We start from the raw sequence: 72,089 nt of genomic DNA on the forward strand, positions 1-72,089 counted from the left end.
GAAGAAGGTCTGAATAGTTGTTTGTTGATAACACCTAAGGAGAATAAAAGCAACTTTAGGGAAAAAGTAAAATGCAAACCTTGTCTAATTGTATCTTTCAAAGAATCCCTAACTAGATCTGCACGGGATTGTTTTTTGAATTTTGCATTTGGAATTTTAGGGTGGTTACACTCTACATGCATCTATGCAATGTTTAAGAGGTACAGCTTGCCCTAATCCTTAAGAATGCATTGCCCCCAGACAAAGGGTATTTATTACCTTACAGATAGGAGTGTCACACTGTTGTTCTAATATCATTTTGCTACATATGATTAATATTTCAGCTTTGGTTGACAATTTTTTATCAAGTGTATAGCTGGATGGCTCTTGAAAAAGTGCAATACAACCACCTTTCAACTTATCAAGACTTGAAGAGTGTAGAAAAGGTAAGAATATTCCATAGCACAAACACTTGGAACTGACGGGGTCTCCCCACTTCAGTTATTGTGCAGGAAATGTTTTGTACCAGGACTGCAACTAGTCGACCTTCAGGACAGGGCATGCCAGAACAGGACATGCTGTTGTTTGAGAGCCGTGCCTGCTGTGGACCTTAGCTCCCAAAAAGTGTGGCTTGAAGTATCATTCCAGGGGAAGCTGGAGTCCTTAAGTAGACTTGAATCAATGGTGAAGTGTGTAAGAATCTGGCTCTATATATAGTGTACTAAAATGAAGTACACCGTGCAGAGTCCATTGAGTCCCCTATTGGTTTACAGAGGCAAATGTAGATAATACTAATGCTGTATTTGTGGTAGTGTGGGTGAGCAGTTAGTCTTATAAGAGGGTACTGCTAAGCATTTGTTGTACTCACAGAGGCAATAAATGAGACGCTCATAAGAATAAATCAGAGACCATTTTATAAAAATAATATTGATTATTATGTATTTTTAATGAACAAGAACTTTGATCTATAGTGAGTACTTCAGGAGTTACGATTTTTAAGACTTCGGAAACTATATCACTTTTGTGTTCAATTACGCACCAGCTAAGTCAATGGGGAAAAGCTGAAAAATGCATAAAAAAATCAGGCAGTGCTTTTACGAAGTTCACCGCCTCAATTTAGGTCCATAGCAGGACCATGTCCATAGTTCCAGCAGCAGAAGATCTAGAACGTCCCGAATTCAGCTGGAAGCAGGGTGTTGAAGGTGTTGGTAGCTGGTGCACTATGACGGAGGGGGCCACCTGGAAAGACGCTGCACAGGAGGTCTTAGAGATAGGTCATGTTGGTGCCATTGGAGGGAGAAAGTTTCAAGGGTTGCAGGACCATAGCTGGTTTGTCGTTAGTGTGGCTGGTGGGGCGGAGTGCAGAGCAGATGGGTCAGATAGCCGTTGTGCATTGAGAAGTCCTCACGGTCAGGAGCAGGCAACTTGGCGGGGCATTTTTGGGAGAGCTGGGCCTCTCAGGACTTGGGTCTCAATGTCCATCGTTGGGTGCTTGTTTCTGGAATCACTGGAGTCCGGAATGGACTATTCGTCCTGCTGTTTGCTGTAGGGGGTCTGGTACCTCATGTATTGCTACGGTGCGGCTCCTGTAGGACCTAATGTCTCCAAACATGGTGGGGAGACAGATCTGACCCTCTGGAGCTGATGTATCTCTTTTGGTGCAGTTGCTGCATTGAAGTCATATGGGAGGAGCACGTCGACAAACCGGACTCAATGGGTTCCGTGCCTGCGCTGTGCAGGGAAGTTATACCTTCGCTCCAAGGAAGGTTCTTGGTGATTTTTCAAACTCTGGGGGAACACCAGGATCCTTGGAGTCTTCACATGTTCGGGACAGCACAGCACACCACAATTGTTGAGTCCTAGAGGCAGCAGGCAGGGTTTGGCGCCAAATTCTTCTGCAGCCGGGCTACAGTTGTTGAGCAGTGGGTCTTCTTTGCAGTTTTCTTCTTCTGGTCCATCAAATCTCAGTTTCCAGGTCTAGGATACCGCCTAAATACTAGATTTAGGGGCGTTAAACGGAGTGACAGGTAGTAGCCAATGGGCTTCACATCTTTAGTCTGTCTTCACCCTCCAAGTGACCACGTCCTGTTAGAACGAGCACCACTAAGCTCTGCTAGGTTACTTTTCCACCATCTCAAGAGGGTGAATTTTCAGGAGAGGGGTTCATATCTCCTGCCACACCTTGAGGGTGCTCCTGGCTGAATGTGGACACTTTTCCCCATCTAGCTAATTTTACCGCCTGGCCTCCTGACGCATGTGGAGCAGGAAAGGGGGGTTGGTATCCCCCACTACCTGGGGAAGTCTGGGCTGAACTTCAAAGGTCGATTTGGGAAAAAGGGGGTGGTGATGGACAGAGTTTCTGAATGATGCAGAATACTCTTACCAAGTCAAGAGATCATGGTTTTAATCCATCACCGTTTTTTAGCTCACTGCACCATCCCAGCTCAGAACCTGGCTACGTGCAAATTAGTCTGTACCTGTCCCAGTGCATGATGGGAACAGGGCAAACCAAACTACCAAGCCAATTCTTATACTGGGAAGGAAACAAGCTTCCGGGGACCGGTTTCTGGCATCACAGCCTTCGTCGGCCCGGCTTGCCTGAATCCTGATGGTGCAATGAGCAAGGGACTCACGTCTGAGCATACCCTCCCACACTGAGTGTGGATAAAATCGATTTGGGAAAAAGGGGGTGGTGATGGACAGAGTTTCTGAATGATGCAGAATACTCTTACCAAGTCAAGAGATCATGGTTTTAATCCATCACCGTTTTTTAGCTCACTGCACCATCCCAGCTCAGAACCTGGCTACGTGCAAATTAGTCTGTACCTGTCCCAGTGCATGATGGGAACAGGGCAAACCAAACTACCAAGCCAATTCTTATACTGGGAAGGAAACAAGCTTCCGGGGACCGGTTTCTGGCATCACAGCCTTCGTCGGCCCGGCTTGCCTGAATCCTGATGGTGCAATGAGCAAGGGACTCACGTCTGAGCATACCCTCCCACACTGAGTGTGGATAAAATCGATTTGGGAAAAATGGGGTGGTGATGGACAGAGTTTCTGAATGATGCAGAATACTCTTACCAAGTCAAGAGATCATGGTTTTAATCCATCACCGTTTTTTAGCTCACTGCACCATCCCAGCTCAGAACCTGGCTACGTGCAAATTAGTCTGTACCTGTCCCAGTGCATGATGGGAACAGGGCAAACCAAACTACCAAGCCAATTCTTATACTGGGAAGGAAACAAGCTTCCGGGGACCGGTTTCTGGCATCACAGCCTTCGTCGGCCCGGCTTGCCTGAATCCTGATGGTGCAATGAGCAAGGGACTCACGTCTGAGCATACCCTCCCACACTGAGTGTGGATAAAATCGATTTGGGAAAAAGGGGGTGGTGATGGACAGAGTTTCTGAATGATGCAGAATACTCTTACCAAGTCAAGAGATCATGGTTTTAATCCATCACCGTTTTTTAGCTCACTGCACCATCCCAGCTCAGAACCTGGCTACGTGCAAATTAGTCTGTACCTGTCCCAGTGCATGATGGGAACAGGGCAAACCAAACTACCAAGCCAATTCTTATACTGGGAAGGAAACAAGCTTCCGGGGACCGGTTTCTGGCATCACAGCCTTCGTCGGCCCGGCTTGCCTGAATCCTGATGGTGCAATGAGCAAGGGACTCACGTCTGAGCATACCCTCCCACACTGAGTGTGGATAACATCGATTTGGGAAAAACACTCCGTCCATCATTTCCTTTGGTTTTTGCTTTGTTCGCCATAAGTTGGCAGGGTATGCTCAGACGTGAGTCCCTTGCTCACTTTGCCACTGGATTCAAGCAAGCCTGGCTGAAGATGGCTGAAATGCCAGAAACCGGTCCTAGGAAGCTTGTTTCCGGTCCAGGGAAGACATGGCTTGGCAGTTCGGGCTGGACTGTTCCCATGAGGCACAGGGTCAGACTGATTTGCATATGGCCATGTCTGAACTGGGGTGGCAGAGTGGGCTAAAGAACGGTGATGGATTAAACCCAGATCAGTTGACTGGGGGTGAGTGCTTGCAATGTTCAACACTCCGTCCATCATTTCCTTTGGTTTTTGCTTTGTTCGCCATAAGTTGGCAGGGTATGCTCAGACGTGAGTCCCTTGCTCACTTTGCCACTGGATTCAAGCAAGCCTGGCTGAAGATGGCTGAAATGCCAGAAACCGGTCCTAGGAAGCTTGTTTCCGGTCCAGGGAAGACATGGCTTGGCAGTTCGGGCTGGACTGTTCCCATGAGGCACAGGGTCAGACTGATTTGCATATGGCCATGTCTGAACTGGGGTGGCAGAGTGGGCTAAAGAACGGTGATGGATTAAACCCAGATCAGTTGACTGGGGGTGAGTGCTTGCAATGTTCAACACTCCGTCCATCATTTCCTTTGGTTTTTGCTTTGTTCGCCATAAGTTGGCAGGGTATGCTCAGACGTGAGTCCCTTGCTCACTTTGCCACTGGATTCAAGCAAGCCTGGCTGAAGATGGCTGAAATGCCAGAAACCGGTCCTAGAAAGCTTGTTTCCGGTCCAGGAAGACATGGCTTGGCAGTTCGGGCTGGACTGTTCCCATGAGGCACAGGGTCAGACTGATTTGCATATGGCCATGTCTGAACTGGGGTGGCAGAGTGGGCTAAAGAACGGTGATGGATTAAACCCAGATCAGTTGACTGGGGGTGAGTGCTTGCAATGTTCAACACCCCGTCCATCATTTCCTTTGGTTTTTGCTTTGTTCGCCATAAGTTGGCAGGGTATGCTCAGACGTGAGTCTCTTGCTCACTTTGCCACTGGATTCAAGCAAGCCTGGCTGAAGATGGCTGAAATGCCACAAACCGGTCCTAGGAAGCTTGTTTCCGGTCCAGGGAAGACATGGCTTGGCAGTTCGGGCTGGACTGTTCCCATGAGGCACAGGGTCAGACTGATTTGCATATGGCCATGTCTGAACTGGGGTGGCAGAGTGGGCTAAAGAACGGTGATGGATTAAACCCAGATCAGTTGACTGGGGGTGAGTGCTTGCAATGTTCAACACTCCGTCCATCATTTCCTTTGGTTTTTGAACTTCAAAGGTGGCATCTCCTTTGAAGCTTCCCGCTCCGGAAGCCTATTCCAGCTTGGAAGATGTGTGAAGCATCTCTGTCCACAACAAGCTTTGTTTCTGGCCTCTGAGAGCATGAGCTGTAACCCCATGAGGTCAGAAACATGTCTGGTGGTGGCAGGCTGGCTATGACTAGTCAGAGAACATGCCAGTGCTCTGCAGGTTTTCAGGGGACCCTCTAAAGTATCTCCTGTGTGCATTTATTAATAAATCTGGCATCAGTGAGGATTATTAAGACAAGATGTTTGGTACTAAACATCCTAGGGTACAGTAACACCATCATGGTGCTAGGAAACACTTAATGACAAGTATCCAGCCCATGTACTCTTTATGGCTTCCCTGTTGTTGGACCTGTCAGCCTTAGGGTGGTCTCCTTCTACATTTTTGCCCTTGTGCCTCCCATTTTCACCCTACCTTTTTGTTGGACTTAGGACTCTGGGCGCCTTACCACTGCTATACAGTGCTGAGGCGCAGGTGTTCTCCCCTAAAACATTGTGACACTGGCATACCTGCCACAGGCCCCTGCTACAGCAGTGAGGCCTAACCCTCCATAGGTTAACATCGGGGTCCCCCCTTAGGGGATAATTTCTGACTGGGACCTAATAAGTATGTCATGTTTGGTCTTGTTGGAACCGGGGCGGGGAACCCTTTCCAATGATATAGGGGGTTTGGTCGCTACTACTTTAGAAATCCCACTTTTAGGAAGTGGATATTTTCCTGCCTACATTTAGTCTGGGCACTGCAGACTCCCCCCTCCCATCTACACACTGATCGCTGCCTGGGTTGGGAGGTGGGTGTGGTGATTAGCACCTTCTCCCCTTGAAGGGGCTGTGAATGGCTGCCCACTGTAGCCTTAACGGCCCTGCCTTTCATCACTGTGACAGCCAGGTCAGGGAAGGCAGGGAACATCCCAGAACTCCCTGGGCTCTTCCAGAAACCCATGCCCCCCAGACCCTTCCAGAGACGTCTACCACCTTCTAGTAACTGGACTGTAGGGTATATAAGGGAGGGTCCTGGCCTCACATCTTTGCTACACTGCTGGACCTGGAAGAATCTCTGCTGGAGTGAGGACTGGTGCGCCAGGAAGGATTGCCATTTGGGAGGAGGCTGACTGCTCTAAGGACTGCTGCCCCAACCTGCCGAGCTGCCCTACTGTCTGCTGATCCTGCCCTGCTAGGGAGACCTAAAGAAACACCTCCAGAGTGTCTCCACACATAAGAACAGCCTTATCCTTGGGACTACAACTCTTTCAAATCCGCCCCTGCGGGGATTTGGGGACACTGACTTTCTTCAAGACTGCATTTGCTGCATGGGGAGCGGGGATCTGCAACCTACTTAAGGACTGCCCGTGTCAAGAGAACTTTTGTACTCAAAATTATTCACCACGCAGCATGCCGGCGGCTGCGCTCAACGTGGGACTGGCACCGTGAGTAAATCTTGCCCGAGATCCCCGCTGCGGGCCCGAGTTGAGCCGCAACCACAATTGCCCCCGAGATCACCGCCGTGGCCCTGAGCTGAACTGGCAAGTTAAACTGTTCCCAAAGTCACAGCCGCGGGCCAAAGCGAAAGCGCACCAAAAACTCTTTTAAAAACCCTTCCGAAGACCCCGCCGCAGACCCGGGAGCCTCGGGAACCCCGTGCGCATCACCGCTGGCGTCAGCTGTTGGGCCGCGCTGGGATTGGCGGCTTCGCAGGGGTTGCCCGGCAACGAGGGTTCGTCACGAGGCGGAAGCAGTGCTCGGGAAAAGGAAATGCGAGGAATCATCAAGAAGCCCCACCGCGTTTACAAGATCAGCTGTTCCGGCAGGAGAGGAAGAGAGGCTTCAGACCAAGGATCACCCCGGGAGCAGCCCGCACTCAGCGCCGACCTCCCCGGAAAAATGCCCCACCTGCACTGCCATTCCTTGAGCTGCCTGGGCGGGTTAGAGGAGGGGGGGTCAGCGGGCCTGTTGCTCGAGTGGCTGGGGGGAGGCCGGATCTCAGAAGGGCATAGTCCCTGACACCCCCGCCGGAAAAGACACTACGGGCACTCGCTACACAAAGGGTTTGTGCCCAGAAGAGCCTGGCTCTCCCATCCGGCCGCATTTCTTGCTGCAGGCACAACGGAGGCATGTTGCCAGTAATATCGGCCATATTCCTACTGTAAGCACTGTGGGGACTGTCTGCCATGAGAACTTTCCGACTGGAGAGATACTATCCCTACCAGGCTATTTTGGCAATTGCACTCTCAAGAGGCATTTCACTGGAAACCTCTGCCAATATATGCCCAATTCTTGCCGTTTTTAACATTATTCTGAACTGGTGATTACACGAACACTGGCAGTTGCGGGCCCTGCTTGGAGTGCTCATTATGGCCCGTATCTAATCACCCCACATCCAAGGCTAACATTACCGTATTACCCCTAGTGGGAGCCCAGAGGGGTTTTCCGCACTGTTTTGTCCTAGATGTGAAGTACTGTTCTCCAAAGCGGAATAGTCTCACCAATACTGCGAGCAGGACATAACTTACCACGTTTGAAGTACTGTTGTTTGCCCAATACTCCCCACCTAAGAGACAGTCTCTCCCAGCCTATTTGTGGGTCAGAGCCCACAGACTCATTTCCCTCGATGTTACTTGCCCCACAGACCTTTTTTCTGGAAACCCGTCTTCTTCTTAACTATGTATATTGGATTCTTACCTTTTTCTTTTTGACCTTGCATAATTTTTAGATAAAGAAAATTCTATTTTTATATAAACCTGGTGTAGTGTCCTTTTGTGAGTGTCGTTTCTGTGTCACTGTTGGGTGTGTGTTGCACAAATACTTTACACATTGCCTCTTAAGTTACGCCTTCCTGCTCTGCACCCAGCTACCCTGTCCGAAGCGGTGGTCCCTACTTGGACTAGGGTACATACCCCGGCCAACTAGAGACCTCGCTTCTAACACCTGTGCACTTACAATATCTAGCAATGACTCAGATATTGTAGGATCATATCTTCTCATGCAGATATGTCCACACATGGGGTACAGTGCACCCTGCTTTAGGGCTGTAAGTCCTGCAGTAGGCTTACCTATATATCATACAGTGTATGAGAGCATGCACACAGGGCTGTGTGCGATGCTGACTTGTCGATTTTCTCTGCACCAAGACACACAGACTGCAGTGGCAGCTTGTATGGCTTTGGTGAGGGGTATTTAGGGTGGCACAATTTGTCCTGCAGCCCCAGTGGACCCTCTTCAGTACCCATGCCCTAGGATTCAGGGGTGTCATTTCTAGGGACTTACAGGGGTGGCTGAAGTTGTGGTACAGTTTTGGGAAAGAGATCTGACACTGTGAACCTGGTTAGCAGCGACCCAGTGCATTTATAGTTTGAAATCACATAAGGCATCAAGCAAAAAGTGGGGCCTAACCATGTCAAAAGAGGCACTTTCTTAAAAATTGTTAGCCGGTTCTGGTGGAATTGGTGCTGATGCTGGCACACACCACAGTTTTTTCTTAGGTGAAAAGGGTCACTATTTATCAACCGTGAAATTTTAAAGACATTGTCTAAAGGGAATTAGGTAATTATCCCTAGATTAAAAACAATACTTTGAACCAGGAGTTCACTTGGCATCTATTCCGACTAGCTTTGAATGGCAGCAGCTTGGGTTGGCTTTGCTCCATTCTAGTTTTGGAAGTGCAGGTCCATTGCTGAATGAGAGCTCCTTCATGAGGTATTGTGACTTAAGGAAATCAAAGTTGATACAACATTCAAGTTGGTCCTACTTACATTTTTGAGAACCATTAAGTTTAAGTGTGAAGGAAAAGTCTGTTATTGAAGGAAAGCCTCACATTTTATCTGAACACAAGAGCTTGACAGTTGGCTAATTAAAGTTCCTCAGTCCCTGTCAAATTAATAACTAAAAAACCTATTTGTTACTTTTACATATTTATGGTTAAACAATTCCTTTTTAAGGCAATATATTCTTCTCATAATGATTCCTTGTTTCTATTTCAATTTACTTCTATTTACCATTGATTTTTAACATTGTAACTATTTTTACTTTTGACTAGAACTTTGACGTTACAATTTTTTTAAATACTTACTTCTGCTGGTGGATTTTCTTTGTCTTGGCTTTTCAGTTATTATGACATATAAAGTGTTCCCTAGTGTCTGCTGATCCATTTCCTTTGATTATTGCTTTTCATTTCTACTTACCTTCCTTATTTAACACATTTTTAATTACATTTGCTTCCTTGGATATTGTATTTGTTTATATCTAATGGTGCAGTTTCTATTTGCAACCCAACACATTCATGTACTTTCTATGAGGATTTCTTTGATGCGCCCACCAAGCCCCTAGGGACTGTTTTCAGCGCAGGCTTGTTGTGGTACCACTCTTTCTGAAAGATAATCAAACTATAATACTAATCTTATCCTCTTCGAAGCCCATCCATTAGATTTTGTAGCTACTTTGCATTACTCCATGTAGGTCTTTCCTAGGAATTTGGATAGTTAAATTCTGTGTTGTTTTTTTTAGCAGGAACAGCAACATTTTCTGAAGCATACACAATTAAAAATGTACACTTTCAATCACTGTACTGGCTTGTGCGGTCATCAGGAACTTATTGATTGGCTATGAACTTTCTAGTTAACTTGTAGCAGTGAGAAAGGAAACAGTGTTGACATCTTTGGATATCACTCACGCTAGACAATCATCAATATTTAATGAACTTGATAAGAAATCATTTGTACGCCTGACAATTTCTATGTGCAGATAGACAGAGCCTTTCGGATAATCTAACTTAGAATATTTTATGATCCATAATCAATATTACGGCAACTATAGGGCACGTCAGAAAATATTAAACATTTTACTTTGCTTAGTGTACATGTGGACATTGTGGCTTATGTGAAAAGATATCGCAATTGTCATACACCTGACATAATAAATGGCCTATCGGAAGCTATGATTATTTTGGAGGCATGTATAATTGGGGAATTATGTTTAACTTTTTCATCACTACTGCTGAATATCTCTTAACAATATGCATATTTAGTATAGGTCTTAAGCATGTAAATAAATATCAATACAAGGCATACAACTAAAGGTTTACCGATTTTGAAAATGGCAATGGTTCATCATCATCATCATTAAATTCTTCATGTGGCCAAATAAAGAAGACCATAAATTCACATAATATCAAATACAAGTCCACAGTGTAACAATAGTATAGGTCTAGAATTACATTAATTTAAAAACGTTATAAAGTGTGATTACGTCCATCAATAATTAAATTGGTCAAAGAACAGTTACATAGCACTTCACACAACTAGAAAACAGTATCATGTGAGTACCAGATGATAGCCCAGAATTTGCAGCATGAATAAAATAAATGGGGTCCTTTAGAATATATCCCATTAAAAACTTTAAACAAATAAACAAAATGCAACAAAGAGACCTTCAAACCTTGTGTCATATTGCCAAAAGTTCATAGCGATTGTTAGATGGTGAACTATAGCATTGATATGGTCTTATAAAAAAATCTACATTCACAAATGGAAATGCTTCTGTATGTAACATTTTTCTAATCTAAATTAAAAACATGATGCATTAGTGGGGGAGTATTGTCCCCTGCTAGAAAATGAAAAACGATAAAGGCATTTTATTGCAAATTCAGATAACAGTATAGCAAAGATGGGTATTAATGGCATACGAAGAAACGACATAAATAAAAGAAATTGAGAAAAATTATGAACCACACTGTGCAGAAATCTATTTGAAAAATGAATAATCTGAGGATGAGATATCAGAATGAATTTACCTGTAATGTATCAAATGCTGTCATAGATGATGCAAAGATGACGCATGTACATGATTTTCTTCCATTTAAGAATTTATGCGGATTTTCATCACAGGAGAAGCCAAAACATTGCCAAAGGCAAGTCAATATTTATGCACATTTGCATGGAGAAAGTGGCAAATAGAAGGAATTATCGAAAAGAACTGGAGATGCCATATTCTGACCTTTTTATTCACTCACTAATTTATGATAAATGATTATGGAATGTTGCTTTTCTTAGAGGGAAATATAGTCACGGGTGGTGCCACACTGATGTAAATCAGCAAAGCAATATATTCTGGGATGCATTTCACATTATCTGTGGGGGAGCAGTAGGAAATCACAAAACAGACTTTTTAAGAAGCCTAAAAATCTCAGACTTAAAATAGAACCAAACCAGTTCTTAAGCATGAGACAATGGATTTGCAATCGGGGGCTACTAAAACTGCCCTGATTTACAGTACACCAAATGGAAAACTGTCACTCCCTGAAAAAGCTCTCTGTGTCGCCATCCCAAAAGTACCAACCCAAATTTCTGGTCCTGTTGTGTACCCTGTGTTGCTTTGGGCAGTCTCCACCTAAGGCTCAGTGACAGATCCATTCTGTAGATTGGGCTCCAGGACCATGCCATGATAGTTGGAAGATAGACTCAGAGGGTGAGCCGGTGATCCCTGATCGTGAGAGTCACCACTTCCACCAGGTGAAAGTAAAAGGGGTCTGAGACACTGCTCTGAGAGTAGATAGGCTAGTTTCTCAAGAGCAGTACACCTGCTAGGTGTGTAGGGTAAATCTGGCCAATGAGCAGGACTTCTTCTGCCCCATGGCCCTAGTATCCCTGGAATGGGGTGGGGGGGTGACCCAGAGGAAGGTTATAGTTAGCCCCCAGATGCCCATAGGCTGCCTTCTGGAAAATGAATTCCCCCCCGGTGTCAGGAGAACTGAGAAGGGTGACCGCGCAGATAGATAGAGGGGCAGGGTGAGTGAGGACTCACCCCGTGGTCCATGTTCAGCCTTAGGGTAAACACCTGGGGTTTATTGGCCAGTGTCAGGATGGCCCTATTGAACCTGTGGGATGTAGAGTGGAAGTAAAATGTAAAACCCCTGGGGCTACAGCCTCCACTCTGAGTCACCTCAGAGAAACCTCAGGAGCCCATTGGGAACTCCATGCCAGCCCCAAGACTGGAAGAGAGGCCTACCCAATATCCCAGCTTAGAGCCTCCACCTACCAGTGAATGGCCCGAGCTATTTGGGAATTGAATATTTTTGGCCGGGCTTGACTCCGCTGCCCCCCTGATTGATTTTTATTTTGGCCGGGCTTGGCTCCGCTGTCCCCCCCCTGTGTGACCTTCTATTTGGCCGGGCTTTGCTCCGCTGCACGGCGTGATCAGGACTCCATCCCCCAGCAGCCCCGCTACAGATGAGGACGCCGCCGACGCTGCTAACGGGCGCCAGGAGGCGCATAAAGGTCTGGGCGGGGCTGAGGCCTTTGTGGAACTATTTGGGAATTGAATATTTTTGGCCGGGCTTGACTTCGCTGCCCCCCTGATTGATTTTTATTTTGGCCGGGCTTGGCTCCGCTGTCCCGCCCTGTGTGACCTTCTATTTGGCCGGTGTAGGAGAGTAGGGTCTGCTATCCTATGGTCACCCCAAATTTTTGCTTTTTGCTTCACTGGTTTTTGACATATTGAGGCTGTGGGCCTGCCAATCAGACCCCCAGCCTGCTGTTCTCTCTACTAAATTAAAACTATGCACCCTAGGTGCATAACCAATTGGAAGTGGATCACCCTGTCAGCCCCTGTACCAGTGTACACTAGGTACCCAGGGCATTGGTGTACCCAAGGCCTGCCAGGGGCTGAAGCATGTATTATGCCACCCCAGGCTTGGCCTAACAATTTGACACAACTGGCTGATCACTCAGCTGGGGTAAGTTGGTGTAATCACCTCTTACTTAGGTGTAGTATACCTATCCCTAACCTTAAATGGGACACCTGGTAACCTATAAGTCACTCCTATGGCAGGCCTTAACAATCCTGAAGGCAGAGTGCTTGGTTCCATGTGAGATGGTGCTCTGGCATGAGCTGAGCCTGTCTGCAGTGGTCGGAACAACTTCCTTCTACTGTTTCCAGATATCGTCATACCATATACTCTTAAGTGCATTATGAACCTCGCGGTTAAATGCTATCTTTGGTTTGGCTTTATCAAAACATGTCGAGTAAGGTGTCATACGAATTGGAATACTAACCCCTCGCCAATTCTGGCGACGGGCTTAGCATTCCACCCTTCTAGAGGGACACGACATGTACAGTACCTGAAACCCGGGTAAAATCAGACATAGCCTCAGCTCCACAAAATGGATGCTGCCACCACAGACACAAGTCTGCCCTCCTGCTGCTGGGAGTCCTTCCAGCTTGGGAGGTGTGGACAAAGGGTTTCCTGCCAGGGGAGGTGCATGCACCACCCCAGACAGGATTTTGTGTATTGGTCAGGTAGGGCTTGAAAGAAACCAGACATGCCTGTGGCTCACAAGGAGCCTCGGTGCATATGCCAGTTCAAACCGGTCCTGGGGCACACCAGTCCCGGGCCTGGGGCGAGCTGGACAAAGGATTGGGGGTGTAACCACCCCCCTTCCTGGTCCCACCCATAGGGAGGGACCTAGCAGGTAGTCCGGCCCCTAGAATCCGCTTAAAGGTAGGAGCTGTGTCCTAAGACTTCAGACATCCTGGAATCAACTTAAAACTAAGAAGAAGACGGGAACTTCGACGCTCTGCTGCACAGAGGACTGAAGCCAATCTCCCCTGTGGTCAGGGAGTGACCACCTTGCTAACGCAAGCACCATCCAGCGAATCAACGTCTGCTTTGCCGCCGCCTCCCGCCGGAGCCCGAGCCCAGAGACTGACAAGACCTGGACCTCCAGACCTCTCACCGCCCGATCCACAGTCCCTGAAAAGAGGAGACCCGTGGAGGCACCGAGACACGTGGAGCCAGCCATCTTGAAACGACCACGACAAGCTGACAAGTGCAACAACCGAGGCTCCCTCCAAGTTGTGTTTTGGGATCTGAGAAGCCCAACTCTCGAGCAGCATCTGCACCAAAGGTGAGCCCTCCAGTATCTCCACGATCTGCGTGGGGCCCTTTTGCATTTTGCCACTCGACGCGCCTACCCGGTTGCTGGCCCGCTGGCTAGTAGCCATCTTGGCGACGAACTTTACGAAATACACCACTGGTCTGGTTGCTCCAGACTGGCCCTTGCTCCCCTCCAAAGGAGCAGTCCCTCTGACCTTGCTGGTCAGAACCATCAGCTTATTTCATCTCCTACAACAATTGCTTTTGCCAAGGCTTGTTTGCTTCGATCAAGTCGCCGACACCGCCGACAGCGAGAGCCTGCGTGGGACAGCTCGTGAACCGACTCCTGGACGTCGTCGACCTCCAGGGACCACGTGGCTGCAGAGACAAGCTACACCTTTCTTCCTGTTTGCACCCGACATTGCCTGGTACCCACCTGGTGCCACGCCGGTCATTGGCTAGTGACTGTGAACACTGTCCCCTCTGCTTACAGGTCTTCAACATCTCCGATCCACTCTTGGATCCACTGCATCTCTCCCGGACCGACCGCCTGCAGCATCTTTGTCTTCAAGCTCCACGGAACAGATAGAAGAAACCCGACGCACTTCGAGGCCTATGCACCCGCTTCCTGTGGGTGAGGTAAAGCTGGCACACCTGTGCCCAAGTGTAGTATTACATCTCTAGTGCCTGTGTTCCAAATCTTGAGTTCCTAGTCCATCCGGAAGATCCTCTTTGCAGTAACTTTGTACTTTTTATGCACCCATTGAAACCTATGGGAGCACGCGTGTGACTATTTGCTCTGCACACGCCACCCGTGGACCTCCTGGTCACTAACTGAAGTTAGCTCCTTGTAGGCCCAGCGATTCTAGAGGCCCTAGGCCTTTTCCCTTTTCTGTTCGTGGTACTTATACCACTATTTTAGTATATGGTTTGAGCGGCCACCAGGGCCTATCCATATAAAGTGCAACTTCTGTGTATTCTACTGTAATCTTGTTTGACGATTTGTGCTCCTGTGCTCATAAAGAGACTGGGGGTTACTTTGAGAAATAAATACATATATATTTTGAATATATATCTGTGTAGTGTCCTTTCATTGGTATAAAAGGGGGTTGCATTTGGTAAAACAGCTGGCTTAACACGCTTCACGAGTTTAGCCTCAAAGACTGCTTAGCCTACGCTACCACTAGGGCAGCTAGTCCGAAAAGGTTGACTTACAACCACACCATAAGGGTTGCTTGGCATGGTACAAGGTGATCACTTTAACTAGTGAGCATCATATACCAGGCCAACTTCTCACATTGGTGAGCAGCGGTTGGATTTGAGCTTGCTGTGTTTTACCATTGTAATCTCTTGGTTACCAATTGAAAGATCACATAGGTACCTGTAGGTACATATAAAACAAGATTAGATATACATAAGTTCTACTGAACTTAGTTGTTGTAGAGCAAAGGGAGTAGCACACCCTGACTACAACTACTAGATAGGTTTAGTAGGTAAACCCAAGTGTAGGTAGATTGCAACACATCCACCCACACTTAAGAGCAATGGCCGGGGCAGAGGGGTCCACTGTACCCATCTCTGTTGAGAGTGACCCCCAGAGGGCACCATCCAGCTTTGCTACCCTTAACCAGAATGAGCTCAGGCATTTGGCAACTCTTAGAGGCCTTAAACAGCCCAAGAACCCTACCTCTGCTGAGCTCAGAGAACTCTTGCAAAATGATGAGAATCAGAGAGAACTCAAGAAAGCTTCCCAGTTAGCCCCCTTAGGGTCAGGAACAGGAGGCCCCCCTTCTGAAGATGCTACAGAGGTACCCAGTTCCATTAGCCATCCCTTAGATGAGAATCATACTACAGGGGAGGAAAGTGGTGAGGATACAGAAAGTAGTGAGGATGAAGGGAGAACTAGCCCAGTGCCAAGTGTTATACTTGGCCCAGCTAAACTAAGGCTATTGGGGATTGACAGTGGGTTTACCCCATTGGATCTCCCCAGTGGACTTAACACAGGGCTTGGGAGGCAAAGGAATCGCTCAGGTGACTCCAATGCTTCCCATGGCTCTAGAGGCTCTCAAGGTCACTCCAGGAAAAGGATTACCACCCCTCAGAGGAGGGAACATGAGGCCAGAATGCAGGAAGCCCAGCTGAGGATCAGGAAGCAGGAGCTAGAAGTAGCCCTGATGGAAGAAAAACTGAACAAGGCTAGGCAACCTAGAGAGAGTGGGTCTATACCCACTGGTGGCAGCATTGTCCCTAAGGACAAAGATAGGGTCTTTGATAATAGGAACCTGTCTAAGGTTGTGCCCCACTACAAAAGTGGGGATGACATCCACAAATGGATAACTGCTCTTGAGAGAGCCTGCAAGGTACAGCAGGTTCCTGAAGACCAGTGGGCAGCAATCCTCTGGCTCTCCTTTGAAGGAAGAGGCAGAGACAGACTCCTCACTGTTAGAGAAGGGGATGTCAGAAATTACAGAGTCCTGAAGAGTGTTCTGGTAGATGGGTTAGGCTTAACCACTGAACAGTACAGGTTAATGTTCAGAGACACCCAAAAGACACAGACTCAGGACTGGTCTGAATATGTTGAATGTGCCACTAAGGCTTTGGAGGGTTGGTTGCTGGGAAGTAAGGTATCTGATTTTACAGGATTGTATAATTTGATGATGAGAGAACAGATTTTAAATAACTGTCAAAACCAGCAACTGCATCAACACTTGGTTGACTCTGATCTGACCTCTCCCCAAGAATTGGGAAAGAAGGCAGACAAATGGGTCAGAACCAGGGTTAAGCAAAAGAACCAGAACCAGGGCCAAGGGGGTGATCAGAAAAAAACAGACCAAAAGGGTGGAGATCAGAAATCTAAAGACCAGAAGTCTTCAACAGGGCCCCAAACTACTGCTAAGGAGGGTGGGTCCCAACAACAGTCCAAAAAGAAGAAAGAAGGTCCAAAGAAACCCTGGTGCAATCATTGCAAAAATACAACTCACTGGACTAGTGATTGCAAAAAGGGTGGAGCCCCCAACACTGTTGCCCCTAAGGCACCTGCTCCCAGTACTACTGTTAGCAGTGTTGGTCCCCAGACAAAGGGAATCACTATGGGAACTGAAGGAGATTCTGACTTAGACAGAACCCTGACACAGGCAGTCTTGATCTGTGATGGGGACATTGATTTGTCCCTGACTGTGAGCCCCAGTAACCTGGGCAAGTACAGGCAGACTCCTTTAATAAATGAAAAAGTGGCTCAAGCCTACAGGGACACATGTGCCAGTGTCACTATGGTGACACCAGGCTTTGTGGACCCTGGACAGTACATACCAGGTGAGAACTACCTGGTGACCAATGCCAGCAATGCCACTACTTCACATAGTGTGGCAGTTGTTAACTTCTCATGGGGAGGGGTAACTGGCCTCAAAAGGGTTGTGGTTAGTGCAGACCTCCCAGTAGAATGTTTGTTGGGCAATGACCTAGAGAGTTCTCTATGGTCAGAAGTGGAGTACAGGACTCATGCAGAGATGTTAGGTATATCATCACATGTCCTTGCTGTGACCAGGTCACAGGCCAAAAAGTGCCTCACTGAACCTCAGGTCTTGGATCCTGGAACAATGGACCAAGCACCTACCAAGAAGAAGAACAGGAGGGTCAAGGCTGTGCCTTCCCCCCTGCCTCAGAGTGATGATCAGCCTTCCCAGGAAGCTGATCTAGAGGACCCTGAAGGAACTGTCCCTGAAGAGCTTGAACCTGATCAGGTTGAGTTTCTGGGGACAGGGGGACCTTCAAGGGCTGACTTGAGGCAGGCTCAGTTATCCTGTCCCTCTCTTGAACCCCTCAGACAGCTGGCTGCTGCTGAGGCTGCTGGGAATGCTCAAGGTACCCATAAAGTGTATTGGGATGAAGGGCTCCTTTATTCAGAGGCTAGAGACCCCAAGCCTGGTGCTACCAGGAGGTTGGTTATACCTCTGCAATTTAGGGGCTTCCTTCTTACCTTGGCCCATGATATTCCTTTAGCAGGACACTTAGGCCAGAACAAGACTTGGGACAGGCTTGTCCCTCACTTTCACTGGCCTCATATGAATGAAGATACAAAGGAGTTTTGTCGCTCCTGTGTGACCTGCCAAGCCAGTGGCAAATCAGGTGGCACAACAAAGGCCCCCCTAATACCACTACCTGTGGTGGGGGTCCCCTTTGAAAGAGTGGGAATAGACATAGTGGGTCCCATGGATCCTCCCACTGCATCTGGGCACAGATTTATACTGGTGGTAGTGGATCATGCCACCAGGTATCCAGAGGCAATTCCCCTTAGGACCACTACAGCTCCTGTTGTGTCCAGGGCCCTGCTGGGAGTATTCTCCAGAGTGGGGTTTCCTAAGGAGGTAGTATCTGACAGAGGTACCAACTTTATGTCAGGATACTTGACAGCTATGTGGAAGGAATGTGGTGTCAACTACAAGTTCACCACCCCTTATCACCCACACTGCAATGGGCTTGTTGAGAGATTCAACAAGACCCTAAAGGGTATGATCAAAGGATTACCTGAAAAGCTCAGGCGAAGATGGGACATCCTTCTACCCTGCCTTCTGTTTGCTTACAGAGAGGTCCCACAAAAAGGAGTTGGCTACAGCCCCTTTGAATTGTTGTTTGGGCACCCTGTAAGAGGCCCACTGTGTTTGGTGAAGGAAGGATGGGAGTTACCTCTCAAAAAGCCTAAGCTAGACATAGTGGACTATGTACTTGGTCTCCGCTCCAGGATGGCTGAGTATATGGAGAAGGCATCCAAAAACCTTGAGGCAAGCCAGGCCTTACAGAAAGCTTGGCATGACCAAAAGGCTGTCTTGGTTGAGTTTCAGCCAGGACAGAAGGTATGGGTGTTGGAGCCAGTGGCCCCAGCAGCACTCCAAGACAAATGGTCTGGACCCCATACAATCCTGGAAAAGAAGGGAGAGGTCACCTACTTGGTCGACCTAGGAACTCCCAGGAGTCCCCACAGGGTACTCCATGTTAACAGGCTTAACGCATATGTTGACAGGGCAGACATGGGCTTGCTCATGGCTACAGATGAGGGACAGGAGGAAGAGAGTGACCCTCTCCCAGACCTGTTGTCTCAGAACCCTGAAGATGGCTCAGTTGAAGGAGTGACCCTTGGAGGCAACCTCACTGCCCATCAGCAGACTGAATGTAGACAGGTTCTACAATCATTTTCACATATGTTTTCCTTGATACCTAGTCAAACTGACTGGTGTACCCATGTGGTGGACACTGGTGACAGTCTGCCTGTAAAGAACAAGCTTTACAGGCAACCTGACCACGTCAGGGACTGTATAAAGGCTGAGGTACATAAAATGCTGGAATTAGGTGTCATTGAACCCTCAGAGAGCCCCTGGGCTAGCCCAGTGGTTCTGGTCCCCAAACCTCACACCAAAGATGGCAAGAGAGAGATGAGGTTCTGTGTGGATTACAGAGGACTCAATGCTGTCACCAGGACAGATGCACACCCTATTCCAAGGGCAGATGAGCTCATAGACAAACTAGCTTCTGCAAAGTTTTTGAGCACATTTGACTTAACAGCTGGCTATTGGCAAATCAGATTAGCTGAGGAGTCTAAGGCCAAAACAGCATTCTCAACCCCAGGTGGGCACTACCAGTTTGTGGTGATGCCCTTTGGTCTGAAGAATGCACCTGCCACCTTCCAAAGGCTGGTGAACCAAGTCCTTACTGGGTTGGATGACTTTTGCGCAGCATATCTTGATGACATTGCTGTCTTTAGCTCCACCTGGGAGGATCACCTGATCCACCTGAAGAAGGCTCTTGAGGCTCTGCAAAGGGCAGGCCTCACTATCAAGGCTACTAAGTGCCAGATAGGGCAGAGTAAGGTTGTATATTTGGGCCACCTTGTAGGTGGAGGCCAAGTTCAACCACTGGAGAGTAAGATACAATCCATCAAGGACTGGTCCCCTCCAACCACCCAGACTCAAGTTCGAGCTTTCTTGGGCTTGACTGGGTACTACAGGAAGTTTGTTAAGAACTATGGGTCCATTGTGACTCCTCTTAATGATCTGACATCCAAGAAGATGCCCAAAAAGGTTCAGTGGACAGTAAGCTGTCAAAAGGCATTTGATGACCTGAAGGAGGCCATGTGCTCTGCACATATCCTGAAAAGTCCTGACTACTCCAAAGAGTTTATTGTCCAAACAGATGCTTCTGAGTTGGGTGTGGGAGCTGTGCTGTCACAACTTAATGTAGATGGTCAAGACCAACCCATTGCTTTTATTAGCAGAAGGTTGACCCCCAGAGAGAAGAATTGGTCAGCTATTGAGAGGGAGGCCTTTGCTGTGGTGTGGGCCCTGAAGAAGCTGAGGCCATACTTGTTTGGCACTCACTTCAAGATTCAGACCGACCATAAGCCCCTCTTGTGGCTAAATCAGATGAAGGGTGAAACCCCAAACTGCTTAGGTGGTCCATTTCCCTACAGGGGATGGACTTTACAGTGGAGCACCGGCCAGGTACTGATCATGGGAATGCAGATGGTCTCTCCAGGTACTTCCACTTAGGACATGAAGACGAGACTGGTCAAGGCTAGTTTAATGTCCCAGCGTTTGGGGGGGGGGGGTTGTGTAGGAGAGTAGGGTTTGCTATCCTATGGTCACCCCAAATTTTTGCTTTTTGCTTCACTGGTTTTTGACATATTGAGGCTGTGGGCCTGCCAATCAGACCCCCAGCCTGCTGTTCTCTCTACTAAATTAAAACTATGCACCCTAGGTGCATAACCAATTGGAAGTGGATCACCCTGTCAGCCCCTGTACCAGTGTACACTAGGTACCCAGGGCATTGGTGTACCCAAGGCCTGCCAGGGGCTGAAGCATGTATTATGCCACCCCAGGCTTGGCCTAACAATTTGACACAACTGGCTGATCACTCAGCTGGGGTAAGTTGGTGTAATCACCTCTTACTTAGGTGTAGTATACCTATCCCTAACCTTAAATGGGACACCTGGTAACCTATAAGTCACTCCTATGGCAGGCCTTAACAATCCTGAAGGCAGAGTGCTTGGTTCCATGTGAGATGGTGCTCTGGCATGAGCTGAGCCAGTGGTCGGAACAACTTCCTTCTACTGTTTCCAGATATCGTCATACCATATACTCTTAAGTGCATTATGAACCTCGCGGTAAAATGCTATCTTTGGTTTGGCTTTATCAAAACATGTCGAGTAAGGTGTCATACGAATTGGAATACTAACCCCTCGCCAATTCTGGCGACGGGGTTAGCATTCCACCCTTCTAGAGGGACACGACATGTACAGTACCTGAAACCCGGGTAAAATCAGACATAGCCTCAGCTCCACAAAATGGATGCTGCCACCACAGACACAAGTCTGCCCTCCTGCTGCTGGGAGTCCTTCCAGCTTGGGAGGTGTGGACAAAGGGTTTCCTGCCAGGGGAGGTGCATGCACCACTCCAGACAGGATTTTGTGTATTGGTCAGGTAGGGCTTGAAAGAAACCAGACATGCCTGTGGCTCACAAGGAGCCTCGGTGCATATGCCAGTTCAAACCGGTCCTGGGGCACACCAGTCCCGGGCCTGGGGCGAGCTGGACAAAGGATTGGGGGTGTAACCACCCCCCTTCCTGGTCCCACCCATACGGAGGGACCTAGCAGGTAGTCCGGCCCCTAGAATCCGCTTAAAGGTAGGAGCTGTGTCCTAAGACTTCAGACATCCTGGAATCAACTTAAAACTAAGAAGAAGACGGGAACTTCGACGCTCTGCTGCACAGAGGACTGAAGCCAATCTCCCCTGTGGTCAGGGAGTGACCACCTTGCTAACGCAAGCACCATCCAGCGAATCAACGTCTGCTTTGCCGCCGCCTCCCGCCGGAGCCCGAGCCCAGAGACTGACAAGACCTGGACCTCCAGACCTCTCACCGCCCGATCCACAGTCCCTGAAAAGAGGAGACCCGTGGAGGCACCGAGACACGTGGAGCCAGCCATCTTGAAACGACCACGACAAGCTGACAAGTGCAACAACCGAGGCTCCCTCCAAGTTGTGTTTTGGGATCTGAGAAGCCCAACTCTCGAGCAGCATCTGCACCAAAGGTGAGCCCTCCAGCATCTCCACGATCTGCGTGGGGCCCTTCTGCATTTTGCCACTCGACGCGCCTACCCGGTTGCTGGCCCGCTGGCTAGTAGCCATCTTGGCGACGAACTTTACGAAATACACCACTGGTCTGGTTGCTCCAGACTGGCCCTTGCTCCCCTCCAAAGGAGCAGTCCCTCTGACCTTGCTGGTCAGAACCATCAGCTTATTTCATCTCCTACAACAATTGCTTTTGCCAAGGCTTGTTTGCTTCGATCAAGTCGCCGACACCGCCGACAGCGAGAGCCTGCGTGGGACAGCTCGTGAACCGACTCCTGGACGTCGTCGACCTCCAGGGACCACGTGGCTGCAGAGACAAGCTACACCTTTCTTCCTGTTTGCACCCGACATTGCCTGGTACCCACCTGGTGCCACGCCGGTCACTGGCTAGTGACTGTGAACACTGTCCCCTCTGCTTACAGGTCTTCAACATCTCCGATCCACTCTTGGATCCACTGCATCTCTCCCGGACCGACCGCCTGCAGCATCTTTGTCTTCAAGCTCCACGGAACAGATAGAAGAAACCCGACGCACTTCGAGGCCTATGCACCCGCTTCCTGTGGGTGAGGTAAAGCTGGCACACCTGTGCCCAAGTGTAGTATTACATCTCTAGTGCCTGTGTTCCAAATCTTGAGTTCCTAGTCCATCCGGAAGATCCTCTTTGCAGTAACTTTGTACTTTTTACGCACCCATTGAAACCTATGGGAGCACGCGTGTGACTATTTGCTCTGCACACGCCACCCGTGGACCTCCTGGTCACTAACTGAAGTTAGCTCCTTGTAGGCCCAGCGATTCTAGAGGCCCTAGGCCTTTTCCCTTTTCTGTTCGTGGTACTTATACCACTATTTTAGTATATGGTTTGAGCGGCCACCAGGGCCTATCCATATAAAGTGCAACTTCTGTGTATTCTACTGTAATCTTGTTTGACGATTTGTGCTCCTGTGCTCATAAAGAGACTAGGGGTTACTTTGAGAAATAAATACATATATATTTTGAATATATATCTGTGTGGTGTCCTTTCATTGGTATAAAAGGGGGTTGCATTTGGTAAAACAGCTGGCTTAACACGCTTCACGAGTTTAGCCTCAAAGACTGCTTAGCCTACGCTACCACTAGGGCAGCTAGTCCGAAAAGGTTGACTTACAACCACACCATAAGGGTTGCTTGGCATGGTACAAGGTGATCACTTTAACTAGTGAGCATCATATACCAGGCCAACTTCTCACAGCCGGGCTTTGCTCCGCTGCACGGCGTGATCAGGACTCCATCCCCCAGCAGCCCCGCTACAGACGAGGACGCCGCCGACGCTGCTAACGGGCGCCAGGAGGCGCATAAAGGTCTGGGCGGGGCCGAGGCCTTTGTGGAACTATTTGGGAATTGAATATTTTTGGCCGGGCTTGACTCCGCTGCCCCCCTGTTTGATTTTTATTTTTATTTTGGCCGGGCTTGGCTCCGCTGTCCCCCCCTGTGTGACCTTCTATTTGGCCGGGCTTTGCTCCGCTGCACGGCGTGATCAGGACTCCATCCCCCAGCAGCCCCGCTACAGACGAGGACGCCGCCGACGCTGCTAACGGGCGCCAGGAGGCGCATAAAGGTCTGGGCGGGGCCAAGGCCTTTGTGGAACTATTTGGGAATTGAATGTTTTTGGCAGGGCTTGACTCCGCTGCCCCCTGATTGATTTTTATTTTGGTCGGGCTTGGCTCCGCTGTCCCCCCCCTGTGTGACCTTCTATTTGGCCGGGCTTTGCTCCGCTGCACGGCGTGATCAGGACTCCATCCCCCAGCAGCCCCGCTACAGACGAGGACGCCGCCGACGCTGCTAACGGGCGCCAGGAGGCGCATAAAGGTCTGGGCGGAACCTTGTGCCGCGGAACGTGCGCGGGTCACGCCGGGTGAAGCCCGGGACAAGGGCGGGACCGCCTGTGGCCGTCTGAGGCCAGAGGAGGCCGGACTGGGCTACCCTATTGACACTATCGAACAGAGTAAGAACGTAATAGTTTTTGTGTGTTAGGTAATTGCCAATTGTGATTTATGTCCATATATATTAGTTTAAACTTGTTGGCTGTCCATATTGCTATTTAGCATATACTTATCGATTATTCAAACATGTCGAGACAAACCTATAACAGATAAAAAATCCAATACTATAGATACATACTTAACTAAAGCAGTTAGTGCCCTGGCGGAGGAAATAGATCATACTGAGAGACGGATCTCAATGGGAACAGGTACAAGGGGCGGGGACCAAGTTAATGTGATTGCAGAGATCCATACAACCAGGGAGGAAGGTTCGATTATTGCAGACTGGGCATCGGATATAACTTCTGATATAGCTATGGTTGACACGGAGAATTTACATAGCCCCCGGATCTCAATTACACCAACCTTATCTAACTCATTTTCCTCGCCCCATTTTATGAATTTAACTAAAGGGGGCAAAAGGAGAAATATAGGCCAGGGAATTAGTAAGATAGCTAAAGGAAAGCATAAAGTTACAAGAGGGACATCGCTAAAACAAAAAACTGCATCGAATAACGGGCATCCTATGTGTTCTCTTAGTATGGAGGTTCTTACCGAGAAAATTACTGAGATAATCTGGCCATTATACGAGAAAATAGATTTTTTGACTAGTGAGGTTCATAGACTTGGTGGGTACCTGGATAACTACAGATCGCAAGCTCAACCAGTTAATCCAAGGGAACAGACTAATGTGACGACAAATAATGCCCCCATGAATTCAGAAATTAATAATTCGTTAAACGTAGCACTGGCCGATCCAAGTGTAGGTCCAATTATTACTGCCAGTAATTTAGACAATTTAGATAATAGGAAAAATCTAGAGGAACCAAAAAAATCATCTCAAGTCGAAAGTATCATGCCATTAAATGGTAAAGGAACTCAAAGGACTGAAACCTTGGAGCCGGCAAGAAAGCCATGTAATATAGAAAACCTTAATACTACTCATATACCAGCGGTCATTAATTTACCACCAGAATACGGGGCATATGTTGCTGTTCTTTCTAATGTACCCAAATTACGGGAAGGGCAATCAGAAACCAACGAAACTTTAAAAAATAAAACCTTGCATTGGTTATCTAAATATTGTGGTTTTCCCACAATGGAGGACAATCAGATATTACTTACCCAAAGGGTTGGTTGGATAGGCCCACTACCAAAATTTTTTGATGGTGACTGCATAATAATTATCTTTAGGTCACCAGGTTGGGCGCATAAATCCATAATTAACGCCCCTCCACCTTCTTGTTGGGATATTAATACAACATTACTGCCATTGGGTTTCGTTTATAGATATTTGCCTGCAAGTGATTATGTTACAAACCAAAAGATTTACCATCCAACTATTAACCCAATGCCCTCATTAGTACCCCGATCTACATGCTTTTCTATCCCGTTGTATAACAGATTTCAACCTCTGGGCACATTGGAGGATAACGATTGACGAGAGAGCCCCGAGGATGTATCTCTAATCGATGGAATAGATAGCGGGGTAGACTACAGGCCAGTTGTCAGAGGAAACGGAATTAGCAAATATATGAATCCCAAGCAGGTGATTCCAGACAATGATAACATTGGGTATAATGCTTCTGTTGTTATAAATAATGTCAATGAGCGAGAAGTCGGGTCACAGAATGCTGAGATCGTAGCAAATGTGACCACAACTACGATCTCTATTACAAGCCAAAGAATGCAAACAATAATACAAGGGGGATATACATTTATAACTTGGAATATTGCAGGTCTTGGTAAAAAATTGGATACCCCCTTTTGGCAGGACTTTATTTCCTGCAGCAATGATTTTATTTGTCTACAGGAAACATGGAGTACAGTCCCGGTCGTGGTCGAAGGATACTCTTCATATTGCTTAAGTGCGACACTGTCCATAAGAGGAAGAGCTAAGGGAGGATTGCTGCTGCTCATATCAAACAAAAAACTTGGGTGTAAAATTATAAGCTATTCATCTATATGTAATCACAGCCAAGTATTGAGATTCGAGTTCCCAAAGGGTAAGGATTTGATATTAATTAACTATTATAATTCTACCTTTTCCAATGATAGGGGAGATTTATTAGAAGCATTGGAAAGGGAAATAGATAGGGTATTGGCACTTTCTGGTGAACTTGCCATTATCCTTGGGGTAGGTGACTTTAATATACGAACATGCCTTTCAACTCAAATTAACTCTTGTGGCTTTATGAAAGTCAATAGGAACAATAATGAGAATGATGATGATTTATGACACTTTCCCCACTGTAGATATGATACGATTTTAAATATGATAATGGCAAAATTTGACCTTGACTTATTAGACTGTACATTTAGTAAGGGACATATTAAATGTCCAACTTTTACTGGGTGGAATGCTTTTAGTAACATAGACCACATCCTAATTTCAAAAAATAGTTTTTATATTGACATGGATATCTGAACAGGTGGTGAGTGATCACAATAGTATTTCCATAGTTATTCTAGATTGGGGTAACAAATTGGTGAACACCGAGGATCGTATTTTAAATATTCTTCCTGTTAGGTCTAATGGCATGAGAATTAAATGGACTGGAGTAGATCCACCCAAAGTTCAAAAGGAGGTGGTTATAAACTGTCGGAAAGAAATTGACTATTGCCTCAGTGAAGAGATCCTCCCTGACACTTTGATAGAGGCTTTCTCGGATATTAACAGATTAATAAAGATTTTATTAACCAAAAGTACTAAGAATTTGGAAAAAAACAGGTCCGAGGTGGTTTGATCCAAAATGTACACTTGCACTACAAAAACTAAAATTGGCACTGAGGACTATTCCCCGAAACCAACTGTACATATATGAGTTGCGAGTTGTATATAAGCAAGTTATACTGGCCCACAAAAAAGAACTCCAAGCGGATGCATGGGACAAATTAAATCTGGCCGCCAACACCAATAATAGCAAACTCTTTTGGGAAACTGTAAATAAACCCTTTCTAAGAGATAAATGTACACCAGAATTAATGTCCCAAGTGAATTGTACAGAATGGATTGAACATTATACCAACATTTTTAACCCAGACAAGGTGCCCTTAACCACAACATCAAACAATAATTTTACATGGCCTTTAGTGCTTATGTTAATTGATGTGCAAGAAGTACAGGAAGGGTTAATAAATAGTAAAGGGGGAAAAGCACCAGGTCCGGACGGTGTTCCGATTGATCTATATAAGAACGAAATGGATCTATGGGCCCCAATTCTTACGAGGGTTTTTAATATTGCGGCTGTAGGGAATTTCCCCAAATCCTGGGGACAATCATTAATTATTCCACTATTTAAAAAGGGTTCCTGCTCCGAAGCCTGTAATTACCGTCCGATATCTTTATTGGATTCCTCAATAAAGGTTATGAGCAGGGTCCTTTGAAAAAGATTGGAAACCTGGGCCATGGACCACAAGATTTTAACTCCTGTTCAATATGGATTTAGGAAAGGCCTAGGTACTCTTGAACAATGTGTGAACCTGGATCTGTTAATTAATAAATACACGTTAGTGAAAGGGGGTAACTTGTTTTTATGTTTTGCTGATTTAAGCAGTGCCTTTGACTTAGTGGACCACTCTCTTTTGTGGACTGTACTGCTTGAATCTGGGGCCCCGAAAGAGATAGTATTCTTTTTGGCACGAGTATACGAGAAACTATCCTGTAGTGTACGATATGGGCCAACTGGTGAACAAACCCCCTTTTTTGATGTAAGAAGAGGAATCAGGCAGGGATGTGTTTTGGCCCCTCTTTTATTTTCCTTATTCATTAATCAAATAGCGATGGTTTTAAGTCAGATCCCAGCAGACGCACCAATGATAGAAAATAAGGCAGTACCAATATTATTATATGCTGATGACGCTGTTTTATTATCCCGTACCCCAATAGGCATTCAACGGCTTATTAATAATTTTACAGATTTTATTAAAGGTAGGAAACTCATAATTAATTAATAAATCCAAAACTTACACTATGACATGTGGCAATAAGTCGAACTCAGCAAGGTCTTTTTTCTTAGATGGTTTTAAAATTCATGCTGTTACCTCGTTTTGTTATTTAGGCATTACCTTTGCTGGAAGTGGTAAATGGACCAATGAACATGAAAACATCAGATATAAAATGATTAGGAACACAAATGGAATATTTAGGTTTGCAGCCAAACTAGGGGACCGGAGGGTTAAGGACATGGTGAACATATATAATGCAAGATGTGTTTCCTCAGCCCTTTATGGGGCCGGAATATGGGGTCATTACCCTGCCGACCAACTCCAATTAGATGAAAATAGTTTTCTTAAACGGCTGCTAAGTGCTCCTGTCTCAGCTTCTACTGAATTAATTCATATGGAAACTGGTCTTAACTTTATCTCTGATTTGGCTGCTTTGCGGCCATTACTTCTATGGCGTTCTATCTGGTCCAAGAGCGACACTGAGTTCACACAGTCCATAATTAAGGACTGTTTAAAGTTGGACTTCGGCACCGTATACCGTGGATAAGTTACATTAACCACTGGTATAATTTGTTATTTGATTTTAATGTTCTTGGTGAGTCCGAATACCCAATAACACTATCAAAAAAAGAGATAAAAGTTTCTTTTTTATCCTTTAAGAGGGGGGAACGAGATAACAAATTAATAGGGACCCAAAGAACACTTGTGTTTTATAGGCAACTTGAACTTAAAAGTGGGTTCCAGCAGTATTTGGAAGATGTGACAAGATCTTCGCATCGATTTGTATTATCTCGTCTCAGGCTGGGAATTGTTCATCATCTCGTAGCCTTTCCGGATATGGGTAAACGATCTAAAATAAAGTGCCCATGTGATAATATTTCTAATCAGAGTTGCTGCCATTTTCTACTTTTCTGTAAATTTTATGTATCACTCAGGAAATGTTATTTAAAACCGATTTTTTAAAAATATAATACCCGCTTAACTGTAAATGCTATGAGATTACTATGTAAATTGGAGAGCCCAGATATCTGTTTTTATGTGGCTAATTTTATAATGAAATGCAGAGTTTCCAGAAAAGGCTGTTTTTATTGCAACTTTGCACATAAACATGTGGCACTATATAGCGAACTTGCATAGCTTTACGTACTGTAATAGTTGGATAGACATTGCAAATTTGCACATTAGTAGATGTCTTCTCATTGCGAATTTGCACAGCTTTATGCACTGTAATTGTTAGTTAGATATTGCAATTTTGCACATTAGCATATGTCACTTTATAGCGAATTTGCACAATGTTATGTACTGTAATAATTATACAAATGGATATTTGTATATTTGGATTATTATGAATATGTATTATAGCTATTATTTAGATGGAGGAATACTGACAATATTGTGTTTTGTAATAATTATACATGAGGAGGATTTTATAAATGTAGATATAATTGCTTAGCTTATATGGTTGTGTTACGCAAACCGAATAAAAGCTTTCTGAACTGAACTGAACTGAATGGCCCGAGCCCTGGCTACTGACACTGACAGCTGTTAGTGGCCATTTGGTGATTAATATTCTTATTGGCAGAGTTTTCCTTGGGTTGTGGACAGAAGTCTGATCAACGGCATAGAATGGGACACATCACTTTGTTGGCCATGGTGGTACTCCTTGCCTACTCAATGGCATCTGTGAGTAAAGTAATGTTAGGTGCAGCACAGATGGGGTCCACAGATGAGGAGAAGGGTACCCCATGGGGGGTTCAGTGGCTCAGGAGAGTATAGACAGAGTGGTCAAGCTGAATCCAGAAAGGTGTAGAACTAACAAGTGCCCCTGCAGTGGGGGCCATTGTTGATGTTCTAACATCTAAGCAGTGGACTTCTCTGCTTAGGTATTGAGTAGTCACCCCTGGCTTTAAGCTGGAAGGGGGTTGTGTTAGAAATGGTGTTTATTGCATGGTCAACCCAAAACGTATTGTCTTCCTCCTCCTACTTTTTGCTGAATTTGTTGTTTCCTGGTATTAGGACTCAGAGCACTTTACCACTGCTTACTAGGGCTAAAGTGCATGTGACCTCTCCTCTAAACATGATAATATTGGCTTATCGCCAATTGGCATATTTAATTTACTGCTAGGTCCCTAGTAAATTGCCCTACGTGTGCCCAAGGGCTGCAGCACTGATTGTAACACCCACTTAAGTAGCTCTTTAAACATGCCTCAGGCCTGACATTGAAGAGACTGTGTGTGCAGTTTAATCTGCCATTTTTTCCTGGCAAAATAAACCTTTTGCCAGGACCGAAGTTTCCCTTTTTATACATACACGTCACCCCTAGGGTAGATCCTGCACAGCCCAGAGGGCAGGGTGCAATATATTAAAAATCCAGGACATATTCATTTAAGTTTTACATGCCCTGGTAGTGAAACGCTCCTAAATTCGTTTTTCACTACTGCAAGGCCAATATCTCTCATAGGATATCACCTTATTACATTTTATAAGTGCAGTTTCCAAATGGAAAGAAATAACTGGTTCAAGTTTGGTATATCTGGAATCCTAATTTAAAATCTAATTGTGAAGTTGGATATTATATTGCAATTCTGAAAATGCCACTTTTAGAAAGTTATCCTTTTCTTGCTTTAGCCATTTGGTGCCTGTAGCATGTCTTTGAACACATGACTGGGTGCAGTTGGCAGTTAGACTTTGTGTATTCCTCCTGGACATCCACACAAAATGGAAGCTTAGGTGTGTCTCAATGGGCAATCTCTGTCAGTATGGGAGGGAAGAGCTGGGTACAGCCTCACTTAAACCTGAATAGGCTGTGTCCTAACCACACGCACATGGCTGCATACCCCCCTGTAGTGAGTTTGGAGCCAGGGCAGGAAGGGAAGACCACTAGGCACTTCAAAGGTATGTCTTTGAATTCTTGCCCACTTCAAAGGAACCACTGTGTATAGGTACTGGACCTCAGACACCACCACTTCAGTGACCTTTTGGACCTATGGATACTCTGCCAGGAAAAAGGCCTGCTGTGCTGCTGAATGACTGCAACTCTGCTAGACTGCACTCTGCCGGACTCCTGATTTGCTGATCAGCTGCCTGCTGCCCTCTTCCCTGGATGAGAAGGAATGGACCTGCATTACATAACTCTAGAACCCAGAGTGACTCCAAAGGCTGGTTGGCTGGCCTCCCGAAGCTTTAGGGACATAACAGGCTACCAACCCCTGCATCTGGCCCCGTCATCTGTGAGTCTACCCTGCCAAGTGGGCCTGGCTTGCCAGCGAAATTGACACATCTTATATGCTGAGCGATGCATCCCAGAGAAGAACTGACCCAACTCCTTGGCTGAACGGTGCATCCCAGAGAAAAACCGAATCATAGCCACTGCTGTGTGGATTGGACCTATCACAAAAGACTCGCATTGCTGCCACCTCCCTCATCTTGGGACCAGTGCATCGCCTTTGGAACCGCCACTGCATGGTGCTTTTCTCAGCAAAAGTTCCTAGCATCCCTCATCGATGGCAGCCTTGACGATAGCAGCTAAAACCGCATCATAGCTTCACCACTCAACTGAATCAACACATCTCCTCTGCTGCGGTTCGCATCCTCGAAATTGGACTTCGGGATGCAAACCCCATCCACAGGACCCTCGATGTCAATGCATCAGGACCTTGCAACGCAGCCTTGCCAAATCTCTGAACTGGTGCATTGCCTCTGCTGCACAATGCTTTTTTGACGCGGATCCACACAACGCCCCACAACCAGGATTGACGGTACTTTGTTCTGCAGGCCTAACTGGGTCCCTGTAGCCAGTGCTCCATCGCAGTCAGCCTGAACTTGAGATTTTGTCCAGATCCAGTGTGACTAGATATCCCCAACTCTAACATTCCAGGTCGCACTCAGCAATAATATATAGGCTCCCAGGAACACAGACCGCTTTTTTGAATGCTATCAGACCCTACCTCGAATCTAGTCTAGAGGCACCGGATTTAATGATATTAGGAGATTTTAATTATCACTTAGAGAAGCTGGGTGATCGCGATACAGCCTCACTAGTTGACTCAATGGCTAATTTCACACTAACACAAATTGTCAAGCAGGACACTCACGCTGCTGGACACACCCTGGATGGGATTTTCACCTCTAATCCATCGCTCAAAATATCAGAAGTGATTCCAGTCCTGTGGTCTGACCATGAAGCTATAATGTTCTCCCTAAGTGCAGTTCAGCATTCACCGACACTCGCAAATACACCTGTCTCGGGCTCTCGGCGACACTGGCCAAAAATTAACCCTCCTACCTTACAAGCATTATTACTAAGGTCTAAACCAGACCTCCAGACAGACATCAACACCTCCGTCCATAGGGTATCCTCATGGATCAAATCAACGGTTGATATCTTAGCCCCCGCAAAGATCTACCTCTCCCAGCTAGTCTTAGAGCGCAAAAACAAGTATGTAGAAGGGCTGAAAGGAAGTGGAGAGTAAACTACGATCTGGTGGAGAAATCTAAGTATACACTAACATTGGCAGCATACAAGAATTTGATTGTAGAGGAAAAAAGGAATTACTTTACGGCAAAGATCTGGGAGGCAAGGAATTCCTGCAGGGAGCTCTTCTCCACAGTAAAAGCTTCCAGGAACGACTTGGACAGAAAGCAGTGGAGAATTCTGCAATTATTTGGGTCAGACTTTCATAGATAAAGTGGAAACGGTGTATAATTCCTTTAGGGATATTGCTAGCAAAGATGCAGGCGCCAAGATCACTCCGACAACCAGAGATCCCGCTGACCCTATCCCAGCTTTCACCTTCTCACCCCCCACACCAGAACAAATTACTCCTGTGGTGAGAACATAAAAATCTGGAGCCCCAACAGACCCCTGCCCCCCTAAAATGCTTTATATGTTTCTGGAAATTTTAAGTGAACAATTAAGCTTTGATCCCTGGAAGATAGCTTCACTTCTTCTTCTTTTAAAAAAGCCGAGCCTTGACCCAACAGACTCCAGTGGCTATTGCCCTATTTCCAGAATTCCATTTCCAGCAAAAGCACTCGAGAAAATTCTCAATGTTCAACTCACAGCACACATTTCTTCCAGAAAGCTTTTAGATCACTCACAATACGGGTTTCGAGAAGGACACGGAACGGAGACAGCTCTGGTCATGGCGGCGGAGGAACTTAGGACAATACTAGATTCAGGGGGCAAGGTCACCTTGATTTTGTTAGACCTATCGGCGGCCTTCAATACAGTAAACCATGAAATTTAAGCTAGTAGACTGGTGGAGCTGGGAATCCAAGATTCCGCCCTCGCTCTGTTACTGTCCTACCTAGCCGACAGAACCTTTTCAGTTGAATTAGGAGACTTCTCCTCCGAATCCTTCAAACTGCCTTGTGTGGTGCCTCAGGGCTCATCTTTGAGCCCCACATTGTTCAATGAATATGTGGCCCCCCTGCCTTCGACCATCAGACAATTCGGGTTCTCGGTTGTCTCCAATGCAGACGACACCCAGCTGGTGGTTTCAGTCTCAAATAACGTAGAGGAGACCGCCAACCGTTTTAACGGCTGCATGCTGCAAGTCAACCAATGGATGCAGTCCAACTGCCTGAAATTAAATGAAGGAAAAACTGAAGTCCTTCTGTTGTGCTCAGATTCTTCCTTCTGATCACCCATTTGGTGGCCTTCCAATCTGGACGATTGTCCTATCCCGGTGTTCAATTTCAAAAATCTTGAAGTCATCTTTGATGACAAGCTAACATTTAATAGTCAGATCAATAGGCTCTGCTCCACCACCTGGTTCATTTTGAAAATGATCGGAAAAATCCGCCCATTTATCCCTCCCGATGTGATTAAAACTTTGGTTACAGCCTTGGCCCTTTCTAGATTGGATTACGGGAATGCCCTTTATATGGGGATCCAATCGCAACATCTTCTTAGACTGCAGCATTTGCAGAACGCTGCAGCCAGACTAGTATTAGACATTCCCAGGTTCAAATCAGTCTCCCATGGCTTAAGAGCCCTCCACTGGCTCCCAGTGAAAAAATGGATCGAGTTTAAATCCCAATGTCTGGCCTTCAAAGCGCTACAGGGTACTGGAATGCAATTCTTGAGGATGCACCTGAAATGATATGTGCCGGCTTGAAGTTTAAGATCTACCCATTCTAAACTTCTACAGACACCCAAGTTTAAGAAAGCTCACTGGGGTGGAAGAAACTTCCTGCTGGGAACAGTTAAGATCTGGAACCAGCTGCCCACCTCCATAAATAGCAGCCCATCACTTTTAGCCTTTAGAAAAGCGCTAAAAACCTGGCTCTTCAACAACTAATCCATCGTGTCTATCCCGCCAGCACCGCTCAGATCCTTTGTTTCTAGTGCCAAGATGCCTTCGGGCATTCGCTGCGCTCTACAAATATGCCAATCAAATCAAATTGCGCTTTGTACTTTTTGGAGCTATTTTCTTAAAAACGAATTGGATTTTAGTTGTTCTGGTCTTTTTTTATATATTGTATTCAGATCTATTTTTCTACCTTAGTTTGGGAATCTTTTTGTGTGGTGTTTTTACTGCTTTACTATTTGAAGTGTTGCACAAATACTTTACATACTGCCTCTCAGTTAAGCCTGACTGCTCTGTGCCAAGCTACTAGAGGGTGAGCACAACATTCATTTACTGGGATAGTGGTTGCTACTTGACCAGGGCTCATACCTCAGTCAACCAGTAAGCCAATTTCTAACAGTAATGATTTGAAGTTTGAGTCCTGAGATCTTGCCAGGCAACCTAGTGAAAGAAAAGAAATATGGATTTTTACTGAAATGGTTAGTATTGTGAAATGTTTCTAATGGCAAACGTTCTGATTTCTGACGGTGAAAAACGCATGCTGTATCACTGAAATGTTCATTCGATGTTGAAAGATCAATTTTTCATTGATATTGGTACTGTGTTGAAATGTTAGTTGTTTGGCCTTCCAGCTTGAAAGGGCAAATGATATATTGATTACGGTAAAGCTGTAAGGGTATGGGATAATATGCTACATTAACTATAAAAAGTTATAGGCATGTTTGTAACATTGTGAACACCATTGACAAAGCCAATAAGACTTTTATTTTTATAACTGCTTAGCACTGTAGCATTCGCTATAGGCACATATGGGGGCATTGTGTTTTTAAGGGTTAGGGACTCCAAGTGTAAAAACACTTAAAAGTGCTTCTTAGCGATGGAGTTTTATCTAGGTTTAGAGGGTGAATTGGCACTGGGACCTTTTTCTAGGGTTAGGCATTGTTCTATGGTATGTGTGTTGATACCACATAGTTTGCCTGACAACTTTAGAAGCAGTACTATTGGTTTCAACACCTGTCATTTTGTAAATATTTTTGATATTTTGTGCATTATTAAGTTGAGTGTGTGATAAAAGTGCTATTCTACTTTACGAGAAAAAACATTAATTGGACAATGATTTCTTGAGCATTTTTAAATGTACTGCTTTGTTCTGAGCTTCTAGCCAACAGCCTCCCCATCAGTCAGGGCTGGCCAGGACTTCCTTGAGAGTTAAGTGTTGAAAAGGTTTCTTGGTTCCCAGTGATGGTCCACAGTATAGGGACCTTGGAAAACAGAAGCAAAGTTTACACCACTGAAGCCAACTATCTTCTGACTGTCCTGGGATCTACAAACTGGGTTTTTCACACTCCATCCAAGACCTGTTGTGACATGGTCGTCACTATACATTACAGCTTTGCGGATCCATTATGCTTCAACTACAAAAAGAGGCATACTCTTCCTGGCACATGGGTGACCTCTTGGAATCTGCGTCTGTGTCTGCTCCCTGTCTTCTTCACCAACTCAGCATGTCTTAATACCTCATAAAAATGCATGCCTGAACCCAAAGTAGAAATCGAAGATAAAGAGCTGAAAACTTGAAACTTCTTTTTGCCTTCTCCCAGTCACCTTCACCAGCTCCACTGTTCCTTCCACTTCTAGCATTCTGTCTCTGAGCCCAAGTCACATCTTGCTTGAAAGTCAGAAATTGAGTAGATGAAAATGGAAGCCACAGCACAATCCAGGGCTACTCCCGTGACACTCATACGCATCACCATTTAAGACCAAAGACAGGCGCTATATTAAATTCGCCATGTGAAAATGTGATTTTAAAGTGAATTTAATTCAAGGAAAAGTATTTTCCTCCTTTCTCTCAACCCGACAAATATTACGAATTTCCCTCCCTATGCCCTACTAAAGAGCTCAACCGCCTTCATTACTAGAATAAAACACTGAATAGTTTTGGGGTAGGTAACTATGAGCATATTTTGTGAAATGCCACAAAATATCAAGATTGCTCGCTTTCACAAAATTTTGCTTTTAGATCCCTTGTGTAAATGACCAAACCTACCCTTTGAGCAGCCATAGAGCAATTTCTTTCAGAGCAAACCCTGCTTACCAGAGCAAATTTTGCATTTATTTAAGACCAGAAACAAATGTCTGTTGACTTGCTGTAGACCTGTATACTTTTGGTAAATTCATGTTATGTTTCTTATGTGAAATTCCTGAAATTACACCACTATACCACAGGTAGTTAAGCACCGATTACTGCAACAGTTTGCTGTTTGTGCCGCTTGAGTTTTCGGATGTATCAATATTGACAATAGCGATTACCTACTTGCGATTTACTGTGAATTGCAATTAGGTAATCAATATTCCTAATTTATGAAACTCATAGAACTTCATTTAGCCATTCCTAGTGGGTCGCAAATCGACCTACCTATTGAATATTATTAAGGTAGGTTGCAATTTGTGACCCATCAGGAATTGCTAACATCACAGGTGTGGTGGTCTGCCTGAGTCAGCAGACAACCATGTCTGTGATTGCTTTTAAACCAAGCAATCACTTTAAAAAAAAAATGCAGCCCGTTTTCCTCAGAGGAAAACGGATTGCATATATATATAAAAAAAAAAAGAAAAGTGTTCTTTATATTTGTTAAGAGCAGACATTGGTCCGTGGGACCACTGCCTGCTCTAAAAAACGTTTTTACAGACTTTCACAAAGGGGAAGGGATCCCTTGGGGTCCCCTAACTGTTTGCCAATGGGTTACAACCTACTTTAAGTAGGTGGTAAAATGCCATAGTTTAGCGACTGCATTTCAGTCGCTAAACATTCTTACAAACCACTGCGAATCGGTATTAGGAAGGGACGCACTATACAAGCCCCTTCCTAATACCAAATGGGTATGTATTTGCAATCTCAAACTGCGATTCGATTACAGGTTACCGAGTCACAATTTGGGAATGATGTATACCAAAATTCATTTTTCTTGTCGCAATCACAGCCCGATTCTGCAAATTGGGCTGTTTGCGACCGGAACAATGCTTGATACATCGGCCCTACGTTTTTTGCACAAGATGATTCCTCGTGTCAAGACTGGATACAAGGACACAGTTTGTGTTAAAATAAAGCACCAAATAGCCGTTGTGTATTTCATGTAGTCACATCTAACTTTACATAATTTTTTCAAAATGTTCCGTAAATATGTAGAAGCAAATTACTTCAAGTTCAAAGCACACCTACGTGTAATGAAGATAGCAAGATTTGGCCCTCACAAAGCTCCTCCTACCTGTGCCCATAGGTTTCCCTTAAGTGAGCATTGTGTCATTAAGGACCTGTCTGCCCATTCTAGGTACTTGATGGAGCATCCATTCATTCTAATTGCAACATTGAATCGTCACAGGCTATGCTTCCCCTTCGCTGCATCAGTTCCCTGCTCTCCCTTCCTGCCTCTCTCCTCTGTCCACTCAGTGGGACCACAAGAATGAGGCAATCCAGAGGTGCTAAGGATGAAGGAAAAAACGTGGTGACATTGACACATTCGTCAATACTGACAGATGAAAATATCTTATCCCCTTAGGAACAATATAGTAGAACTGCGTTATTGGAGGGGAACATTTAAACTTTTAATTTTATTTCAGATTTTCTACTTCTGATGTCTTCTGTTCCTAAGGTTTGTAATTAACATATATTATTGGTAAACAGTGCAATGATACTCATTGTACAACCCTTGGAGGGATCATAGCATGTGTTGTTTCCATTGAAATTAGTAACAGCCTATGGTACATTATAAACATGAAAGTCCAGGTGAAACTTCGAGAGAACTTAATTAATAATGTCTTTCAATGTGTTCTTTATGAACTGCCTACTCATTCTTAGATTTCTTGTTTAGGGCTTCTACACCTCCATTAACCCTTTTGTTATCAACTGTAAACATGCATATTTTTGCAAGTCCTGTTTGTTAAATTTTTTGCCAAGTGCCAACCCCTTCTAGTGCCATCGCCTACGTCTAGACAGCTGAGCAAGAAAAGGTTGGTTAGCGGACCTATACCAGACGTCTGACAACTAAGAAGAATAACTATTCCCAGACATACACAGGAAGAGTTTTCAGCTGCTCTTCCCTCGTGCATGGCCGAGCTGCCTGAAGAAGGCGTGTACCTCTGCTGCATAACAATTAAAGCAGAGTGCCTGAAGTCAGGCCATTTTTCTTTTCTTTTCAGAGTTATAACAGTGGAGCTCAGAACCTCAAAACTTTCGTATTTATTGTTTGAAAACGGAGGGGCCTATAGACAAGGGGATTTCTCCACCAGAACATCACATTTAGTGATCTGTAGTGATGTTCTGGTGGCGAGATGCCCTTCTCCATATTTTCAAAGTGGCATTAAGTCAAAGTGGCTTAATGCCACCTTGCAGATAAGGCTCCTTTACATGCATCACTTAGCGTGAAAGGAGTATACAATGGGTGGTGCTGTGGGCATTCCACCCATTGCTTATGACACTTACCAAGAATTACAAGGAGGTGTAAATCTGAGGCAGCTCTAAAAACGAATGCCATGCAAGAGCAGGCGTTAGAATGGCGAAAAGAGGAGAAATACTTTTATTTCTCCACGTTTTTACTTTTGCAGCACACATAGAAAGAGCAAGATGCCATTAATTATTGTTTATGTGCATGAAGGTATCCCTTCAGGGCCGGACTGACTACCGGGCGTTTTGGAATGCTGCTGGGCTGGGGGCTGATTTCGTTGATGGGGACCTGCGTGTACTGAACGAAATTCGTTTTGCTTTAATTATTTCGAAGTACACGTAGGTCTCCATCAACGAAATCAGCCCCCACCACAGTGAAATCAGCCTCCTGCTCGGCAGAATTCCAAAACGCCCGGTAGTCAGTCCGGCCCTGTATCCCTTCCTACACATAAACAATCATTAAATAATGACGATTTGCTATTTCTATGTGTGCTGCATTTAGCTGCACACATAGAAGTTACAAATCACCATTAGTGATTGTATGTGCATGAAGGCGCTAGGCAGCTAAATATAGAGCCAGTGCTAGGGAAAACACAGGGGTGCGTCGTATTCTTGTGAACACAGTGCATCTCTGCATTTTGAAAATGTCGGAGTGCGGTGCTGCCAAATTTGACGCAGCACTGCGCTTTGACATTTTCCCGTAAGTATGCCCCTGAAAGTTTAAAAGATTATGTCCTAGATGTACGACTATTTGGTTGCAAATGGGACACCTTTCCTTTTACGAATGGGTTTCCAACCATTAATACATATAGAGAGGATTCCCTATTGGGAATAGGCAGGCAGAACACACCCCTTTAAAATAGCGGTTCCTTATCCATTTTTAAACCATTTGCAGGAGCAGGTAAAAAGTTATCAACTTATAAAATGATCTTAGTGCATCGCAAAAAGGATTTTTGTTATCTCTAAGTACAATTGGAGAGTTTGAAACTGAAATGTACTAATAGCCCCATATTCTTACCTGGTGGAGAAGATGATTCGTCTGGTGCGCATTTACAGACCTGAGCCGTTTTTAAGGGTGGTGCAATTTAACTTACATATTTCAGAGAGGTAGAAGCAATCTCCTGCTACTCGGATGTGAGGTCTGAGTATGCTGTGTCAAGGCACTGATGGGTCAATGGATAGTTCCCAGAGGGCCCTCCAACTAATAACTAAACCTTGTTCCTCTGTAGTATTCTTTTTATCGCCATGGTTGTGGAGCAGTGAACTGTATTGGATTATGTGAATAGCAAACACATCCGAGTGTGTGGTGCACTTCAAAGAGGCTGCTTTTCATGAAGCAGGGAATACAAGAGGGCTGTTTAAGAGAAAAAAGTGCGTGCACACGCTGAAATGGAGGTGCTGTGTACTTGCTCTAACTTGATGTAGATTCTAGCACACATGCTATTTCTTTTGTAACTTTCAGCAATGGGCTACCAAATTTTATGGCTTGGCTGTCTGAATTGTGTGCCAAAGAAACACAAATTATATCAATTATTATGCTATTACCATCAAATTACATGGCAAATTCTGTGTTGATGTTTACCTAGTTCAGCATTTTAGCACACAGGTGGTTTGTAAAAGATCTTGATGAATATAGAGGTTTCTGATGTACGATATTTGTTCCCATTCAGTAGATACTAATAAAAATGTTATTAACCTTTTATTAATAATTGTGTGTGTCCATGGAAGTGCAGAAACTGTTTTTTTATGATTAGCAGAAAACATATATGATAACAATCCTCCATTAACGTCTCTATCTCCTCCGCCACATTTCCAGATATATGGAAACAAGCCACAGATCCACTGCAGGAAAATCCTTCTGAGAACTCATCGATGCTCGCCAACTACAGATCCATCTCCCTGCTGTCATATCCAGCCAAAGTCCATAAGACACTCATCAATAAATGCCTCACCAACCATCTCAACAAACCACCAACTCCTCGACATCACACTCACTGCGATGTTAGACATGGGTTCCCACCACATTTGAAGCCTACATGAGGTTGGAATCTGGGGACCTGCCTTCCCCTGAATCTCCTCCTTCCTGAATAGATGGATCCAAACTGTCTGCCTGGATCCCTACTTTTCGGATACCAGCTCACCAGAAATCTACAAACCCTTCAGAACATGGCTGCAAGAATCACACTTGACCTCGCACACCCCACATACATTGCACCACACCTCAAGGAACTCTACTAGCTCCCAATACGCAAATGAGTGTAGTTCAAACTAATCATTCACACATTGAAAGCACTATACAACACCTGCCCAGCCAACCTCAATAGCTGCATCTTTTTTCTCGATCTATCTAGGCACTTCCCATCCACCAGATTCCTACATGCACACATTCCACATAAATACAGGACTAGAGCAGAAGGTAGGGCCTTCTCTTACTTTGCACTTAAAGCCTGTGCTAAGATGCGTTACTTTCTGAGTACAGGAATGCACCATATTTCCAACAATATGGCACATTCCTGTACTCACCCCTGCGTCAGCGCAAAAAAAGCAGCTTAGCACCAGTGCAGACACCCTTGCACCATGGTGCAAGGGTGTCTGCATTGCAGATATGATTGTTGTTGTGCAGGAACGGGCACTACTTTACAGACTCCAAATCACCTTTGTGAATAGCCCTCATGGATTATACAGCCCAAATCACTTAGAATAAATACTGATTAAATGACACAGGGGCAATCCGCTTGCTACTATTTCCATTCCATGTTTGAAATTATGCGTTTGTCCTTCTCAAGGCCACGAATTCTCATTTTAACCTGATTTTACCCATAAGGTCATCTGCGGTTTATGACAACTATTTTGGTATTCTTAATTGTACCACAAAGTGAGAATTATCCAGAAACTTGGGAATCTGGCAAGAAAAGCACTTAAATCACATACAATTCCATTTGGATGCCCACGTTCTATTTAGAGGCATGTTGCAGTGCTGAATCCAGAAGACAACTCTCTTAGTATTACTAGCACTTGTGATTGCTAAACGGAAAGGCCTGTCTTGCCTTGTTGGGGCTGTTTGAAAGACGTTAATCGGGACAGATCAATGCTCCCAAGTTTGACAAATGATGGCGTTAAGGCCAACAACATGAAGAAAAATCTTTTAAACGAGGTGGAAAGGCTTAATATGATGCTGATGCATGTTTCATTGAATGAAAGGGCAGCGCTGAAAGCAATCATTATATGTGCGTAAATAGATAGTACCTGAGCTAATCTTGACAGCTCAGGCACCTCCTTGAGTTTGTGCACAGTAATATCCCCATGGTATAAAGAATATGTCGGTGACTCTGCCAGAGCAGGGCAGGTTCCATAGATAATTCTGCTCAATTCAACCTTCCCTGCTGAGCCTCTCCTGTGCCAAACAGAGACAATCAATACGCCCCCCCCCCCCTCCCCCTGACGGCGTGTCAGCTGAATACCATAAGATGACTCCATTTCAGATGTCCCTTGCAGGAAGGTGAAAGGAGCTCACACAATAAAGTCACTGCCCTTTCGAGTTGATAATGCCCTTTCGAAGGAGAATATGAGACTCCTGGACTGCAGTGCTGCCATTTTGTAGGAGTACACTACAGGGCTAACCATGAAAGAAGTGACAGATTGCAATGGGGAAATGTGGTCGCATTAATCTTCGCCACCTCTTGTTTGATTTAGAATCTGAACATTATTTTCAGTAAATTCTCTTTTAGTGCCAGAATCTTATTGTCTTTTTATCAAGAGGAACCTTTTATTCAGAGACTTAATTTCAAATTTAACAATGGTTAGATAGGCCCCCCTATGAAAACATGTGCAAAGGCACTAACACTATCTCTATGTGCCCTTCAAACAAGAATGGAGTAAATACCATCTACTATTACAAATCCTCTTCTGAAAGTACCCAGTAAACCATTTCTTAAACCTGCTACTAAAAGTGCTAGACCTTTCTGTTACATTAGCAACATCTAGCATAGTTCCCCATTATTGCCTTTTTATATATTTTGCAGTGCTTCCTGATTCCCCTTTGCCAAAACCCTACTGTTATTTGATGCCAAAACCAGATATCATTTTTTAGCATAAACTGTGGAACTTTCCTGTGCTTTAATCTTGTGAATTACGTGGATTCTATGAGTGAGGGTGTTAGACCTTTCAGCCCTAGTGTAGTCTTCCCCCCAGACGTTTGCTTTACTCCATCATTTTTGCTGATCTCGTTTTTTTGGACCTTAGGACCAGTGCTAAAGTGCGTCTTCTCACTCCATAAAACATGGCTACATTGGCTAACACCCAATTGGCCCATTTAATTTACTTGAAAATTCCTAATAAATTAGTCTTTCCTGTACCTTGGGCCTATGAATTAAACACTTGTTTTGCTACCCACGTAAGTAGCCTTTCAACCAAGTTTCAGGCCTGCCATTCCAGACTCTGTGTGCAATTTTAAACAGGCATTTTGGCCTGGCAAAATAAATATGTTGCCATGCTTAAATCTTCCTTTTATTATACATATATGTCACGCCTAGAGTAGTCTCTAAACAGTTAATAGGGCAGGATGCAGTGCATTAAAAAAATGGACATGTACTTTTAACATTTGCATGTCCTGGAAATGAAAAATTCTTAAACTCAATGTCCACTACAGCTAGGCCTACCTCTTCCATAGGATAACATTGAGTTACTTTATTTCAATTGGAAGCAAGTAGGAAATCAAGTTTGGTGTTTCTAGAATTGTAATTTAAAACACTCTTCAATGGTAAAGTTGGATTTCAAGTCACAATTCTGAAAATGCCGCTTTTAGAAGTTGTCATTTCTTTTGTCCCAACCATTTGGTGCATGCAGCCTGTATCCTGGGTCACATGATTAGGTGAATCTGGTAATTGGTCTTTGTATATTGATCTCAGACAGTGCGACAAAGGGGGAAAAGGTGTTAGCAGGTTGGCTATCTCTGACGTAATAGGGGGGAGGAGCTGTCACATACCATACTTGCATATCACAAATGGCCTGCCTCAACACACTCACAAAGGGTTTCACACTAGTCCTTTGTGCCCCAGACAAGCTGGGGCCAAAGCAGGGAAGCAGGAAATACCAAACACCTCTGGGGATGGAATACTCCAGAATCTTCTCTGAATTCAAAGCAGACACCAAGTATAAATATTGGACCTTCAAACCCAACTCTTCAGTATTACTCTGGACCGACCTGTGGAAGACTCACAAAGAATGTTGTCTTGCTCTGCTGCAACTCTGTTGCCCTGCTACTCTGCCTCCCTGCTACCCTGCTGCCAGAGTAAGAACGACTGGACCATATTGAACCTAGGACCACAAGAGTGTCTCCAAGGGCTTGTTGGCTGGCCTCCTAATCAAAGCCTCAGGGAAAGAAAAGGCTAAACCACCTTGAACCCAGCACATGGACTTAGTCTTGTCCTCTAAGTGGTTTCACCCCAATTCTGGAACATTGGAAGCGGGCCTGAAGGTGCTCTGCCAACCCATCTGTGATCCTGTAGGCAGAAATGATCTAGCCCAATGCATCTCCTTGCATCTCTGCATCAGAACTGCTGCTACATGATGCATCCCCAACACAGGATCTTACATTGCAGCTCCTCGGAACCGCTGCTGCGCGACACATGCCCAACTCAAGACTTCTCATTGCTAGACTTCGTCAACTGCATTTTTAACGATGATGCAGGACCTTGTATGGCAAGCCCCATTAGTGGCGTCATCGGAACTGCTGCTGCACAACGTATCTCTGATGCAGGACCTCGCATCGCAGCCCACAGTTCCTTTGGAATCACTGCTTGTGACTACACCCTGACAGGAACTGTGGTTGCTGTTTGAGTAGGGTTTCACCTCCCCCAACCAGTACCGCAATTTACTACAGAGTGCATACCTTGCTTACATTTTCCTCAAAGGTATGTGTATGTCAAATTCTGGAAACTACTGAGTATCAAATATTAAAGAGCAGTGAAAGCCCCAATTTTCATTAGGAAACCTCATTTTTGAGGAACTTTGCAACCTTCGCATATTTCACACACGTCTATTCTCCATTAGTGAATGCAAACTGCCTGAGGAACCATGCATGGCTCCCATCAGCTTCCACAACATTTGCTCCCCTTAATTGCAGATGGTTTGCATCTCATTATTTCTTCTGACAGATCTGTCTTTTAACTCACTCTGGGCCGCTCACCTATTTTTATTTTAAACAACAGTTAAAGAAGAACACCTTGTTGGGCTGTGTAAAAGGCTGATAAAATTCTTTTCAAACAAAGATTTAAATTCCTCTACATTACAAAATTGCTTTCTGCCGATTACTGCCAATTTATCATACTTTTCATTTAAACTACTTTAATTGGGTGCATGTTAGGAGTGTTCAGCAGGGTTAGAGGGTAACAGCACTGGCTTTCCACCAGGCGAATCACTGTTGTGTTGAATATTGTACCCCTGGTAAGGTCTGCCAGGATGGTAGACTTTGTCCTTTCATTTATGTATCGCTAGTTGTTAACTTTCCCAGGGTAAATTTCTCCAAAATAAAGTGGCTGGATTAAATTAAGTGATTTCAGCTTTGAATCAAATTCCTCTCTTGCCTCAACTGATATATAAAAATTATAAAAATCTATTTTGTAAATAAGCAATAAAAGTAAGATTCTATTACCTGTATGTACATGAATGTAGAAGTACTTGACCAGTGCCCGTGCACTAGTTGATACCACACTGCAGGCTTTGACTGAGCTCATTTTTAGTGTTCCGGTGGGCAGAGTGATTAAAATGGATGACATTAACTTGATAATGGACCCAGGTATGAAAGTTAAAGTTCCGGGCCCTACAGGACAAAGAACTATACTTCTAAGCTGGGCAGCCACAGCTTGGCGGGTTGGACACCCAGCTGTCTTGGGCTACACTTTTTATTAAGGTGCACAAAGATTTCATTACAAAACAGACTATTGCTTTGCCCCAGCAGAGCAACCATCAGAGATGTTAGGCTTTACAATTCTTTCTACATGCCTTCTAGACTACTTACTGTAAGAAATCAAAATAGAGACACCACCTGCAGATCCGGATGGCCAGTGGCGTTTGAAGACTTAGGTGCTATTGGACAGACATTTCTCGGATTGCGTCTGTGATGGAATTAGGGAGTACCTTGAGTTAAATAAACCTTCAACCCCTCCAACCGTAACATTGTGGGGGGCCTAAAAGGCAACTGTTTGAAACAATGCCATCTCTACACTAATGGCCAATGTGGGGAGAGGGACAACATAAACAATGACTTTGAAGCCCTAATCCATACATTAGAGAGTAGCCACTCTCAAACATGAAATAGGGCGACCCAGAGGCAAATCGATGCAGCCAGATTATCGCTTAAAGAAAGGCTGCTTGATGGGGCCAAAAGAGCTTGAATTTCAACTTAGCGTAGAACATACTTTTTAAGGTATAATAGGCATTGCTTGAAAAGACTGCATGTAGACCTGACAAAGTACAGCAAACTACAGTATTAGTCTCTGTAAAGTTTTGAAAAAGCATTTAACTCCATTTCATGGCCATTTCTATATCAGGTACTGACCAAAATACAATTTGGCCCCAGGTTTCTGGCATATGTGCAGCTGCTTTATACCTCCTCGTGTACAGGAGTTCACAGTAATGGAGTTTTGTCTAAATCCTTTATGATTGAGAGGGGGGGCACAACAGGGTTACACACTGTCCTCACTCCTCTTTGTCTTAACAATTGAGCCCTTGGCAAATTGGATTAGAGGAGATGCTGGTGTCTGGGGCATAGACTGGAGAAAGGGCAAGAGAACCTCATAAAATTATGTGGTGATTATTGCACTTGAGGAAGCCAGACCTATCAGTCCCCATGGTCAAAAGTATGTGAAACTCTATGATGATGCCTCGGAGCTTAGATTTAATTGGCACAAATTGGCTCTGGTGCCATTTAGGCAGGTCTAGGTGAAATGACCATTGAGAATTACATTCACACACAGTCAGTTTCAATTATTGGGCAACTATATTTTGGAGGATTCAACAGAATGATGGAATTTGAATGTAATACTCATGCAAGTTAAAACCTAGATGGCTTCCTAGGGTAAGCGTAATAATGGGAAGAGGTGCTCTATTTAAAATTATATCACTGTGACAAATGCTCTACATACTGCAAAAGTATTAATATCCAATACCTTAAACATTCTGTAAACACTTTAGTTTAACCTGCCACCTTATCTTTGTGGGGGTACCCCACTAAGAGTAGATTTGTCACATGTGTCCAGTCATAATATGATGAGAACTTGAGGAGTGGCAAATATTCTGTTACATTACTGGGCCTCTCAGAGGTTCCTTATAAATAAATGTTTTCTTGGGTGAGAGGGAGGTTCCAACCATTTAGTTAGAACTAAGATCTTTAAAGAAGAAGGGGCTGTTGACGCAGGTGTATAGTATGAAACCCACAATATCTCTTCCACCTGCTACGAGGATTCCAATTGAAGGTTGGTACAGCGCCTTCAAATGGACAGCAGTGGGACAAAGGTAATGAAGGAAATACCTTTATGGACTGTTACATGGCTTTCTGCTGTGACTACATTAGAGGGGTTCAGGGACAGGGATAACAGAGGTGTATCTAAGCTAGGAAATGTATAGGTGTCTACAGATATGATGACCTTATTGCACAATATGCCCAAGACAAGTTTCAATTCTCTTGCTTTTTACACTGAAAGGCATGCACTGGAAGGCTATAAGACCATGCTAAATGCCAGCCCAGGCTTTAACCTCATAGAATTCAAACTAGGAGTAGAGAAACTTGACAGGTTGGTGTGTCCAGGCTTTGTGATGCACTTGTCATTAATACGTCAGACCCCCTAAAAATGCTTAGAGAAAGGAGGACCACGGATTTGGGCAAAATTGACTATGATGAATGGTTGGAAGCTAAGATAGCCACAAGTGTGTCATCAATATCGGTGAAATTATCCCTTATTCAATTTAAATACTTTCATCAAGTATATTGCACCCCAGATACACTTCATAAAGTAGGAAGGGGTATTACTTCCCTCAATACTAGTTGTCAGGTGCAATTAATCACACTTTTACATGTGATCCGATACTGCACTGTACTTCAAACATACTGGCCCCACATCCATAACACACTACCAAACACAATGGGTGTAACAGCTGTACAAAATCCCAAGTGTGCCAGATTGGATATGCAAACAGATTTGGATGCATCCCGGGGGAATAAAATGCTACTGACAATATGCCTTCTAGTAGTGAAAAGAGATATTGTCCATTATAGGAGGGTGACTAGCACCCCAACAATTGATGAATGACTTTGAAGGATGGATCGATTAGCCTTTGGAAAGAAGTCCTCGTATAAAAATTGCGAGTATCTAGGGTATGTGAAAAATGAAGAGGCCATTTCCAGACTGTGGATCCCTTCAGATGATCCACATAATTATTATGAATGACTTATTTATGATATATGAATACTTTTCATTGACACTGAGGTATATGTATAGTCAGTGTGTTTGTTACTTCTGTGGACTACATTGTTTCACTATACTGTAAATGCTTGACATAAATGAAAAGAAGAGGAAAAAACAACCTTGCTCTATAGACAAGAATAAGTGTATATCTAAGAATGTATTGTTTTATAAAACATGAGTTATGTATTTGAAAACAGCAACAGTACAAACTGACAGATGTATTACATTTTGTTGCTATCATATTACAGAATATGTGGCATTTTGGCAGAAAATGTGGCATTTGGCTGAAATTATGGCATTTTGGCTGAAATACGTATTTTTTAACGCAACTCACATATTTCGATATGACAAAAGAACTTTTAAAAAACCTGCGTGTAAATGGAATGTTCGGATGCACATTTGTGCTGACTCATTCCTATACGGGTGTTCCTTACCTTGCATGAGAGTATATGTTAGAAAGTCATCCTTTTGCCCTGTTCACCCCCATTTTGTTCTGAATGATACTGATGTTAACTGACTCTGACTGTGCCCTGGGCTAGGCCAGTAGGCCCAGACCAGTTTTATGTTTAAAACACAACACAGGTATAGGGTACACTAAGCATAAGGGTACACTTACAATTGGCCTGACAGTCCCTCTAAGTCCCTAGTAGGTAATTGGGCAAGGGGATTAATCTGCCTATAAACCCATAATAGATAATAGGGTATGGAGGTTTAGAAGCCCTGCAGATTCTATTTATGCATTTTGCATATGTACACTGCTGAGTGGCTGTCTGTCATTTTATATGCAGTCTTGCAGACTGCCTTTAAAAGTAAATTATTACAGTTGCATGATCTACACTATAAGACCCTACTAGATAATAGGGCAGTGCGATTGAAACTACCTATATGATTCTTGTATATAATAGGGCATGGAAGTTTAGAGGCCAGCAGCCTTTGTTGCACTTGCATGCATTCAATGCTGGGTGCCCAATGTCATTTTAAAAGCAGCCCTGCTCTGCAGCACTGCTTTCGAAAGAAAAGTGTGTTCAAACTTGACTATGGTGGTATAGGCACTTGAAAATGTATAATCTACCTTATTGTTAAATATTATTTACCCCCTGGGTCTCCCCTTGGTGTCCCATGGATGGGGAGGTCATGTAACTATAAGCAGGGTCCATACAGAAGATGTTTTATATGCCCTGGTAAGGGAAAAACTGCCCATTTAATTTTTCCCTGTACTAGATACTCAGCTGCATAGGCTAACATTGCAATACTCTTTGTAGTGATAAAAATTGATAGGAAAGGAGTAAAAAATGTAATTCAAGGACTTAATATGTTGCTTTTGATAAATGAAACAACTTGCCACTGTTGACTTGATCATAACTAGTACAGAAAATAAGTTATTGAACTTTATATTCTGTAAGCCAAACTCCAACCTTCTAGTGGTCTCTGCTGATTGGTCAGTCTTAATAGGCTTAGCCAGGCTGCTTTGGTTAGGGGATAAGTGGCCTGACAGGAGCAGAGGTTGTATGATGGAGGGAGCTTCACAGGTGGAGACGGTGGCTCCTATGGATGGGACTGGGTAAATCCAACTGAGCTCAAAGCAAGAGCAGAGTAGTAAGGAATGCAAGGTGCACCTTCTCCACATCCACTGCCCTTGTAAGATGGCAAGTTTAGAAGAGGAATTTGCAGGGGTCAGGGAGAATAGAGCTAATAGAAATGAGCCACCTGTGGGTTGGTTTAGCTAGCTGTTACTCCTCTGGAGAGATACCAGCCATGTTGGATTTTGGTAGTGCAGTGCTTTGTGGGACAAGAAGATGCCACACATTGGAGGAAGTTGTCATGCTTTTGGGTGGCACCCAGCATCTCATTGGACAGATGTATCCTCTGCTTGTTGCCAAAGAGCATTGAATAAATATCTGTGACCTTCATAGTCTCTCAGATCTGCTGCCTGAAACTACAAGAAAAAGAAGGACTGCCCTACTGGAATCTCGATTTGCACCCAAAGGCCTGTACTCCGAATGACTGCGCTTGCTGCACAATTTGGTGCTACAGGCCCGGGGACTGTGTCCTGCTTCAAGAAGGAAGGATTAAGGAGTGGACTCCCTGCAGCTACAGTTTAACAGAGCCCACATGCATCACTTTCACCAAGAGTCCCCATCCTGGTGTGAATCCAGTCGACTTTTGAGGATTTAGTCAGGTGCATTATAGGAATTGTAGTCCAGACCCCAGAGACTGTCTAGGAGATTCCAGACCTTTGGATTTGTGTTTTGGACACTTTGAAACTACAAGCAGACCTTCAGAAAGCATCTCCTGAAGTTTGGAGAACTTTGGAGAACGTTTGGAAAAAAGCTAAATAAGGTGAACGACCCAACCGCGAGAGTCAAGCCAACTACCTTCAACCTCAACCTGGCTAGGATTTCAGACTCGTCCCGCTGAAGGCTCCAGACTTTCAGGATTTGACAAGGGCCTTGCGGAAAGTCAAGCCAGTGAAACCTCTCCAAATCTGGCATGCTGAGGAGGGTCGAATGCCGTTGGAAGAAAAAGCTATAAAAACATTTTTAAGTGTGAAAATACAATTTTGACTGGAGCCTCCCACTCAGTGTATCTGACCCGGGTTCCATCGTGGTCAACCTCAAACTTTGACTTTTTTTTCTCCTAGGCCAAACGCTTCAACTAGATGATATAAGCAGGACCAGTTCACCCGGTCAAAAGCTTTGGCCGCGTCAAATGCACAGATGGTTAAGTAGCAAGCTATTGGCTGAAGCGATGTCAATAGCTCCTATCAGCTCGTGAGTTAAGTCGCACAGTTGGCGCCCTCTGATAAATCTCTTTTGATCCGGGTGAATTAATTTTCCCATTATACTATTCAGTCTCCCTGCTATAATTTGCATAAAGATTTTATAATGGCAATTAAGCAGGGAAATGGGTCTGTAAGACTCACATTTTTTAAATCTTTATTGGGTTTTAGGATCAAGGTAATGGCAGCCTCATTCCATGAACTAGGGATTGGAGAATTAATTGTGAATATGATATCAAATAGTTTCTCTAAGAATGGGGCAAGCGTCTCATTAAGGGCAATAGGAAACTCGTTAGGGATAGCATCTAGGCCTGCAGCACTGCCTCTCTTTAAATTTTTTATTACAGTTCTAATTTCGGATAGTGAGAGCTTCCTATTAAGATGTTGAGCCTGGTCTTCAGATAACGACTGTAAGGGGACTTTTGCTAGATAGTTTTTAATTTGGGAGTCAGTGACTACTAGGTCTTCAGTGTACAGATCTTTAAAAAATAATTCAAACTCATTTTCCATCTTGGCCCTACCAGAAAATATCTCCCCTGTTTCTAAATTGCACATCTCTTTAATCAGATTTCTAGTTAGATCGACTTGAGATTTCCAGGCCAGGAGCTTCCCACTGCCTTCTCCATATTCATAGTTAGCAAGTTTGATAACTTCCCATCTTCTTCTAATAATATTGTCAAGATAGTCTGCCATATCTTGTCACTTGGCCAATAGCTCGGGACTTTCCTCCCTCTGTTCTACACTCCTTCGACAAGTTGTTTGGTTAAGCGAGGCTCTAAGAATTTCTGCTTCCAGTAGCTTAAATTTTTCTTTTTTTACCTTATTAATTTTAGCTGAGATGCCAATGATTCTGCCTCTGATATAAGCCTTATAGGCATTTCATATTATCTCTAAAGGGGCCGACCGATCATTTACTTAAAAAAAGAACAAAGTGTCTGTTTTTAACTGTTCAATTACTGACTCATCTTTAAGGATGACTTTATCGAACGGCCATCTCTTGGTTTCTGAATGCCCAGAAAATTTGAGATTTTCTGGACCGCTGAGTGATCTGATAGATGTTCTGGGATGTGGGAAACTACACTGACCCGTTCTATATACCTGGAATCTATCAGGAAATAGTCTATTCTAGAATGATATTTATGTTTTTTTTATTATAAAAAGTGAAGTTTTGGGGGCCAGTTATAGTCTTATTTTTTACTCTCCAGATATCTGCAAGATTTAGATCACCCATGAGGATTTTAATCAGTGAACCCATTTTCGTAGGTATCATTCTCCCCCCCTTAGACCTATCAAGAGAGGGGTTCAAGAGGACATTAAAGTCACCACCCATAATAATGGGGAAATTAGTATCAAGTAAGTGATTGTAGCTCGTTCTAAGAGATGACTCATCATCTATGTTTGGACCATAGTATCCCACCAAAGTCACCCACTCATTTTGTATTTTTATATCCGCTATAATCCAACACCACCTATTGTCTATCTTAGAGGAGCCTAGTTATCTCAAGAACTATTAAGAACATGTATAAACCTCCCACAGCTAGGATTATAGTTAATGGAAACCTAACCAACTCAGTTACTTTAGAGCGAGGCACTAGGCAGGGTTGTCCCCTCTCCTCTGTGATCTGTACATAGAACCACTGGCCTAAATCATCAGGTCCAGTGACTTCTTTGTCCCATTCCAATATAGGGGGTGGTCAAAGAAGTTAGCCCTGTATGCCCATGATCTGATGATTTTTACAAAAGAATCACCAGCGAATCTGCCAAAATTGGAACAACTCCTGACAGATTTCGGGAAGATATCGGGCTATCCAATCAACTCACAAAAAAACGAGATTATGTCATGGAATTGGCAATCTACATCACCTCTAGTACACCATCAAATAAGATACTTAGGTATCCAAATCACCCAGAATATCAATGATTTGGCCCAGGTTAATTTAGAGATTAAAGGAAGGAGATTAGAGCCTTACTGAAATCCTGGTGCAATCTCCCACTGTCACTTCTCGGTCTTTCCAATCTTGTCAAAATGTTGGTTCTCCTCAAAATGACATTTATTTTTGATGCAATTCCTTTACTATTTAGCACAGCCGCTTTAAAAAAGTTGCAGGCAGATATTAATAGCTTCATCTGGACTGACAAAGGGGTGAGGATTGCATGGAAGAAATTGAGATGCGAGAAAGCAGCTGGGTAATAGCCAGCCCCGATTTTGGGTGTTATAGCTGGGCTTTTCTTTTTAAGAACATGAGATCTCTGCTTCTTGATTCCACCTATTTCACGGCTTGCCTCTTAGCCATGTCTAATAGTGTACCGCAGGGGGGCGATGGGTTTCTTTTTAAATTTGGACACCCTAAATACTATAAAAAATTAAATTGAAGGTGATACGGTCGGCCTGTGAACTATGGTTCCAGATGAGGAAGCTGCTTAAAATTCCATATTACTGTTCTAGTGCTCCCATATGGAACTCTCCAGGCACTCCAGTATGCCTAAATGACAGATTATCAGCCCCTTTATGGGAAAATGGATTTCAGAAATGGGACCAATTATTGCGAGGTAAACTCTTGTCATGGGATGAGCTTAATTGTCAAACAAATCAAAGGATATCAAGATTCAAATTTTATTGACTCTCCCGCTGGGCTATAAATCAGGGTAAAAATGAAGTTAGTAATGAAGAACTGGAAAGCAGCTTTTTAGTCCCGTGCCACCAAAGCAAAGAAGTGGCGAAGTGGTACTGGACTTTGATTAAAGGAGATCTGCCACTGCTGCCTATGGAGGAGCCCTGGAGAAGAGAACTGCCTGTATCTAAATGCATTTTGTGGAAGGTTGTCAAGGCTGCATCATTGAGGAGAAATCATCTGTTCACACTCCAAGAGTCTATTGGACCCCGAAGAGGCTTTCCAAGCTGGAAGGTGGAGAGAAGTTCTTTGTGAAATGTAATCTTAGAAGTGCAGATGATGTCCATATGTTCATGCAGTGTCCTCAGATCCAGGGCTTCTGGCGTCAAGTTGGTAAGACTATCTCAGAAGTAATGGGCTAAGAAATTCAGGTAAGCCTGGTATTAATTATTTTTGGAATTTTACCTGAAGACTGCAGTACTATCAAACTGCCAAATCTTCAAGCTGCATTACTGTTTGTTTTAATTCTGCTGGCAAGAAGACAAATCTGTCTAAATTGGATATCACCTAATTCTCCAAAGTTGTTGGATTGGGTGTCCTCTGTTAAAAGAATCCACAAGTTGGATATGGGTTGCGAAGCAAAGAAAAGAACTAGGTTTTGGGGGCTTTGGGATAATTGGGCTAATAATTAAGGTTGTGCAACTTCCTAGCACATATAAAAGTCCAATGATTATGAAGCAAGTGAGTTTCTGGGAAAATGGTTTATGCATAAACTATGGGCTCGATACTATTCTTGATAATTCCCAAGTGTCATGTGGTTGGCCTCCCTGGAGGTGGAAAGAGATCCACAGGGTTACGTATCCCCTCTACTGGGTCCAGGAGGGTGCCATGGTCCTGCTTTATGACCACTCACTTTATTTCTTTAATGAGGACACACAAAAAAAAGAAAAAAAAATTGACTTTGTCCCGGTCAAGCGTGACAAGTTGTGCCAGAATGGTGCTATATGTTTTTAGGCACTGTAAACCGGTTACTCTTTAAAAATGAATATCTCTGGTTCCACACATTTTTAAATGCTTTACACTCCTGTCTCAAAAGTTAGGCCTGACTGCTCGTTTTCAGCTACCAAGGGCTGAGCAAGGGATAATTTACTGAGACCGTTACTGGACCTTAGACTGAGAAAGTTGACTTATCACTAGCGGTAGTTCCATACTTACCCCCTACCAATAACCCTCTTTCCAACAGTATATCAATGCAAATTAATTTGTTTCCCATTACCCAGGCAAATCTTTTGGGTAAACTACCATGTTATGCTATGTTATGTTATGTAATGGTATGTTATGTTAAGTAGTTTTCTTAAGCGGTCGAATGCCCATGGGCATCTTGGCGCTAGCTGAAAGACCAGAAGAGAAATAGCCCAGAAGAGACATTAGCAGGAGGTGAAAAGTCAGATTTTTAGTGATTTCCTGAAAGCCAGCAGATTTGGCATAGATTGAATGTGAAGGGAAAGGGTATTCCAGACTTTTGAGACTCCCACGACAAAGCCTTTTCCGCCCCAGGAAGCTCGCTTGTACCTAGGAACAGATACCAAATTGGCAGAAGCAAATCTTAAAGATCTGGAAGGTGAGTACCATCTGAAACTGTTCTTAGGAAATTCTGGACCTAGGTTGTGCAAGGCCTTGTAGACAGTGCCGAGAGCCTTAAAAAGCACTCTCTGCCTCACAGGGAGCCAGTGAAGCTTTCTGATGGATCCAGCAGCAGAGTGAAATCTGGGAATTTTTAAAAGGTTACGAGCCGCCACATTCTGTGTCTGCAATTTGTGTAGAACCTGCTGATGGGCTTTTAAATACAGTCCATTCACATAGTCAACTCTTAACAACACCAAAGTGACTGATAAGTGATTGGGTATAAAAGGAAGGATCTTTTTGATTAATTGCAATGTGTAAAAAGCAGTCGAGGTGACTGATTTTACCTGATCCAAGAGAGAGAGAGAGAGAGAGAGTGAGTCATTATCATTACTCTCAGATTTTTCCTTTCTTCAACGGCAGAGTAAGTGGGCCTAACTCCACATGCCACCATTCAGGAGACCAGAAAGATGGCAGAGATGAGAACCTCTGTTTTCCATAGTTTAGGCAGTTACTAGCCATCCACAAGCTAACAGCTTGCATACATTCTCTTAATCTTGAACCAACCATTACATCCCTACTATTCAATGAGACAACTATCTGTGTGCCGTCTGCATAGAAAGTAAGGGTGAAGCCAAAATATCTAATTAGGTCTACTAGAGGAGTGACATAGACATTGAATAGTGTAGGGCTAATTGCTGATACCTGGGGTACACCACAGGGCAACGAAAATTCCTGAGACGAAAAGTCTCCAAATTGAACTGACTGTACCCTTCCTTTGAGATACGAGTCCTGCTCAGCCTCTCCATCAGCAGCCCATGATTTACCGTATCAATGGCCGCTGATCAGAGCCACTCTGCCCCCATTGTCTAGAGTGCTTCTTATTTCCTCAGCAGCTTTTAAGAGGGCAGATTCTGTGCTATGCCCGGCCCTAAAACCGAATTTGGGTAGAATCCAGTAGGTTATTATCCTGGACATGGCTAACCAGTTGCTCATTCAGGATCTTTTCAATCAGTTTAGTAAGAAGCGGCAGGCAAGATGTTGGGCGGTAGTTATTCAAGTAAGAAGGATGTAGTGAAGGTTTTTTAATAAGCGGCAAAACAAGTGCCTGTTTTCCATTCCAAGCAACACATGCGGTGGAAAATAGCAGTGAGCTTGGGTGCAATGGTTTCCGCCACTAGGACTGCTATTTTAGGTGGGCATGGTTCGCAGGGAGACCCAGATTTAGCTGATTTGAGCATGTCAGCAGCTCTCCCAGTTGAGGGTGGAGACTAAGGGCCCTGTTCGCTTGCGGACAAGAAAGGTCTTCCATGTCCAAAGGCATAGGCTGCAGAAAGGAGGAAAAATTGGTAAAAACACTCTCAACTTTCTCCCTAAATGCATTTGCCACTGACTCACAGAAAGGTTGACTATAACCATTACAATTTTTTATGTTAGTAGTGGTAAGTTTCTGTACTGTCGCGAACAGCTCTTTTGCCGGATTTGATGCTTCTTCACCTTAGTGGTATAGAAGATTAATTTTTCTTGGACTATCAATTTTTTGTACTCTGCTATGCATTTTTTGTAAGAGAACTTCTCCTCCTCACAGTATGAGGCTCTCCATTTTTTTCTTGTCTTTGACAGCGCTGCTTAGCTGTTCTGAGTTTAGTAGATTCAACATCTTCCGATTCGTTAGGAGTGGAACTTTGTAGCAAATTGGCCAATTCATCTGCTTGAATATTACGCCAAATGCGAGATGAAATCCAGCTAGGTCGGCCTGCTAATGCGTGACTCTAAGAAATGTAGCTAATGTCAAAGAAAATTACCCTATGATCTCACCATACAAGCGGTAGTGTTGTGATTTTGCGTAAAGTGGGACAGTTAGAGAGGATTCCATCCAGCGTCTGGCCCACTAAATGCATAGGCCCTACCACTGTCTGAGTAAGGCCAAGGGCCTCCATGTTCAGCGATAAATGAACTGTGTCAACATCAGTGGGTGTGTCCAAGGGAATAATAAAATCACCACAGTGAGATTGTTAAGTAGAATGTTTGCTTCTAACATGCTATAGATTTTGCAGAAAAAACTAGTTCGGGGACCTGAAGGGCGATAGATCAACATGCTATTAAACAAGTAGTTATCCATTAGGTGTGCACAAAAGGTAAAAGCTTCACATTTTGAGGGGCAGAGGGGATTTTTGCAAACCTTCATGTGAGAGTTATATACAAGCGGTACAAAAGGGGGTGGTGATGGACGGAGCATCAGAACCAATCAAACACTCACACCCAGTCAACAGATCTGGGTTTGATCCATCCCCGTTCTTTAGCCCACTCTGCCACCCCAGTTCAGACATAGCCATATGCAAATCAGTCTGACCCTGTGCCTCATGGGAACAGTCCAGCCCGAACTGCCAAGCCATGCCTTCCCTGGAACGGAAACAGGCTTCCTAGGACCGGTTTCTGGCATTTCAGCCGTCTTCAGCCAGGCTTTCTTGAATCCAGTGGCAAAGTGAGCAAGGGACTCACGTCTGAGCATACCCTGCCAACTTATGGCGAACAAAGCGGTACAAAAGGGGGTGGTGATGGACGGAGCATCAGAACCAATCAAACACTCACACCCAGTCAACAGATCTGGGTTTGATCCATCCCCGTTCTTTAGCCCACTCTGCCACCCCAGTTCAGACATAGCCATATGCAAATCAGTCTGACCCTGTGCCTCATGAGAACAGTCCAGCCCGAACTGCCAAGCCATGCCTTCCCTGGACCGGAAACAGGCTTCCTAGTACCGGTTTCTGGCATTTCAGCCGTCTTCAGCCAGGCTTGCTTGAATCCAGTGGCAAAGTGAGCAAGGGACTCACGTCTGAGCATACCCTGCCAACTTATGGTGAACAAAGCGGTACAAAAGGGGGTGGTGATGGACGGAGCATCAGAACCAATCAAACACTCACACCCAGTCAACAGATCTGGGTTTGATCCATCCCCGTTCTTTAGCCCACTCTGCCACCCCAGTTCAGACATAGCCATATGCAAATCAGTCTGACCCTGTGCCTCATGGGAACAGTCCAGCCCAAACTGCCAAGCCATGCCTTCCCTGGACCGGAAACAGGCTTCCTAGGACCGGTTTCTGGCATTTCAGCCGTCTTCAGCCAGGCTTGCTTGAATCCAGTGGCAAAGTGAGCAAGGGACTCACGTCTGAGCATACCCTGCCAGCTTATGGCGAACAAAGCGGTACAAAAGGGGGTGGTGATGGACGGAGCATCAGAACCAATCAAACACTCACACCCAGTCAACAGATCTGGGTTTGATCCATCCCCGTTCTTTAGCCCACTCTGCCACCCCAGTTCAGACATAGCCATATGCAAATCAGTCTGACCCTGTGCCTCATGGGAACAGTCCAGCCCGAACTGCCAAGCCATGCCTTCCCTGGACCGGAAACAGGCTTCCTAGGACCGGTTTCTGGCATTTCAGCCGTCTTCAGCCAGGCTTGCTTGAATCCAGTGGCAAAGTGAGCAAGGGACTCACGTCTGAGCATACCCTGCCAACTTATGGCGAACAAAGCGGTACAAAAGGGGGTGGTGATGGACGGAGCATCAGAACCAATAAAACACTCACACCCAGTCAACAGATCTGGGTTTGATCCATCCCCGTTCTTTAGCCCACTCTGCCACCCCAGTTCAGACATAGCCATATGCAAATCAGTCTGACCCTGTGCCTCATGGGAACAGTCCAGCCCGAACTGCCAAGCCATGCCTTCCCTGGACCGGAAACAGGCTTCCTAGGACCGGTTTCTGGCATTTCAGCCGTCTTCAGCCAGGCTAGCTTGAATCCAGTGGCAAAGTGAGCAAGGGACTCACGTCTGAGCATACCCTGCCAGCTTATGGCGAACAAAGCGGTACAAAAGGGGGTGGTGATGGACGGAGCATCAGAACCAATCAAACACTCACACCCAGTCAACAGATCTGGGTTTGATCCATCCCCGTTCTTTAGCCCACTCTGCCACCCCAGTTCAGACATAGCCATATGCAAATTAGTCTGACCCTGTGCCTCTTGGGAACAGTCCAGCCCGAACTGCCAAGCCATGCCTTCCCTGGACCGGAAACAGGCTTCCTAGGACCGGTTTCTGGCATTTCAGCCGTCTTCAGCTAGGCTAGCTTGAATCCAGTGGCAAAGTGAGCAAGGGACTCACGTCTGAGCATACCCTGCCAACTTATGGCGAACAAAGCGGTACAAAAGGGGGTGGTGATGGACGGAGCATCAGAACCAATCAAACACTCACACCCAGTCAACAGATCTGGGTTTGATCCATCCCCGTTCTTTAGCCCACTCTGCCACCCCAGTTCAGACATAGCCATATGCAAATCAGTCTGACCCTGTGCCTCATGGGAACAGTCCAGCCCGAACTGCCAAGCCATGCCTTCCCTGGACCGGAAACAGGCTTCCTAGGACCGGTTTCTGGCATTTCAGCCGTCTTCAGCCAGGCTTGCTTGAATCCAGTGGCAAAGTGAGCAAGGGACTCACGTCTGAGCATACCCTGCCAACTTATGGTGAACAAAGCGGTACAAAAGGGGGTGGTGATGGACGGAGCATCAGAACCAATCAAACACTCACACCCAGTCAACAGATCTGGGTTTGATCCATCCCCGTTCTTTAGCCCACTCTGCCACCCCAGTTCAGACATAGCCATATGCAAATCAGTCTGACCCTGTGCCTCATGGGAACAGTCCAGCCCGAACTGCCAAGCCATGTCTTCCCTGGACCGGAAACAGGCAAGCAAGCCTGGCTGAAGACGGCTGAAATGCCAGAAACCGGTCCTAGGAAGCTTGTTTCCGGTCCAGGAAAGGCATGGCTTGGCAGTTCGGGCTGGACTGTTCCCATGAGATACAGGGTCAGACTGATTTGCATATGGCCATGTCTGAACTGGGGTGGCAGAGTGGGCTAAAGAACAGTGAAGGATCAAACCCAGATCTGTTGACTGGGTGTGAGTGTTTGATTGGTTCTGATGCTCCGTCCATCACCACCCCCTTTTGTACCGCTTTGTTCGCCATAAGTTGGCAGGGTATGCTCAGACGTGAGTCCCTTGCTCACTCTGCCACTGGATTCAAGCAAGCCTGGCTGAAGACGGCTGAAATGCCAGAAACCGGTCCTAGGAAGCTTGTTTCCGGTCCAGGGAAGACATGGCTTGGCAGTTCGGGCTGGACTGTTCCCATGAGGCACAGGGTCAGACTGATTTGCATATGGCCATGTCTGAACTGGGGTGGCACAGTGGGCTAAAGAACGGTGATGGATCAAACCCAGATCTGTTGACTGGGTGTGAGTGTTTGATTGGTTCTGATGCTCCGTCCATCACCACCCCCATTTGTACCGCTTTGTTCGCCATAAGTTGGCAGGGTATGCTCAGACGTGAGTCCCTTGCTCACTTTGCCACTGGATTCAAGCAAGCCTGGCTGAAGACGGCTGAAATGCCAGAAACCGGTCCTAGGAAGCTTGTTTCCGGTCCAGGGAAGGCATGGCTTGGCAGTTCGGGCTGGACTGTTCCCATGAGGCACAGGGTCAGACTGATTTGCATATGGCCATGTCTGAACTGGGGTGGCAGAGTGGGCTAAAGAACGGTGATGGATCAAACCCAGATCTGTTGACTGGGTGTGAGTGTTTGATTGGTTCTGATGCTCCGTCCATCACCACCCCCTTTTGTACCGCTTTGTTCGCCATAAGTTGGCAGGGTATGCTCAGACGTGAGTCCCTTGCTCACTTTGCCACTGGATTCAAGCAAGCCTGGCTGAAGACGGCTGAAATGCCAGAAACCGGTCCTAGGAAGCTTGTTTCTGGTCCAGGGAAGGCATGGCTTGGCAGTTCGGGCTGGACTGTTCCCATGAGGCACAGGGTCAGACTGATTTGCATATGGCCATGTCTGAACTGGGGTGGCAGAGTGGGCTAAAGAACGGTGATGGATCAAACCCAGATCTGTTGACTGGGTGTGAGTGTGCGATTGGTTCTGATGCTCCGTCCATCACCACCCCCTTTTGTACCGCTTTGTTCGCCATAAGTTGGCAGGGTATGCTCAGACGTGAGTCCCTTGCTCACTTTGCCACTGGATTCAAGAAAGCCTGGCTGAAGACGGCTGAAATGCCAGAAACCGGTCCTAGGAAGCTTGTTTCTGGTCCAGGGAAGGCATGGCTTGGCAGTTCGGGCTGGACTGTTCCCATGAGGCACAGGGTCAGACTGATTTGCATATGGCCATGTCTGAACTGGGGTGGCAGAGTGGGTTAAAGAACGGTGATGGATCAAACCCAGATCTGTTGACTGGGTGTGAGTGTTTGATTGGTTCTGATGCTCCGTCCATCACCACCCCCTTTTGTACCGCTTTGTTCGCCATAAGTTGGCAGGGTATGCTCAGACGTGAGTCCCTTGCTCACTTTGCCACTAGATTCGAGCAAGCCTGGCTGAAGACGGCTGAAATGCCAGAAACCGGTCCTAGGAAGCTTGTTTCCGGTCCAGGGAAGGCATGGCTTGGCAGTTCGGGCTGGACTGTTCCCATGAGGCACAGGGTCAGACTGATTTGCATATGGCCATGTCTGAACTGGGGTGGCAGAGTGGGCTAAAGAACGGTGATGGATCAAACCCAGATCTGTTGACTGGGTGTGAGTGTTTGATTGGTTCTGATGCTCCGTCCATCACCACCCCCTTTTGTACCGCAGAGTTATATACAAGCACAATGCCCCCACCGTGCTTGTCTGCCCTGTCGAGTTTAGAAAAGGGATATCCTTCCGGAATGGCCGCAATAAAGTATGGATCAGATTGCAAGCTAACCCAAGTCTGCGTGAGAGAGACAAGGTCTAGAGAATAAGTATCAACCAACAAATTGAATTCAGCATGATGCATAATCATGGAGCGCATGTTTAAGAGTATGCAAGACAAGCTAGATTCTACTTTAGTTTGGGGTGTGGTATTACCCACTGACCAATGTCTATCGGTACCTAACATAACCTGGGCTTTAGCCAGAGAAGAGAGTCCCAGCCAGCCACACTGCCGGTGGATGATCTTACCTTCAGTCTACAAAATATGTGGCTCATATCTAGAGCCTTTTGGAGTTTTGAGCTGAGGATTTAGTGCCAGCAGAGCTTCTCTTAAATAGGCCAGTCTTGGAAGCTCTTTAGCTCCGAAACAGGCTTAATGGCTGGTGCTGGTCACGGTCCTGACGCTGACGGGCGCAGACGGGTTTGCCTCCAGCTTGCCAATTGTGCAGATGCACTGTGCGTCTGTCTAAATAGCCCACCATGAATTGGGGGGCGTGGCAGAGGGGGTGACTAGTTCACGCTGAGAAAGTCTTAGTGCAAGTTTAAAACAGTTGGGAAAATAAAATGGTGCAAAGACTAAGGTCCAACAACCCCTGCTTCCTGTCTCTGGCTCCCCTGACGACAGGAAGCTACTGGTAATATAAATATATTTAAAGAAACAGTGAGAAAATCAAACACATAAAAGAATTAAGAAGAGAATATGTCCCTTCAAGATGTCTCCTGTTCTAGTCAGGGATCCAAGCACCTCACAAAAGAGGGTGGCAAGCAACCTAAAAGGAAAGAAAAGTCGGGCGCAATCTCAAGCAGTCATCAGGTGCATACATGCGCTGTGCGCCTGTCTAAATAGCCCACTATGAATTGAGGGGGGCGTGGCTAGTTCACGTTGAACGAGTCTCAGTACAAGTTTAAAACAGTTGGGAAAATAAAATGGTGTATAAACTAGGGTCCAGCAACTACTGCTTCCTTTCTCAGGCTCCCCAGACGACACAAAGCTACTGGTAACATAAATATAGTTAAAGAAACAGTGGGAAAATCAAACACTTAAAAGAATTAAAAAGGTAATATACCCTTACAATATGTCTTCCGCTCTGGACCGGGAGCCAGGCACGTCCCAAAAGATGGTTGCAAGCCACCTACAAGGAAAGAAAAGTTGGGAACAATCTCAAGCAGCGATCAGCTGCGTGGACACGCTGTGCGTCTATCTAAATAGCTCACAATGAATCGGAGGGCATGGCAGAGGGTGTGGCTAGTTCGCGCGGAGCGAGTCTCAGTGCAAGTTTAACACAGTTGGGAGTATTCTCAAGCAGCGATGTGTAGCCAGGGAAGAATGTGGCCCCGTTCAACAGAGAATTGGACAGGACACTGGCGTGGAACCTGGTTGCTCAAACAAAGCATTCCCACTGACAGAGGGTGGAGAGTCACCACGGGCTTTTGTATATGCTGCAGTGAAGCACCCTTAACACCTGTGTCGTACATCCTCTTTTAGCAGAAACAGAGTAAAAAGTTAGGGCAGGCCACAAAGAGATTAGGTTATAGACAAGGGTAACCTGGCTTTGCCACTTGGGCCCAGTGGAGAACACTATCTCCATAAATAAAACATTTTTTTAAATTCAGTTGTGACTTTCCTTACAAGACTGCATCCAGGGAAGCTAAAATTAGCCTGATATGGTGTACCATGGTAAAGTACCTTGGTTTAGACTTAAAAGCCCAGTAAAGCAGTATTCTTGTTCATTTAATTCACATGACTGATTTTTACACATCCTGCAGAAATTCTGGCACACTACCTTATGATGAAAGCCCTGGAAACCAACAGCCCTTATGTGCCATTGACTATATCACTCATTTTACACACAGTCAGAAGGAAGGTTTGAATAAACATACTTTTGACTTGGAGCAGTGTCTATAAATCTTTGGCTTTTGGGCTCCAGTAGTAGGTAGGCAAAGAATCCACCATCCCTGGTTATATAACAGGAAGTTAGCATGTTGCAATTTCAGAGATTTACAAGGTTGTTTAGACTCTCAATGAAGGTGGCCTGCCAGCTGCCAGATCAGCTGAGATCATGACCTCAACTCCCATGACAGAGGAGCAATCACTATGTCATGAGATCCCCCTTCCTCCTTCCATTCTGTGATTCAAACAATTTAATTTTTTCTGAAAAATTCGCCTGAGGCAGGTGTTTTTTTAAGTGAGAACAAACAAATAGCCCTGACATCCTGGAGTGTTATAGTGTGATGGAGCAGGTAAAACAAAATTTTGTATACCTCCTCTATTTTGCATGGAATTAATTACGTAATCATTCTAAATCTAACTCGTACTAAATGGTTTGAAGTGAAATACTATTAATCAACATTTACACCTTGATAAACACGAGATATTTGTGGGACTAAAATGCTAATTGCATGGCAGAACAATTAATTAATTAACTATGGTACGCAAACTAACGTTAGATTGTGGTGGAATAGTAAAATTGCATGATTTTGTTGCTTTGTAATCGTTTGTGCTTTAAAGTTATCGAGTCGTAAGTATTACTGGTTTAAATGTTGCTACAGCTAGGAAAATACTAATATATATTGGGATTAGTGTGGGTTCAAACATTAGAGTCTCAATTTCTATATTTTAATTACTGTTATGTCTGTTTTTGCTTAAGTTGGCATTTGGGCCTACTAGGCCGCAGTACCTAAAATGGAGTCCCTATGCAGCCGTTGTCATGTGAGCGCGATGACTTTTGCGCAGAATCGGATGGCTCTGGAGATCTCCAAGTGACCTCGGCTCTGTGACACCGTGTTCCTTGTCAAGGATATGAGCGTGATGGCCTGCCAACTGATGGACGGTGTGAAGAGACAATGCAGAACCTGTATTGAACTGTTTTCTCTTCATCGATACGTTACTTTCGGAACTTTCACCTGTGAACCAAATGAATAAGTATAAATTTGCACTTTGCTATGCCAAGTCTCACGAAGAACCAGTTTACCCTGGTAAACTTTTGAAAAAAATTACAAGTTGACCCCGGACTGTCCAATCAGAACATTGCTCTACCCGTAAAATGTTGCCAAAGGGGGGTGGTTCTTTTAGCTGATCTTTCATGGCGTTGGGTCTACATTGAGCTGATGAAGATTTCCATGGTTTGCCTTGGGTTTCATTGATTTTCGGGATGTTATTCCATCTGAGGGTTTTCATCTTTGCCCTGGGTCAAATCAAATCAAAATCAAATCAAATTAGGTGTTTGTTAAGCGTGGGTCGGACATTTATCCAGGAGATAGTAGTAGAGAATGCGGATAATTCTCTGATTTCCCAGAGGGTCGCCAACATTTGATATTTGGTAACTATTAAATGTGCTTTCTAAATCTATGTTCATTTACCAGATGTTCGATTTCTCTTTGAAATAAACCGAAATTATAATATGAACCTGTAGTGCATAAATGCTAATATAAGAGAGAATTATTATTAGATAAACACCATTTGAATTAATAAGAAATGAGTTTGTGATTCTTTAATTGATTACAGAAAATAATAAAATGTATCCTAGGCTTTAATTGTGTTTTAGCTGGTTCTAATTCACCATCAACCAGTCCAACTCATTGGTCCATCGACCAAGTGGTGGAGTGCCTTGATGTTAAGGTCAGGATTCTATAGCTGCACATGTATATGATGTATATAATGTACATAAATGTAATCTTGATAGGTAATAAGGTACCCCCCTTGTCCAGCGCTTTTTCTCCTGTGTCCGGATTTGACTGAGACGAGTGTGTGTTGGGGTTATGGGCCCCACCAATGAATGAGTGTATGGATGAGTTGTTGTGATTACGAATCTGTGACAGAGGGAGAATATGTAAATTTGCCCTTTGCGCTGCAGCAGATTTCTTGGTAGCAGATTAATGGTTTTATTGCATTGGTTTGGTGATTATTGGTTTATGTTTAACACTTGATGTTGAGTATTGTCTACGTTACATGTAGTCGGAAATTTGAAGCTTCCGGAAAGTAGGAAGTGGATTGCCCTGTATGCAGGCAGGGAGAAACGTGTGGCAAGTGAAGTCGCACAGTGCATTGTTTGAGTTCAAAGTGGTAACATCGTCGTGTGTTAGCTTTAGGGACATTTTCCGGATGAATCTGTGTGAGTGAAATAGCAATAGGTTCTCGTGTGAAACTCTGGCCTTAGATCTCAGGAGCATTGTAGTCTCCACATGTGTTTTATCCCCAGAGAAACGGGTTTACCGTTTGCTTGTTAGAAGTATAAGGTAGAGGGAAGTGCTACTTTATCAGCGTAACGGAAAATTCTGTGGTAGTGTAGAGGTAAGCACTGCCTACCGGAAATACAGAATTCTTGCATAAATGAACAGACTATCTCTTTGGTTTAGTGAAACAGGCAATGGAAATGTTTTATGTTGTTACTAACGGATTTTGTTTAAAGAAAATGCAAAGAAAAGTTTTGCCAAAAATTTTGTAAAGGAGGGGTCAGCAAGAGCAGGAGTAGCAAGAAAGGCTGACGTCAGAAAGACCTCGTTGGGATTGGTCAGCTGTAGAAAGACGAAGCTTTCATTGATTGGTGCGTTAGTGTGAAACGTGCTCGGAGTGGAGAATTACCGGAGCGACGTAGACGTCCAGGATTGGTGCGTTAGTGTAAGTCACGCTAGGATTGGAGGGTCTCAGGAGTGACGTAAACGCCCAGGATTGGTGCGTTAGTGTGAGTCGCGCTGGGATTGGACTGAATACGGAAAAGCCATGAAGGAAGTAATTTGCAAAGCTTAGTTGATTAGGAACTTTGAAAACTAAAACTGATGTACTACGATCCACCTGAGAAAGAGAAAAAATCATGGTTTGGTAAAATCAAAGGCTCATTTAAAAAGGATAAGCGGATTGTGACTAGGGAAGGACAGATACTTCCTCCACCGAAATCGCCTGCATCTTTTATGGTAGCAAAATATGGTTATCATACATGTATCTGGTTGGAGAATTGGGCAAGGTATGCCAAAGAGGATAGAGTACTAGCATTTCCAGAAAGTGGTTTGTTTAGTTTGGCAGTTTTACGAAATCTAAGAGACAGGATGATGAGGTTAGAACCGAACCCAGACCTACCCACTTTGAGGCTTTAGCTGAATGGGAAGAAGAGATGTATGAAAGGGAAAGGCATCAGAGTGGGAGAAGGTATAATTACATGTTTGGTAGACATTGTGGTCAAGAAAGTCATGATGACAGAATGAGAAGATGGCGGAATGCGAAGATGACTGATGGTATGTTTCCTTTGAGAAATGCTGAAGAGACGAGTGGCAGGAAATGTACAGAAAAGAGAAATAACACAGGGTCAGAAGGTTACAGATATGGAGTGAGTGAATCAGAAGATGAAGTGCTGGAAGACATGTTTTATAAAAACCCACCCCCATATCAACCGAATTCCACATTAATGACGCTGAGTGCACCGGCAAAGGAGACTGTAATAAATAAGAATTTTGAGCAAATGTCACCTAATTTGGGAAAAATTAATCCATTTAAAGATCCTGAAATGTCACAACCCGTTAGAACTGGAAATGAAAATTCAGCAGAGTTAGCTAGAACTACATTGGAATTAACTGAGAAAATTAGAGAATTAACTAAGAATATGGAAGCAGTGACTGTACCTGTAACTATAGGACCGGTGATACCTCTGTTTGATAAACAAAAAGATAGTGAGCATTCTTTAACAGTCCCATGTAATTGTGGTATGCAAAAGGAGAAAGAAAGGAGTGGTTCCGGAGGAAATGAATGGAAGAATATGTCAGGAACATCAGGATTAAGTACCCCTAAAAATGTAACTGTCAATCAAAGTCCAGCGAGTAAGACACTTATGACAACAGAATCAGCAACCGTAACCCCAGAGAGAATAATAGATAAAATAAGAACCGAGACAACCCCCGTAGGACACACATGGGAAGAATTAAGGGATTGGTTAAGAAGCTTACAGAGAAAAGATACAGAACCACAACCTTTAGATGTAGCAAAATTAAAGGTAACATTAGAAGAGTTAATCGTAGGAACCATTCCAACTGAAAAATTAAAAGCATATCAGAATGAGGAGTTAATGTTCCTCTGTAAAAGTATAACTTGGAGAGCAAGGACTTTGCATGAAAAATTAGAAGAGACAGCGAGTGAAATGGGAATCGATTTTGAGAAAATACGGTCATTACAAAAAAACCATATAGGGTAGATTTTTCTGAAAAGGATATTGAAAACTTGAATACTACAGGGAGATTGACACAAATTAAAGAACTGATTGTATTGCTAAGGAAATGAGGTGATGTGGATCGATGGAAAAGTAGATGGTTCAGAAAGAGAGAGGAAACTACAGATAAGGCCTTTGCAGCATTCCCAGTGAGAGATAAGGAGCTAGTGGTAACAGAATGTCCCATGAGAGAAATTCCTGGAGGAGGATATGTGCATGTTCCATGGACCAGACAGGATATTTTGTCATTTACCAATGATTTTCCAAGGTTAAGAGAAAAACCAGTTGAATGGTACCGACAGTTAGAAAGGTTTGTCAAACTTTCAAAGGTGTTGTGGATAGATCTGAATAGTCTTTTTGATATAATCGTACCTGCAGATTTATGGGCAGAATGTGAGATTACAATAGATTGGCCAACGCAAGAGTATATAGGGATCCTAAAACGGGAGCCCCTGATCCAGAAGTAATGAAAAAATATGATCAGGTAATTACTTTTTTGAAAAATAAAGAACCTCCGAAAGAAACTGACTGGGTAAAAATTGACTGAACTCATCAGGAGGCTAAAGAATCAGTACATGCGTATTATGAAAGGTTATTGTTGGCTTTTAAACAATACAGTGGAGATGAGAAATTAAGCGAAAAGGATTTGAGTAATTTTTTGCACAGATTTGTTTATGGTTTAAAGTCTGAGGTTAGTGAAATGATTAAACAGCATACAGTGGATTGGCAGAACAAGAAGATAGATGAAGTGTTACGACATGCAAAATATTTTAGTGATCAAATTGAAGCTAAACAGCGTAAACTGAAAGAAAAGGTGATGGGGGCACAGGTTAAGGTAGCCGAGCGGCAAGAAGCCCAGTTGATCGAGCAAGCTAATGGTATGGGCCAAGCAAAACAAAAACCTAATATTGGAAAAGGAAAAGGACAGATCAGCTCAGAAGAAGCTAAAAAGAAATGGCCATGTCATAATTGCGGAAAATTAGGACATTGGAAATCGCCACCGAGAGCTAATAGTGATAATTCATCATTGAATCCACAGGTGCCGAATGAGGTGAGTTGCCAATCGCTGCGACAGCAGTAGGTTGTTACCTAACAGTGTCAGGTGCCAAAGCCACCTTTTCCACAGCACGTAAATCCTCAGAGATACAATAATGAGCAGGATTCTACACCGAAGAACAGGTAACAAAGCTACCACGCGCTGGTGCTGTTTCGCATTATTGGCTGCAACGCGGTGAGAGTGAGTCAGAAGAGAGTTATTGACGGTGCCTAGGGGGGGAAGAAGAGTGCGTGCTTGGCGCAACTCTAGAGGTAGACCAGACGGGACCCTTTGTGGATGGAAAGGTGAATGAAGTAAACATTACTTTCCTGGTGGATACTGGTGCTACTCGTTCTACTGTTAGATCAGCTGAAGTGAAAAATCTTCCTGTCTCGGGTGAAACAATCCAAGTAGTCGGAGTTGCAAACCGACAGATAAAAGCTTATCTTACTGATCCTGTAAAGGTTAAAATAGGGAAATTCACTGATATGCATCGATTTTTCGTATGCAACACTAGTCCTGTAAATCTGTTGGAGAGAGCTCTGTTGTGCAAGATAAATTGCACCATCTTCTGTACCCCTGATGGTATAGCCTTTGAAACCCCTGATGAAGACGTATTGTATGGAATGACAATGGCAAACTTAGAACCTGAAATAACTGAGGCATTTGTTCTATTTGATCTGGAAGGATTGCCTCAGGAGTTGAAGAAAAGAGTGAAAACCGAATGGGTGTGGGATTTCACAGGAGAGGATATTGGATTAATGAAAAGAGTAGATCCTGTGAAAATAATAGTAAAAGTAAATTACCCGAATATTCCTCCATATAAATTAACACCAGAGATAATTGCAGGAGTAGCGCCTGTAATAGACAGCATGATTGAACAAGGAATTCTGAGAGAGATAATGAGTAGTTCATGCAACTCCCCGATCATGTGTTTGAAAAAGCCAAATGCGACTTGTTGTTCCATGCTGTCCCATCATGTCAAACCCTTCAGTAATTCTATATCAGATTCCCCATGATGCAGAATGGTACACGGTCATTGACTTGTGTCAAGCTTTCTTTTCTATTCCATTGCACCCTGATAGCCAACAAATTTTAGCGTTACGGTTCGGTGAGCGTATTTTGGCATGGTGCCGTATCCCTCAAGGGTATACAGAAAGCCCATCAATATTTAATCAGATTCTAAAGAAGTCACTGGAAGATTTAAAAATGCCCGAAAGTTCAGTGCTTGTGCAATACATCGATGACCTATTGGTGGCATCGAAGACGCGAGAAGCATGCGTGGTTGACACAGGTGCACTTTTGAATCATTTGGCCGATGGAGGACTCAAAGTATCCCCATCAAAATTACAGTTTTGTCAGAAAGAAGTACAGTATTTAGGTCATAAGATTGAAAAGGGCCTGAGAAAGGTGACTGTGGACAGAATTAAAATAATAACAGGAATGAGAGCACCAATGACACAGAGAGAAGTCCGAATGTTTCTTGGAATGGTAGGATATTGTCGACAGTGGATCAGCAACTTCTCGCTGATTGCAAAACCACTGGTATGCCTAACAAAAAGTGATGTGAAAGATCCCCTTGAGCTGAATAAAGAAGAGATGAAAGCTTTTAAACAAATGAGAGACAGTTTGTGTGAAGCACCAGCTCTTGGAATGCCTGATTACGAAAAAGAATTTGAGCTTTATTGCAGTGAGAGAGATGGATGTGCTCTTTCTGTATTAGAGCAGAGACATGGAAGATTGAGACGACCAATTGCGTATTTTTCAGCTGTATTAGATCCGGTGGCTGTAGCATTGCCCGGTTGTTTGAAATCTGTGGCAGCCACGTGTAAAGGCTTGGAACAAAGTGGAGGAATTGTAATGGGATATCCTGTGAGAGTGTTTGTGCCCCATGATGTGGCAATCCTTTTGACAAGGAGTAAAACACAGTTCATGACGCATAGCCATCTAACCAAATATGAAAAGGTGATTTTGGGTGCTACAAATGTTAGTCTTGTAAGATGCACTAATGTGAACCCATTGACAGTACTACCTGATTCAGTGAATGCGGAAGTGAAGGATGAAGTTGATCATGATTGTTTGGAAGTGCTTGATTTTTGCACCAAACCGCGCCCGGACATAAAAGATGTGCTTCTGAAAGACAGTAACTATGTGATGTTTGTGAATGGGACATGCCTAAGGACTGGAGAAGGGATTTTGAGTGCTGCCCATGCTGTGTGTACTGTAGCGACTGTGTTGGAAGCATCTTGTTTGAGAGGAGTACGATCTGCTCAAGTTGCTGAGTTGTTTCCACCGATTAGAGCATGCAAGTTGGGAAAGAATTTGCGAGTCACTGTGATTACTGACAGTCAGTATGGGTTTGAAGTGGTGCATGACTTTGGGCAGATCGCTGTTGTAAAGTGTGCCGCACATAGAAAGGGAACTGACTATGTGTCAGCCGGCAATGAGTTTGCCAATGACCTAGCACAGTATTGTGCACAAAACCAAACTTCATTAAACAATAATAGGGAGAAGGAGGTGGATTTATTTTCCTTGCTTTTAACTAACACTTTAAGTACATGGGACGAAGTGAGAGAGTTGAAGGAAGAGGCAGGGGAAGAGGAGAAGAAACAGTGGATAAAATCAGGATGTGCACCCCGAGAGGCAGACAGAGTTTGGGTTTACCGTGATGAAAGACCAGTAATGCCTAATAGCATGATCTCTACCATGGCACGGATGTACCATGGGCAGGCTCACATAGGTAGGGATGCATGATTAGACTTTTTAAACAAACCTGGTATAATGCAAAGTTTCGGCTTATAGCTGAAAGCCTT

This window comes from Triturus cristatus, chromosome 1_1 (assembly GCF_964204655.1).
Source record: "Triturus cristatus chromosome 1_1, aTriCri1.1, whole genome shotgun sequence".
Lineage (NCBI taxonomy): Eukaryota > Metazoa > Chordata > Amphibia > Caudata > Salamandridae > Triturus > Triturus cristatus.